At 34.4% G+C, this 72089-nt stretch overlaps 1 protein-coding gene across 2 annotated transcripts; it reads left to right on the forward strand.

Annotated features, from left to right (window-relative positions):
* Positions 1–1254: 1254 nt before the first annotated feature.
* On the forward strand, positions 1255–45234 carry LOC149781582 (high affinity cationic amino acid transporter 1-like). Of its 2 annotated transcripts, none has more exons than XM_089935628.1 (8): positions 1255–1626; positions 31476–31594; positions 32090–32209; positions 33641–33836; positions 35839–35953; positions 37847–37984; positions 39303–40548; positions 42189–45234. In XM_089935628.1, exons 2-8 carry the CDS (start codon positions 31480–31482, stop codon positions 42374–42376), a joined length of 2118 nt encoding a protein of 705 aa, XP_089791754.1. In that variant the 5' UTR covers positions 1255–1626; positions 31476–31479; the 3' UTR covers positions 42377–45234. The 2 variants fall into 2 exon arrangements, with proteins under 2 accessions (XP_089791754.1, XP_089791753.1); XM_089935627.1 differs by lacking the exon at positions 1255–1626 and adding an exon at positions 9333–9761.
* Positions 45235–72089: the final 26855 nt, after the last annotated feature.

Here is a 72089-nt window from a genome sequence, read left to right on the forward strand (position 1 = left end):
TCATTTGATACATATGAAACACAAAAAATGAATAAAAAGAATCAGGACGTTTGCTTGCTGAATTTGTGGTTTTCAGTCGTCGTTCTTATACTATTCAGGGATTCATTTCATAATTTTAAAGTAAATAATAACGGGACTATTATTCCAAGAAATCGTTTTCCTTCGTACGATACAACCATGGATAAAGTGTTAAGGGATATTACATCAGTACGGTGGATGCAAAGTCTGAAAATGTATCGTTTCATTAGGGAATCCACTGGAAATTTTGTGTGCACATGCTGGGAAGCAAACCTAAGGACCTTCCTTACCAACTCTACTAGTTTTTGCTCTTGCGTCAATGTCAAAGAGTTAACAGTTATCGTTTTATACCTTGCTCAACTTGAACTACGCCTCAGATCCTTGGTTCAGATAATCGAATTGCTATGGTGAATATAAATGTGTAGTTCTTTAAATGGTATTCGATTCTATACGGCGATACTAAATACTTTCGTTGTGATTATATATTTCCATAAGATTCGTATACCCCACGTCTTATTTTCATTTCTTATTTCGACTTTGTTATCGAATTTGAATGTGATTTTCTTTACCTCCTACTCGCTAATCCATTTTATTCAATTAGATTTATCAATGAATAAGTAAACTAACGACAACCAGAATGGTATTAATTTGTATGAATTCTCCTTTATTTCACATAATGTATACTATTCGAAATATATATTCGCTGTGGTTTGATTTGTATGCCACGAACGTGCACATATCAGTCCTAAACTATAAAGAGCTTTCTACATACATATATTAATGAAATGATATATTTCCCCAACAGAATACCTTGTCACAAGTGTTGACAAAACAAGTCATATGTGGGTTTGTTATCGTGGACTGACAGATTAACTTTATATTAATACAGCAAATAATTATGTATTATTTCTTATTTGGAAATTCAAAACATTATGATTGGCAATCATGGAGATCAGCAACGGTTCCCATCAGCGCCAATATCCAATGGGCCTGTTATTTGGTCTACTGAAACAGAAGGCAGTGTACGTTGTTTGTATTGGCTATATATTTGCCTGATATTATGTTTATGAGGGAATTCTCCATTGCCATAAAAAGAAGCTCTGCTAACAATCGATGCGTGTTCATTGAAACAGCAAGTAAGAGAGCAGTTCTCAGTTGTCTGATTCGCTGTTCACTTATTCTCTCGTCTGATAAATGACAGACTGATGATATTAACCTTTTTAACGTTCGTCTTTGAACATTTTGGATAGTAGACAACTGTGTAATCTGGAGTGCTTTGTGTTAAAAATGTGTCCTAAGCAATTATTTAGCATTCTAAGCATAAAGTGAAACTTGAAAGCTTTAAGGGTCTGGACTTTAGGAATCATTCAATTATATTCGTACATGCAACTGTGCTCTAGATGATATCTTTTACTTTCTATGATTCATGAAAAGGAAAATATACAATCCTAATAACTCCACCTAATTTCGATGATGATGTAGCAATCTGGAGTGAAAATATGATTTAATTTCCAGGACTCTTTTTACCACAATAAAGCCAGTAAAGTCCTTCTGGAGATCAAAATACACACGCCAATGTTCAATCGGTGAATAGACTGTGAAATAAAGGTAAGTCTAAACTTAAAACTTTAAAGGGGCTGGGATTATATTTCAGGAAGTATATATGGTTTAGTTTTCAATGGCTCATCCAAAAACTGCAGTAACAAAATAAACGCACTGCTGCCTTAGTTCGCAACACCATTAAAGACAGATTTGACGTTTATTTGTATGGCAGGAATGTAAAAGAATAATAGCATAATATTTCAAGCTTTAATTTTAATTGTATTTTCCAAACTAATATATTTCGGACCTTCCTGGTCCATTATATGTACCCAAAGTATGCATGGAGATAATGTGAACAACAATCTATGTCAGGTTAAAGATGTTTAATATCATTTAAATTTATTGGCATGGCTGTAACATTTTCAAAACTTAGTTTTGGTTAATCTTTGAATCAATTTTTTTGGCGTTCTTCTACTGAGTAGAAGAAATAAATAACTTGGTTTTGTCTCTTTGGTATCATTGATTTTATTTCCATGTGGGAGAAAAGTTTGGAAATAAGGAGTTAAGGGAATGTGCCTTTACTATGGTGAGAGAGTGTTTTGGATATGAAGCTTTGGGTTGAACATAATTGGCAAAATTGACATAATATAACAACGTTCATTTATATTAATCCTTCGGGTATCTTTAGACATGGGGTATAGTGGACTACTCTGAAAAACGTATCTTTATGGATTGGCATAGTGGACTGATATGAATTATCTATCTGTATCCATGGGATATAGTGGACTAATATGAAGTTCTTATCTTTATTGACATGATATAGCGGACTAAATTACAATACTAATTTTTATCCACGGGTATAGAGTACTAACATGATGGACTTGCCATTATCCAATGGTTATATTAGGTTAATGTCAATAACGTTTCTTTATTCATGGGGTATAGAAGACTAATATGAGCAACTTATCTGAACTTATATTTATCCATTGGTTATAAGAAACAAATGTGAAGTACTTATCTTTATCCATGAGTATGATGGACTCATAAGAACTACTTATCTTCGCCCATGGGTATGAAAGACTCATATGAAGTACATATCTTCGTCTATGGGTATGATGGACTAGTATAAAGTACTTATCTTTATCCATGGGAATAGTGGACTAATATGAATGAAATTGGATAATGGGGATTAATAGGAAATACGTATCTTTATCCATGGGGTACAGTTGCCTAACATGAATTATTTTTCTTTATTCACAGAGTATATTTTGCTAACATCAAACAACTATAATACATTGAGACAAAATTGGCATAAATGAACTGTCTGGTGTATGGAACGTTTGATTCCAAGGTTGCATTTTACAGCTGTATAAAAGTAAAAAGAGACATTGTCATTTAGACTTAAACATAAACTTTGTTTTATTTTCTAAAGTAAGCAGCTTAAGGGAGAGTTTTGTAGTTTTGAAATCACGAAGTTTGGCATAGTCAATAAATCATACATACTTTTTATTCTTCAGAGCGTTTTTAACGTTATTGATTGCATTATGTACAACAGTAAATTATCAGTTCATTGTATGTATAATATTATATTCATCTCGTACCATAGCAAACTACATATGACGAGTTACCAGTTTATATCACAAAACGATCTTTGTAGTGATTGGATATATCTCCTACACCACAAATACTATCCTTCACGTATGTTTACTGGTTCTATTACATTCCAATTGTCTGAGATTTTAATATTCATGACATAAACGTAGCATCAACTCTATAACATTTTGCAAAACCCATTTTTCCTGTACATTCGATTGATGCTCTGCTGTTAATGTGTGTATGTAATGTTCCATATATCGTAACTTTTTGGCTATTTATTTTATTCAGAAAGAAATATGCCTCACAAATTTGTAATTTCAGCAAGACTTATCAACCACAAATGCACATTAAACGTTAATTATTCAGTTTCCATTTGCATAGTTTCTAGTTGAAACGAGATTCTATGTATCGAATGCATTAATAAAGTAACAGTAGTAGACATGTTCATATGGACCTGTGTGCAGCTTCCGTATTTAAGCATTTAAGAAAAATGTTTAGACTCAGGAGATACTTTACACAGGTAATTTAACAAATGCCGAAATAATTATTCCATGAGAAATTATAGAATAATGTTACCCGTCATTGGCAAACAAAACATGCATCCATTGTAATACAATCAAATATCTCTCATCACTTGTCGGAGTCATTATTTATTTACGTTTGGTGAATACAGGGTTTTAATGTTATAGCTTCACGAGGTGCACTTTCAGCCATTCAATTGGCTAATATTATTTTGTTCTCTATAACCTTATACGTTTGTGATTGTTTCATTTACATCTCTCGCAACACGGGTGTTTCTACTTTCGTAGTCATGGAAACTGACTCCACAAATATCAGCTGCAATTTAGAACTTGTTTAAAACAATAAAGAAAAGCATTAAATATCGGTTGTTTCACTGAAGTGCAATTTTGAATATTTTAAGAATCCATATCTTGTCCAGTTATGATTTATTGAAAGTATTGTCTAAGTTGTTATAAGTTTGGCAACAAAGGATGCTAGAAGTTTTAGTCTTGAGGATTAAAATGTGATAATCGAGTAAAAATAAGGGAAAACAAACATTTCTTTACCAATTTTGTTCAAAGAAATTGTATTTAACTTCTTTTATCTGGAATTAGTATTCCACTAAAATTGTTTGAAGCTATTTTATAAAAGATTCGATTTTTTGACAATAGTCAGAATATCAGAGGCTGTATTGAATAGCTAGTCCAATGTTCTGCGATAGTCTAAATATCTGAGGCTATCTTAAATAAATAATTTCTCTGTTCTACAATAGCCTGAATGTCAGTGGTACGAAACCATGCATTTGTGCTGATTAGATCCATATACAAATTACTCAGTATTGCAAATACATATATGGTTGAAATTTTCATACAGAAAAAATAAGTACTTAGGATACGATCAATGATCTTGATGTTATATAGACTAAAATATATGAATTTCTCCAGTTTTTCATTTTTACTTTCTTTGCTAACTTCCTCTTATGCCAACGAGATCTATAAAACTGAATCAACCCTTCGGTTGATTTTCAATACACCATTAACTTACCTAATATTATAATGGTAATACAATTCAAAAAATGTATATCTTACAATTATAGCGTGCCTTTTATGCACATTTTCTCGACAGGTTTCATTCGAACGTTTCTATTAAAGTTTTAAAGAGCTAAATACATATTCTTCATTTAAAAAAAGAAATTTAACTAAGGCATTATACAAATGAACAAATATCATGAATTTGAACGGGATACAATTCCTTTTACAACTCAGTGATACACGTATTCAATCAAGTTTCCGAGAATGCACCGCAAAACATTTTTTCTGATTGAATTCGCAATCTATATATCGATGTCAAAAGCCCATGCCTGTAATATCTATTATGTTGAATAGTGAATGATCAGTTCCATATATTCAATCTATTGATAAACTGCATTATTCACATCAGTATCTTTGAAAATATTGCTAAACAATTGTACTCAGATAGAGGTCTCCAAGAATTAAGTTAGTGTAATCATTAAACTAGATAAAAGACAATAAGTGTGTTAACGTTTACTACTCATAGTGAATTATATAATTCATATACAGGCAAGTAAGTACCCATGTGCTCATGGCGGCGAAAATGTCTCGCAGTGGATGCTACTTACTTATGCTACAATCATCTTTACATCTGCTGCTTACAGCACATCAAGAAAAGTAGGTTATTTAGTGCTGAGGAAATTGAAAGTGCATTGCCCAAGGACAAACTATATTAGCGGACATAGTCTAGTTTGGTGGAAGGATTCGAACCTGCATCCACCGCAAATACTAGATTAAATATTAAGATTCATAATTGAGTGTTTAAAATCCAATGACATAGTCAGCTCGTTCATACAATCACCAGCTTAGCTCACACTTGACTAATATTTAAATTTTAATCCTTGCACTAGAATTTATATTATGCATGGACTTTTGTGGCCTTCAATATAATGTATATAAATTTTATGCTACGAGCATAGTTCAACGTATATATAACTGTTCCAATTATAGGACATATATGTATGCGCCAATCAAAGAGCCAGTCGTTTCTGAGGGACAAACATCCTCGCGAAGATACCTTAGCAAATCATTCTAAGATGGCAAGTTCCGACTGCAACGTGAACCCATTCCTATGAATATCATCAATCGTGCAATATAAATCAGGAATGCATTTATTGTTGACTCCATTCTTAATTTAGGAACCATCAGAACATTTTAAGATAATTGTATCGAAGATGAGCTTAAAATATCAAATTGGTCAGGAAACGAAACTACAGTGGGCGAAATGATACGATATAAGATAAATTAATCCTAAGAGTTTAGTTTCCTAACACGATATTTACAATAAATGAAATAGTTTGACAATATATCAAATTGGAATGTTATCAATTAGAGTTCCAGTTGACCGATAATACAAGTGGCATTGGTGGGTTTTAAAAAGCAATTTCAATCTCTACTTGAACCTAGAACCAGAGTAAAAAATGGCGTTCTTCCGAAGATTCCCTTCTTCTATAAATGGGCGTTTGCTCTTATCTCTGAATCCTTATGTCAGTTTCCTATTATTACGCTATCAACGTAATTGTCATTTGTATCCCAGATGTTTTGTTTGTAATGAGCGCGGTTGAACCACACGGTTATCGAGTTCGGAGAAAATATTTCTTTTTCTGTTGTCAGCTGTGAGCGGATTAACAGTATATATTGATTGCTCACTAACACCATCTCTCACAAGATGAATCGTAATGTCACTAAAACAGTTTCCAAAACCACAAGGACAGTATTGAACATTTATTTAATGATGCTGGCTACGTGTTGTACCATACATATAGTGGTCTATGTGTTGGGTCATAACGACAGTATTGAGTATTTAATGATGGTGAGTAGGTGTTATACCATAAAGACAGTATTGATTATTAATTATGTTGGCTAAGTGTCGTACCGTAATGGTGGTTTCTACGCCTTGTACCATAAGAACAGTATTGAGTCTTTAATGCTTTTAGCTGATTTTACCACAAAAACAGATTTTAGTAATTAATGATGGTGGTTACGTGTTGTATGATGAGGAAAGTATTAAGTAATTAATGATGATGGCTACGTGTTCTACCAATGCAGACGTATCAATATAAATTGGTTCTCAAAGCTTTTTGAAGGGTGTTCCAAGGGGAAAAGCATTACGCAGGAATATTATAAGTTTAAATATCACATTTGAATAATTACACGCCGTAATGTATCGTCCTCTATATGTATTCTATTTTAGATGATACATGAGCTTAGATGCAAATAGGTACTTCCCATGTCCACAAAAATGCATCATAGAGACCAGTACAGTTTTATCTTTATTTTATTTTAATGGTTGTCAATTCTCAAGGGCACATGGAATGCCCCACAAAATGAATTAACAATAGAAAATCTTTATTACAAATAGAATGTCCCACAAAATCAATTAACAATAACAAATCTTGCATTAATAATGGAACGTTTTCTATGTTAACTATATCAGCACTTAAGTGCACCTCGTTTAAAGAAGTACATCCAGATGTACCAGCAATTATCGTCAAATGTTTTATGATTAGCTTTATTGCTTATTAAGAGATTGTGAAAAGTTTGTAGATTCATAATTGTACCGACAAGAAAAGATCAGATTCCTTTTGTCGTATATAAAGAACATTTTTCAACGTCCGAAGTTTCCGAGTCCGTCTCTTGACAGTTGTTGTCATCACCATCACCATCACTTTGTCACCGTTCTATATTCTATGATATAGAAGCGCATGCATATTATTAGTGAGATCAATGATATGTTCCTTTCGTAGTACAGAAGTACACACATATTATTAGTGAGATTAGTGGTGTATTCCTGTTGTAGTACAGAAGTACACACATTAATATTAGTGAGATTAAAGGTATGTTTACATTGCAGTATAGAAGTAAACACATATTATTAGTGATATTAATGATATGTTCCTATTGTAGTATGGAAATACACACATATTACACACATATTATTAGTGAGATCAGTAGCATATTTCTATTGTAATATAAAAGTAAGAAAATATTATTAGCGCAGGATCCGTAATATGTTTCTATTGCTGTATTAGGAATAACAATAAGAACATAATTGTCAGTCTGTATCTGTAAACTATTTGCCTCGGTTACATCCTTGCCAATCATAAGAACATCAGAAGGTCAAAAAGTAACTGACTTTTCCAAGCATCCATTAAACTGTATAATGTCACGTTCTTAAAAGATCGACACCTTCTCTCAGCATTTCCTTAAGCAAATGAAGTCATTTTACTTTTCAACAGGTCAAACTACCCATGCTGAGAACGCTTCAATATCCAAATATATTGCTAATTGCGGGAGGTATTTATGAAAGAATGATATAATAGTTAGATTCGTTCTTTATCTTATCTGCATAATCGATTGGCAAATAAATTAGTTGAATTAAAGAAAAATCCTAATTTGATATGAAGCTATCGTCGGCAGATATGCATACATACACACACATGCACGAATTTTCTTTTAATTTAAATTTTTGAAAAACAAATTTAGAAATATTTTGCCTTGGTTACTAACATCTATAGATATATTGTATTCTTCATCGAGTTCATAAATGTCACGTACAGTGAACATCATTATTTGCCAGAGGACGTTATTGACTTTGCATTATTCAATACAATAAGACTTATATGTTCCGTTGTTAAATGATATGCCAGTGGGGCAAGTGAATTGTATGATATAACCGTATGATTAACATATGTGCTCTTGATAGTTTATTTTCTTAACCCTTCCTTTGCAATATATTACATACGGTAGTCAGTTCCATACTTGTAACCTAATTCAAGGCTTTAGAATGTTTGTCTGTACCTCATATGCAATATATAACTGTGTTCCTCTGTGAACTTGTGTCGACATCTTAGCAGTACACAAATGTGGCAAGAACATCTAGTGAACTATGTTATGAAACCATTCATGAAATCATAAAACTCACATTCTTTACATTTACCATCAATCTCCAACCACATTTGGTAACCTGGACGTTTTACCTTTCACTAGAGCATCCAACAGAAAAGACTATTATGTGTACCTCTGAATAAGCACGCTTCGTAGGTAAGCAACTCATACTGGGCAAAGTAAAATAAAAGCACATGTGGTGTTGTGCAATGACTGAGCTGAATATGTACACGTTTTAAATGAAATAAATTTGAGGACACATATATGGTCAGATATATTAAACAGCTCCTCAAGGTCACTCATTTATTTAGGCCAGTGAACTGTGAAAATAAAATTATCAATCAATCTACTGCTGCCAGGGACGGAGTAATTGATTTACATGGAATCATTAGATACACTTCTGCCTGGCATTATATTCAATGAAGAAATTCTTTCTGGCTACAAAATCGAACTTTTTCTAGAAATCGATGTACAGAAATACTGCCTTGACGTAAAAGAGCACTGCCCGATTATTTGATTGTCAGTCCTTTTATCATTTTGCATTTTGAAAGATTGGAAAGATTTTGAACGATCAGTGCAGTATCGTTCACGCCCTCATCACGCGTCTATGTCAAGGAAAGATTTGATAAGACGAGTCAAGGGATAATTTATGTTGTACGTTATTTGCCTGTATGACTGAATGGTAATATTAGCCTACCAGCAATAACCGTGACAACTATGTACAAGAAAACAATTCTCTTTAAACTGGAGGAACTACATTCCACGTTGCTGTACATATTGTAATAAGTCTAAGATTCGAAAACATATCTGCTCTTTGTTAAATGTTGAATTAACGTTACAAAACAGAAAGTAAAACTGTCATTTACGCCATTTCTTTAGAATTATCCGCAGTTAATGGAGTATGCTATAAACTGGATACAGAAAAACTGCTACTGTTAGATGTGACTTGCTTCCGCAGTAGGGACTGTCGGAAGTTGCATTAAGTAGAAGAGAGAAAATACGATTCTTGCAAAAATATTTCCTCATATGAAAGTTAATCGAATATTATTGGTGGTGTTATTTAAATAGTGTTACATATGTACATTCTTACCGAAAATGAAGTAACAGGATGTGTTGTGAAAATGGGATGGAGGATATAATTAAAAGGTAAGTTACATTTTCACAGAATCCCACTGTTTTCCAACATACATATAATTTATTTCGCATGTTTAAAGAATTATGAGTAGAAGTTCTGATATACATAATTTTGTGGAGGTCATAAATCGTTTTCCAATTGCTTTATGTTCAAACTAAACGTGCATCAGACATTTAAAATATCAAATTATCAAGGATTTTTTTTACATTTGTAATTATAAATATTTGTAATATTACAAATATATTCATATTTAAACATTTTTCTTCGCAGATTGTAGCTAAAATTCCCCTTAAAATTACTGACTTAATTTCAGTTTGTATATACACAGTCCAATAACAATTTAAGGACTAAGGCATACGAAATGTTTTTTAAACTGACCCAGAGGATCCATACAATGTACAGTTTACTAACTTTTACATACTGTAACGAATGTTAACTATTACTATTATGTTACATCCAAACTCTTAGATTGAATGTTTGATTGATTGAATCAACTGTCAATTAAAAAATAAATATCTAATCCTAACTTCGTCACTGACCTGGGGAAAAGTAAACTGAATCAGTTTCAGACCCTTCTTTTCTGACATTGATATGACTGTACAGATACTACTAAGGCTTATCCAGAATCAAAGCTTTCTATCGCAACATATCATACCTAGTTCGTTTTGATCAATATGAGATACAAATGGTAACTATAATTTTCAACAATAGTAATTACCAAATGATGCAGCGAGATTTAGAGTGAACACTAGTCTTCTGATTCTGCTTCTCGTTATATTTAGTACTTCTATTCCACTAGGGCAATCATTCTTCGTTCTCCTACATCCACTATAAATAATAATAATAATAATAATAATAATAATATTCTATAATTATATACTCCAAAATGTAGCACAATCCAGCAAGTGTTGCCCTAAACAGTGTCAAATATTGTTCAATGACATAACGTTTTTAAGATAAAACATAGAACCTCTTCTGATAAATCTAGCTATTGTGTTAGACAATTTACCTGTTAAATCGTATTATTAATAACATACCAATCCAACTGCAAATAACAAATTCGGTGACGAAAGTAAATAAAAAAAACTAACTATGCACATTCATGTAATTCTTTTGTAGAGATGGATTATATATTTAAAATTTAATTGAAGAAACAGTGGCATGGCTGGTGTGTGAAAATATCGAACAATTGTGATTAATTGTGACATGTGTCTGTACTTTTGCTCCTTACAATTATATACACAACTTTAAGAATATATTTACAGTAATTGACAAATATATCTTTATGTGTATATTAGTGTGCCTTGTATTGAAGCGCTTTATTTTGGTGTGTGAAAGATTGTTTGATATTTTTTAATTTATGTAAAAAATGTGAGGATCAGCGACATAACAAATGCAAGTTCCGAGAGAGTTCAATATAATTGTGAGATAGATTGCTTTCATATAGTATGATGATGATTTATTTTAAATATGCTGATCTCGAAACGTCCGCACAATTGCATGCTTTAAGGTTTAGATAAAATCTAACCTTTCCAAATAAGAAATCAATCCCTTTCAAAAACATTAATTGCACTTCCTATTGCGAAATGAAACGCTTTGTTTTCATATAGACCTGCAGTCCATAAATTATCAATGACCGGTAACTGTGTTCGACAAGAACTGAATATATGGCTTATTGTTTGATACATAGTCTTAATTGTTCTTTATATTGCCTGTATGTATATTTCGAAGTTATCTATTTTTGGTGTTTTACATGTTCTGTTATTTACTTCTTGTCAGTTGTATTCTACATTTTGAATAAGGAACTTTAATAATAATAATAATAATAATAAGAAGAAGAAGAAAAAGAAGAATCGTCATCTTTGTTTGACGAGGATAACACATTTGGTTATGAACGAACTATCTTCCACGTGGTCCTCAATTTTCATAACAGGTTAGTCATGTTGAACAGGATTATCAACCAAAATGATATATTCAAAAACAAACTTTGAATTTGTTCGTGTATCAAGCGTACGACCATACTCAGTGCAATTAATTCTGAAACGTTTAGGTACATTTATTGTTTATTTATTATACTAAATTAAAGAACAGTTATCCGAGTGAAAATTATACAGAGCCTGGACTGACAATCGTCAAACTAGTCTTATGTTCTAACCTTTTCTTTCTTCATATAAAATATTTTCTTTTCTGATTCTATTACGTCGACAGTATCGACCAACAAAGTACTAAATGATACTGCATGAGTGAATAATGCATGCTGAATCAAATAAATACTCGCATAACCTGCAATTTATAAAGACAAAAAAGCCAATTTGGAAGAGACCAGATGAAAGATATCGGTAAAACCTTTTTCTAAACGACTTGCTGTACCTGTTGGCAGCAGTTAATTTCTTTTTAAACTTTTGACATTAGTATACTAACAGGAGAACATATATATATACAAATTATAACATATTGTTTTCGGTACCACAACATGAAAGTTGCCTTATTGGTTGATTTGATAAACATTTTAGCCCATTACCCCAGAGGCACATGTTTCAAGGATTTTCTACATTGGTAAAATTGTAACTGCTATTGTAGATGTTATAAGCCTGCTACTGAAGTCAATGGCTGACATCATCGTAGTCCGCGAGACAGTGCGCGAGGAATCTCACTTCAGTTGAAATGAAATAAGTTGTCAGCATCGGTTAATCTTTTAACGAACTCATGCCTCCAAAATCAGTCTTTGGAAAATAATAAATATTGATTTAACTTGACAAGCTCATACGGCTCCCAATTTCTTTTAATATCAGAGAAGTAGCATCTTATGTTATAAATTATAGTGCCTCTAATATACATATACTTAGCGATTGATTTTGACAAGCGAATTACCAGCAAAACTGGAATCCTTTTGGTAACGGTGACAGCTTTATGTCTTAGAGGTTTTTCTATTTTAAATCTATATTAACTTCATGTATGACCTGCACGAAATTGCATTGTATATCCCAGAGTTGTTTCATTACCTACACAGTAATAACAAAACGGTAAATCTCTCGTACGCTCAGTCGACTTAAATCTAGGCAGAGCCAAGAATTGATTTCTCTATAGCTTCCTATGACTGATAAACCATATGGATGAATATATTGCATACAGTTTTGACAAACGTTGTTTACATTCACATTACGCAGATATTAGTCCTTTGATTCTGGTGTACTAGAGTCTGGGCCATGCTGATGAATAATATAATGAATCGAACCAATACATATAAAATAAAATAAAAATAAGGCCTTTTTCCTGTAGGGCATATTAAGTGAAATCAACTGTTTTGAGACATTGCCTTTTTGTATATAATACTTGGAAATTATTCATTGAGTTGACATTCGTGCACAGTACTTGATTCATCTGTAATATTAACTTGATACCTTCATTACATCGTATTGTCCAATCGTCTATTTTTACGGTGGAGGCTCATATTTCGCATGCCAAAAAATACAAATCTCATTTAAATAAAGATACACTCTGCTTCCTTAAAGTTATTGTGTATTTCACCATTCCGTCGATACTAAAATCTTGAACTGCTTTTGAAATGACAATTAAATGCATTCTTCTCCAAGAATGATGCATGTATCTGAAGCTTATTTCTAGTTTACATATTATGCACACACAAGAGTATTCTTTTTTTCTTCACAAGTCATCTTTTTACATTGTGCCTATCACCGCATTCAAGCCAAGCTTGGTTTTCTTTTGGAGCTATTAACCGATGACATAAGAAATATTGCATTAACCGTCAAATACTACTTCCTAAAGACGTCTAATAATGTACTAAGAGTTTCTAATCTGTTTACATCCATCTCATTTACTGCACCTTTGTATGCAATAACTAATGCTCTTGGAGCTGATAGAATGAAATTACCAATTATTCCTCTATTGCTGAGAGCAAAATGATTGATTAATCAGCGATCATTTCTATGCGTATATATATTGTGTTATTTTTATTAAATGAATTCTACTTGCCACATCATCCTATTTTGCCAAAACGTGATAAGCTCCAATCCAACGCCCACCTTTTGTTTGATTTTTGTATTTTCTCTGTCTTTGTCCGATTCTCACTTCTATGTCATCTCGAATGATGAAAGATATTCAATTTCTTTCGGTGATAGTGTTTTCTGTCGCTTTGTATTTTAGTCTCACGACTACCATAAATAATATCTTTTTCTACCGTTATTATGGTTCTTCTTTTAAAATGTTTAATCATCGATTTTGGATGCAAGATTAACATTAAGCGCTGCTGAGAATACAAATATAAAGTATTTGGGTTACTTTAAATTAACTAGATTACAAACTAAATCTATTATTTAAAAATCTAATTTTGTTCTTAAACATCATTATTTTGATCACCAATTACGGGCACACCAACACATTTAAACGTGGCAAATAGTCTTTGTGAATATAAAGACGGGAGGACACAAAATCTACAGCTGGAGAAACGAAAAATTATATTAGTCACAAGTACCTTTATAGCTACGTAACTTACAGTTGGCGGGAGATTCTGCCCTGTGGACAGTACAACAGAAAGCTCATTATACCAAGGAAACACAATATGTTTCATTATATCAATAAATGTAATCAAGCTAAAAATGTTAATATTATAATTGTAAAATTTCCTTTTTGTCTATAAGAATACTGCACATAAATGTTGTAACGGTAAATTAGACTAACAGCAGTAAGAGAAAACGAATGACATCACATGATACAGCAAAAGGGAATTTCAAAAGGGAATTATAAGCATTTCAAGTCAGAACAACATGTATAATGCTCACCTGTCACAACGATGTATTTATATTCAAACATGAATAGTGTTTCCAAATATTTGCACTTCTCGGCAAGGGTGGGAAAAAAAGGATGGTAGAAACATATATATAATAGATCATATAGTTGAATCGACATCCTCATTTACAATTGATAGCGAAGTAAACTCATGTCGTTAAATTTTGAAAGAATTAGTGTCCGGTATATGTTCATGTTTGCAAAATAGGCTGTCGCTTCTCCTTGCAATCGAATTTGACTAAAGCTGTTTTTGTTTGAATTTTCCCTTGAACGTATCAGCTGATCCTTGAGGCTTTTAAGTCTACGGTACGTAAATAAAGAAACTTCTTGGAATATGCCCTTTAGATGTTAGGATGATTCAATATGGTGACAATGCTTGTGTATCTTCTTTTGTGCGTTTGGAGCATCGGAGTGGAAATTTTGCAGGAACGGGACCGGCGTGCTGGATGTCTTAGTTTTATATTTCAGGAGCATTCCTCTTGAAAGGAATCTAGTTTTATTGCTAGCGTCCTTCATGTAGACCCATCTGTATTTTCCCGTTCTAAGGTAACCGCTGAACCCTCTGATTCTCTTTTCACAAGCGGCAGGATTAGAGAACATGTGTTTGATTCAAACACACATACCGTACGAGGGATTTGTTATTACGTGCAAAGCGGTATGGAGAATATTTGTATTGACCTAGAAATCAACGAGCCATAACCACATCTGTTGTTTCATGTAAGTTTATGTAAGCATAACTTATATCCCAGATATTTCATTGATGTAATAGTAATTATAGTCTATTAAGTACATGCATGGAATTAGTTTAAAAAAATTGTTGGCTGCAAAAGATAATGTTATGTGTGCATGGCTGTCTTTTTCTAGACGTCTTGGTTTAAACCGCTTTGTTTCAATGTTCTAAGACGGCGTATCCAGTAAGATTCCTTTTCAGTCGTGATTTCGGAACTCCAGTTGGGGTTGTGAGTAATTGCATTAAGTGTTATATCACTGATAGTGTGGCCAGGGGAGTAGATGTATATATATATATATATATATATATATATATATATATATATATATATATATATATATATATATATATATATATATATATATATATATATATATATATATTGAAAAGTAAAAAGATTTTCTATGTGTACAGTATTGACCAAATAAAAATGAAAGCAAAGCTCCAAAAGATCACACAAGTTTGAATTTCAAGCGAAGTACTTATATTTTTATCACACATGTTTTAAAAGTAAAGTTTAGTTTAATATGCCAGACAACGTAAGTAGTTGTGTTGTGGACGCTATTGGAGCTGCTGGTGTCGTGATTGTTGTGATGGGGTTAGTCTTTCTTCTTACTATATACACGAAATGGTACCTTATAATCCAGCACCCATGGTAGTTGCTTCTTCTTCATCTCGTTTTCCTTGAGTCTCGTTTCTATATGTAGGGATTTCATTTAAGCCGACCCCTGCATTCCAATATCCGTCGCTAGTGCTTTTTTGGACAAATGCAGTCACTTGTTCGGCTTTGTTATTTTGTCATTCAGCCGTGTCTCTAAGTTACAAACAGTTTAAACTAAAGAACGGAAATGATTACAAACACAGCATGGTTAGCTTCTTGGTTAATGAAAGTGCAGCAATTCACCTAAAGGCGAGTATAATGAAACGAGTGTGAAACAACAACTACGCAAACGGACGAACCAACAAGGGGTAATTCGAACATTTAAAGGTATTTACAGTTGAAGTAAGTCATCATTATGACTTAGTTTATATTACTACGGACCATACAGTTGTTTCTATTCCTCGTTCCTATCTTGTCCATTTCCAATGGTCTGTTTGAATATCAATGTTAACATCATTCACAAGCACAAAGATATCGTGCCACAGGAACAATCCGCTACGACTGTGTTTTCTCACATATTTGAGCACGTAGCTTCCAGTATTGGTACAGATACAGTCAAACAGACAGAGATGGGTTGGGGAGACTAACCATGGTGAAATTGTTGTTTTGTTCATCCTTTGATTGTTCTTTTAGTCTGCTACCTTACCAAGACAAAGCAGTGAGAGAGACGATGGGGTAGTGGTCTTAGTACATTTCATTATCAAATAATTTGCTTTCAGAACGTCACTGTAGGTTTTAACAAAATAGGAAGAACACATTAAGAAAGCATTTAGAAAATGACAGTCTGTGAGTTCCTCCTTGCCAAAATATGCACCTTACAGTCTGAACAGGGTATTGCAGCTTTGTATCATTGATATTATGTACACTATATTAAGGTCCCATTGAATGTGTACACCTACCTAATCGTTACAAAACCCTATGCTCTTGTAGGTTAGGTGATGCAACCTCAGGTTTGTTTTGCTCTCACTCAAAAGTATTCCCCGTATTTTGTCCATTATGCATGAGAGAGAGAGAGAGAGAGAGAGAGAGAGAGAGAGAAATCAAAGGTAAAGCAGAAAAGATTTTGATAAAAGTGTGTACCATGTTGACTTCATTTAGAAACGGGAATTATGAATATTCTTGTTCGTTTTTTTCTTCTTATGTCGTTCATAATTATTCAGTGGAAATTTATCACTGATTTAGAGAGTATAGGAGCGACGGCTTCTTGTTGAAACGTAACCTACTGTTGAAACATCATCTATGGATGCGCATTAATGCGCCATGGGTGGATCATAATTTGATATACCAGCATTATTGGTATGTCAATTACTTTAGACTAATAACAGTGTAACACAAACGAAGAGAAAACAAAACATTATCTAACTAAATGGACGTCTTACTGCATACGTGTGTACTATTGTAGCAAACATATAATCTCGTGCAAAGATACTAACATATTCCTTTGCGAATCCATATTCATGATAAAAAGTTTTTTTTATTCCACTGGAAAGAAGAAATGAAAGAAAGGGACGAGATGCAAATCCAGCTACTGTAAGCAAATCAATAGTGCGTGCGACTTACAGCGTACGTACTGGAAGTCTTTGGAATGGTACTTATTTCTCATGAACTATGATGTCTTGATAGGTGCTAACGTAATTAAACCAAAGACAAATTAAACATTAAGGGCATTATAGGGACTAAATAGATAACAGCGCACGCAACCTGTAAACACAGTTCACTATAGGAGCTTATCCATGTAAATCAGTCAAGCCTGCGTTGACCGTAACTTAAAATATCAGCCATAATCAAACTCTGAAGTATTATTATAACATCAATAACCTTCTTTTAACCACTCCTGCTGTTAATAACCCTATAATGTTATGCTTAAATGAAAAGAACGTCCTGTCAACGGCAAACTAGAATGAATCTTAATATCGTCAATATAACATAAAATACACCACCAGACACTTTTGTTTCTCAAGTTTGCCCGAATAATCATTGTAACCGTCTAATATCATGCGCAGACTTGCTAGAATAGCCACCCACCTCTGTCGCTTTATTTAAGCTGTCGTATAATATTTTAATGCAAATACTGTACTAGACGATTTGAAATAATTCTACCATATTTCACTGTTCCCGTTATTTGAGTGCCTATGCGGATAAATTTTATTTTCCTATATGATATTGCCACTACTGGTCGAAGACTACAGGAACTTATATATTGAGCCTGCGTCCGTCCTTTGTCCACTAGCAGTTGTTTGATGTTTGCTAGTAACGTTCCTCCTAAACTACTCGTGGAAATCGCGAAATTTGACATACAGTTTCATCCTCACTCTAGTTCGTATGCATGATGACTTGTGAATAGAAATTGCACGCGCATGAACGGATTTTTATAAGCCTATGTTTTAGGATGTCACTGGAGAATACTTCGTTTGATACCGGTTTAAAAACTTTTTTTCAGAAAGACCAAATTTAGAAAATGGGTACATCTAAACAATGCATATATTTGAGATAAAATAATGTGACAAAGGTTTTAGTGTTGCACTTATCTTTCAAGCATAGAACTCAGAAATAATATTAAATATTATTTGTATAAACGTCGGTATGTTGGAATTTTTGTGGAATAGCTGACGTAATGTCATTACTTACAAAGTTAAACTACAACACATATGAGCAAGAGGTCTCCCCATTCCCACCCCGATTTCACCTCTAAACATGTTTTGGCCTACATCCGAGAAACGAAATAACTGACCTCTACATGTTTGTCCCCCTCCAAAAAATAATTATGTTGGTTACCCTCAATAAAACTATAGAAAAATGGAAAACGTATACTTTTTGATAATTCTTTCATAATCATATTGACCGTTTGAACGATATTCGCTTCGAATACTGTTTTTTTTTCTTTCTACTTTCCTCTGAGTTTCTTTTAAATGTATCTGTATGTGTGGTGACCATTTTTGGCATAGGTCTTATAAACGTAAAAAAAGTAATGCTGATATTTTGCAAAATGCCTTCAATGGTTTCTATCAGACGTCTAGAAATTAATGGACCTAAACAGTGACATTTACTATTTGTTCAGTATTGTTTCACCTGCGAAATGTTTCCTGATACAATTTTATATTATTTGTTAGGGTAAGTGTGTCTATTTTCTCTATATCGATTTAGTTTTGTCTGTAACGCAGGAAAGAATATGTGATTCTTTTTATCTTATATTTCCAATATGTCTTCTTTGTGAAAAGGGTTCGTTTCCCACACCGTGTCAACCCCTGTGTAATTACTCATTAATCTTCCCCCAAGTGACATCTATTTTACTTCTCAGGCTGCACAAATGACGAGAAGATTGTTCCCTTTCTATATTGTCTCGTAAAGGCTGGAAATTATTTATCGATTGCTAACAAACACTTTGAATGGCAAGATGAATGGTGATGGCACTTAAGCCATTTTATTGACCCTTAAGGATACGATTGAGTATTTAATGGAGGTCACTACTCATTCTAGTATCTCGCTCCACACTGCAGTCTTATTATTAAACTGTTCTCAAACACACTTCGATCGTTCTTAGTTTACAAATACAACAGAGCATAGAGCAGGCGGTATTTCACTTCTTATAGCCGTGTCAAATGAATGCAAGGCCATATTATATTACCGAAGTCTGTCCATCGCGAAATGCAAAGACAAGTCCTGTCTTGCTCGTCACAAATTTTGTTGAGGCTTAGTATATTTTGATACCATATATAGTCTGAATCAAATTTGAAATGAGCCATGAAATTAAAGAAGACATGTTAGATTTATATCGTGTAGGGCAACATTTTACGGAGTTGTAAATCCTCTGTTCTCTCAATGAAATTCAGATTATTCATTTCGGCTTGTTGAAATCTAGTATATAATAGTAATCTAGAAATAATAATATGGCCCCATTTAAAATGCAAAGTAAAATATTATACAGCGAATACAATATTTTTTATTTTATTTCACATCTAAAATTATTAACTTGGGTTCATTTTGACAAGTATTGTCAATAATTTCATAGTACGCGTATACCCAAAAAGAAAAATAGTTATCGTCAATTCGTTATATATATATGCATATTTACAGATAGATAGATAGATAGATAGATAGATAGATAGATAGATAGATAGATAGATAGATAGACAGATAGATTGATAGATAGATAGATAGATAGATAGATAGAAATATAGATAGATAGATAGATAGATAGATAGATAGATAGATAGATAGATAGATAGACAGGCAGACAGATAGACAGATAGATAGATAGATAGATAGATAGATGGACTTACTATTTCAGGTCTTAACATATGTAACAGAAAGTGAAATCTACAAGTAAAGTTAAATCAGCAAGCAATTTATTTCCCTACAATACAAAGTGAAAATTAAAGAGACAGTTAAAATATTGTAACTTAAATTTTAATAAATTCTAAATATCCTATATTACAAAAAATGAAATGTTCCGAACGGATTGCACGACTTGAATGTCAAATATAGCTCAACGATGCAATTCTGAATCTTTCTGAATGAGTGCACACAAATCCAGAGTAATGTATTAATCCATAACGCAGTGCACACTTTAGTAATTACGATGAAAGTTGTAACTAAATAATTCTTTTCTAATTATTTCTCATTTCAACAATAAAAACCTCTAACCTCTATTAATAAGTAGATTACCACAGACTGCTGTAACAAAGGAATGAATTACTTTCTTTAACAAATTTGTAACAAATATATATGCCTTTTGTATATTTTATTAATGACTGTATGTTGTAGTGATTATATTTTGCTAAATGTTGTGTATGTGTGTAAGATATTAAGAGTAACAATATTGCATATGATCTAGCAATAGCTATGATGAAATTATTACTAATAATAGTAGTGTTAAACATGTCTACAAGTTTCGGGTGATTTCTCACTGGCTGGTGAGGTCAGGTGGTTTCTTAGAAGATGTAATTGGTTTCCTATTGGATAGGTTAGGTAAGATGATGTCTTCTAGGATGTGCGATCTTTGCAAAATGTCACATAGGAATCGAAGCAAAATGCGTTTCTACATTTCATTTTTGTATATACGTCCGTTGAGCTGGACAGTTTTGGTCAGTCTTATTTTGTATGCTGTTGTTCTAAATTTAGTCTTAAGACTTACTGAACGTAGTGTTTCGATATCATCTGAGAACAACTATTTCTATACATTATTCACTAGAACGATAACGTGATCGTTAAACTTATCCATTAGTTTTGGAATTATTGTAAGCAATTCATAGGAGTTCTGAACAATATCTTTTTGACACAACAGGACTGTTGGCAGAGCAGTGCATTCAAGGATCTGCAATTCATTGGGAGATTAAATTCTTGTGGACTTTACCATGTTCTTTTTAGGATTATTGTTGATTCAGTTTATTATGTTTCTATTTGTATTATATAACATCGATAATTAAAGTATTTGTTTAGTTTATGCATACATTTCTGAACAAAACAATGCAAAGAGTAATTTCATAATGTATTCAATGATAACACCAAATAATCAACACTAATATAGAGGTTTCTACCACGAAATAAAAGTGAGCCTACTTTCACAAGGCAGTTTGCAATATTGTCATAAAATTGGTCGATGCTTAAGAAAGTTGAATTACCTTGCTTCCACCTGACTCGGTGTGTTGCTCCAAATCTAAGCGATCTCTTTGATAGAACAAAATAGCTCTTTCTTTTAATTTCTCAATGTTTAGTGCATGGACATTCATATAAACTACATCTTATTTCCCTTGGTTTCATTTATCTCACTCATCCAAATATCTCGTATTTCAGACCAATTTCCTTCATTTGGGATGCCTGAAGTATATACATCGGTATTTGTGAACATCAACAACTATAACTGCCCCTTGAATCTCTATTCTTTTACAAATATTATTAAAACTAGCACATCCTCTTATTTAATTTCAGCATCCAAATTATAGACCCGGCGGTCGTTATTTTATGTTAATTTGGATTTGGTTTTCGAATACATTGTTTGTTGCATGGTTCTCTATTAGAAACGGAAGGGATTTATTATTCGGCATCACAAACCAATTTCCTGAAGGCAACATGTATTTCCTTGATGTGGATATGCAACTAATTTGTTTATTCTAATCTCAGTAACAGACAATCAGAGAACTCTTTTTACCTCGGTCAGATGCAATAATTGATACAATAAGCACGACTGTCTATTGAAATTATCAGTCTACTGCTGCCACAGACAATCTGCCTGATTTACCACCACTGATCATTCGCCATGTTTCTGCCCAGTATTACGTTCAATACAGAAATTCTTTCCAGGCACAAAAACTCAGTTTTAACAGAAATCGATTGTCACCAGTTCTACTTAAAAGAGCGATGCTTGATTGTTTGATTCTCAGTTCTCTTTTCAATTCAGTAGATGACAAATTTGGAGGCTTTCGATTGTTTAGTGGCCTAACACGATTTATGTGCTACCTGATCTCTGCCTAACATCGAAGAGTATTACATCTGGCTGTGGATGATTCATTAAGTACACGGAATTTGCATGTTTACAGGTAAGGAATACGCCTATGTGTACAGTGCTGAAAAAGACATATAGCAATGAAAAATGAATTCAGAAAATATTCTAAGATTAGAGCCTATAACTCTCTGTTTGGATGGGTGTTGATACGAACTGTAGTTTACCTTTAAGTTTGCATTTCCACATTATATGATATTTGATCATAAAATCGGGTAAACAAAACACGGGAATACATCGTCTAAGGTATTGCCGAGGGATTGAACGTATGTGGTTATCATAATGAATTAACTTTAGATACTTTAGGACCTGAAAAAGTTATTTTAACTAAATTGATTAAACATTTTAAATTGCAAAGACATTAACTAGTACACAGTGTTGTATGTAAGTTTAGATTTTATTGTCATGACGTTTCTTGATGCTAGGTGACTGTGAATGTTTGGTAAGATAATTATGATCCTTAGAATTACATGCTTTCGTATTACGTACACAATCTTGCATGGTTTATTTCATACAGATGTTAAAACCATATTTCCTTAGAGCAAGCTCCGACTATAACTGTTTCGACGTTTCCGCTGTCGACTGAGCTTTGGTGACCTAAATTTGTTTTGAATTCCATTTTGAAACTTTAAGAAGCGTATTAATAAATACAAACCCTCAATTGGTGTTCTTTTATCGCGTTGGGATACGGATATATCCTGTGTGAAAGTGATTATTTTCGCTCATTTATAAGAAACTTTGTGTGAAGGTTTTTACATATACCATTCGTATGTAAGCTATTGGAATCAAATGAATGCCTTGCTTTATACTTGTATTATCTTGCAATTTGAAGTTCGAAACCATATTAGGCAATTTCCAATCGTTATGACTAATATACGAGTTGGGAACAAATCCCAGTATTGATGCCAAAATTGATGATATATTTACATCATGTATTAGCTGGAAATATTCTGATTTTGTTCCGTCATTCCCATACTATATGACCGCACAAAATACAGGGCATATATATTTCTAACTTCAAGTGAGGCATATTTTTGGGGTTTCTCCATGATGAATCCACACAAATGCAGTTACTTTGACATTTTTCATATTTATTTGCAAACTGGGCGCCCCGAGTGGCTGAGAGGTCAAAAGCGCTCTCCTTTACGGATCACTGCAATCTCACTGCCATCTCACTTTTGTCTGTGTGGGTTCGAGTCTCGGATACAGCCAATGTGGGTATATGAGAAAGTTTGCCGGTTGATCGGTGGTTCTTTCCGGGGTATTCACGGGTTCTTCCTCCACCATTAGTACTGGCCGCCATGTATCGCCTATCGTGTGATGCAAACTGGCGTTAAACCCAACAACAACAACAACAACAAAACTTGGACAACTGCATATATGTGCTTCCAACAGACAATACTTAACACAGACTGGATAAAGGGGTAAACGATTAATATGTAATAAAATGTAGGGTATTGGAATGGCGGGTCATGTAAGTATGTCTAGATATATTTTATTTTCCATCATTTTCATTTATTTCCCTGGTGATATAGACTTTCCGTGTCAATTGTCAGCATTGGAACTTGTTATGACTATCGTACCGATATCAGTGACATTATTTTATGATCTGGCAGCCATTTCGACTCCGAATATCTATCGTGCTGATTTATATGACATTATAGTATGATCTGTCAGCCATTTGGACTCAGCATGACTATCGTACCGATATCAGTGACATTATAGTATAATCTGTCAGCCTTTTCGACTCCGAATATCTATCGTTCTGATTTATATGACATTATAGTATGATCTGTCAGCCATTTGGACTCAGCATGACTATCATACCGATATCAATGACATTATAGTATGATCTTTCAGCGACTTGGACTCAGCATGTCAGAGAACTATTGAAACCGCAAGGGAAAGAAAAGAAGCACATTCTAAGTGTCTTCATCTTTATATGCCGGAACATCAATGTATCAAATTAATGTCTAAATTGATCAAAGCAACACTGTTTTACAACTAGGATGCTAGAACCTATTTTCATAAGACAGAAATAAATTATGTTTAGCAGAACTATCTGTCATCTTTTCTGATGAGACACTTTATGAAATTAGCATAGGTGATTGTTTTGACGTAAAGAGTTTAAACCATTTTATATTTAAGTACCTAGCTGTTCCTAAAATTATGTTTATGTCGAGAAACAGGAATGCGCAATCGAAGTGTCAATGCATTCTTGGTATATTTCTAATTAAATCTGGGTTTTTTTGTTGGATAAATTCTTTTCTTGAATAATCGCAGTTTTTAATAATCTTATCCATATTTAGGTAAATAAAAATAATTTGTTTTCAAATTCTTAATGCTTTAAGCTGTATTTTATGCATGCTTCGTCATTTTTTCAAAGGCTTTCAAATGTGAACTCGCTTCTCAAATAGTAAGTCTGTCCAACTAAAGTTTACAATTTATATTTGACGTCATCAAATATGATAAATTACTCCTCCGTGAGATTGTGTTAAATTATTCTTGTTTGCTTGTAACACATCAAATATACTTCCTAGCACAAGAAAGAAAAACCGACATTACCAATTCACTCAGCCTGACGCATTGAACAAAGCTTATGTTATGCTACAATGTTAAATGCTATGTTATACCCTTTACAATTTTAGTTAATGTTAGTTACTAAGTCTATATCGACATTGTAAAACAAGCCGAAAAGTAATCTAATGTGATCTTATAACACATCTGATATACGTTGTGGCTAATTCATCTTCATCATAGATTATGAACACAAACCTTAAATAAACCACCGATGAAAGAAAATTAGCCGAAACGAATGAAAAGTTAGTAAGATTTTGGAATTTGAACTGAATACAGACTGTATATACGTACCCACACATCTTTATATATAACCAAATAAAAGTGCAAATCTAGTTGTTTAACTCTCCTCTCTCACTGTTTATCAAAGGCAAGTGCTAAATGCAGACCCACAAGACCCACAAAGGGAATCATTGAATTAGCAACTTATGGAACTAATTTAAGCATTGTTTAAAATTTGAGGATATCGCACCGTATTGGCTGAACACAGCTAATAAAACGGCAACCACATTAGTAGGAAAATCACCATCTATTTCCTAATATGACGGGATCATATCTCCGGTAAAATGAATTGTCCTTTACTACCAATAACCACAAAAACAATATTAATACCAACAAGAACTCAAGCACGTAATAAATGTATGTACGTGGATGGGTGATAAACTAAATTTAAATAAAATTCTTTCATAATTATTTTTAATTGGCTGAAAAACAAATCTGTACTATAATCAGATAATCATTTTAGTGTGGGCGCCACTATGGAGTGATCTAGATTTAAGCCGTATGGTTTCAGCATTCGTAGACGGCATACCAGTAAGATTCTTTCTCTTTTCCGGTTATGTAGTTGTAGTTATGTTGCGGGCCATTGTCGTTAGTATAACTTCGCTGAACGAATGTCTAGCAAAAGAGAAGTGTTTTACACCATGATTTCATTTTGACTTATTATCGTTCTGTGTAGTTTTTATGTTTCTCCAACATACTGATGTATGTGAGTCTTACCTATGATAAGATTAATTACATTATATCTTTTGCATATTTCGCTTGGACCATGGATGTTAATTTTTCGCTGGTAATTAGGGTAGAGATTATGTTTTTATCTGCCACATGTTGATAGGATTTGCACCCTTTGCCATACTAGGGTCCAGGTATGACAGAGTGGTCCTGACCTATGATTGGCGTTTACTTTTTTCGCAAAAGGATGTCTCTGAGGTTTTAAATCTTGCCTTTACTCCGAAGAACCTTTCTGTTATTGTGCCTCATGAAGAAACGTGTTTACTCGGATTATTCTTACTGAGGGGAAAATAAGTAAATCAATAACTTCATCTAAATTGAGGTATTTCTCTGATGACTGTGATATTTTAATATATATATATATATATATATATATATATATATATATATATATATATATATATATATATATATATATATATATATATATATATATATAATTTATTTTGCAAGTTTACAGATATACCCGAACATGCAATTATCAAATAGACCTTAATTTGTTGGGCCACTAAGAATGACACGGGTTGAAGAAATGTCGCAGCTGCGCACTGAAAACTCGTGAGATAAATACCAGATGGCATTCGTACTCACCGTTCATGTACATGGGGTACCAATCATTATCAAGGCGAAATTTTCAGACCATTACTTAGTTTATAGGTAGCTAATTTAAGTTGATCATTGTTAAGATTAAATATTCACATAATACTGTTTTCCAAATTTTTTCTCTTGCTGCATCATAAAGATACGGAATAAAATGAAATACATTTTGAAAAAAAAACAAACAAATTTTGGACATAACTAAGGTCCACTCTTTCAAGCATGTTGACACTATTTGAAGGGAAATATTTACCCATGTAGATATGGTAACTTGTACGGCAACAGTTGCTTAAGCATCTCTCTAGTAAGTCCAGCAAACGCAAGTATCACTTACTCCAATGTTCGTTGCAGGCAATAAGCATCTTTTTACAGAAATGTAGGCTTCTAATTTCGAGAGAAAAGAAACCAATACATAATTTAAAATTTGAAAAGAGTGTTGTTTTTAAATTATAAATAAAATGAAGCTCGAATTATAATACTTTCTTACAAAAGGATAATAAAAAAATCATGTGAACCTGTGCTAGCGGCCTCTAGAACTTCCATACCAGTTGTAAAATATCTAAGATGTGGATTTTTAACTGAACTATGGCCTAGGCACGCTATCGTTTTTGGTTACGGAGAATGATTTTAAGGAATACAGGTTTCGGGGTCTTCTCAAGCACACTTTCCCCAATGAAATATAACTACCAGAAAGCCCTTTTCTAAACGTAACAATACATACGCTACACCAAGTCTCGACGATGAACATACGCCGTAAGATGTCTGGGTGATGAATTTGCGGTCGCTGTAACATGCCTTGGTGATAAACTTGCAGACGCTGTAACATGTCTGGGTGATGAACTTGCGGACGCTGTAACATGTCTGGGTGATGAACTTGCGGACGCTGCAACATGACTAGGTGATGAACGTGCGGACGTTGTAACATGTCTTGGTGATAAATTTGCAGACGCTGTAACATGTCTTGTTGATGAACCTGCGAAAGTTGTAACTTCACTAGGTGATGAACTATGTAACATATCTTGGTGATGAACTTGTGGACGCTGTAACATGCCTTGGTGATTAACTTCCAGAAGCTGTAATATGTGTTGGTGATGAACTTTTAGTTTCTGCAACATGTCTTGGTGATGAACTTGCAGACGCTGTAGCATTACTATATGATGAAGATTCACATGCATTGTTGAACTTGCATCAAGATTATGTTACTCACTTTCACGGTATCACCTTAAATGATCTTTCCCAAATGCACCAAAGTAGTGTTGTAGCACTTCTGGTCTGAGGCGAGGGCTCATTTTTTTAAATACTTAGCCAGTAACCATCTCACTATATACTTAAAAGCAAGCACATTACTCATTGCCTTATGCTACAGGACGAGCATAAATGAAAAAAAACACAACGGTTTTAACCTTTTATTGAAAATGTCATTTGTCTTTCATTTAATGAATGAAACTCAATAATATATGCTGCCTTACCGATATGAAAACGCCTGCTTACAAGTTTGATTCGCATTCAGCATTAATCTAACAAAGTTTGTTAAAATGATCAAATGTGATGAAGCCAAAGAAACACAATCAAACAGTAATACTATAAAAATGACGTTATATATCAATGAAACTTTAAGATACCATTATGAAAAGTAGAGTTTGAACAATACCGTCTAAAGTTATCGTTATTTTCCCAATTATGCAGTGGGAATGCAACCGTCCAAGCAACCCCATCAATTGTGGCAAAGGGCCTAGAATTAGCCTTAGAGAGGGGGAGGGATCATAGTTTCTTGCTACGCCACTGTTCAATGAATATGCCGTAGGGGCCGTTATTTTTTAAAGAGCAGTATGATTTATAATTGTTGCCATGGCATTGTGCTCCATCGGGTTTGTAAAATACTTCCATAATTAGGAATATAGATTCAATTTTGGAGTCCTTTGTGTCCTCTTAACTTCCCAGCACATGATGGAAAAATGATATTCTGGTTGGATAAAAGTACTCTGCTTATGTGAAAGAGACGTTGTTCTTTCATATATTATGTCAAAGATCGGTCATTCTGTGGTGGCCATACATTTTGTGACGTGGTAAGCATTTGACCTTTCCGTTTTCATTGGTATTTAGGTACCGCCAGAAGAAGTTCATTAAAATCGGGCACGTGTTTACGACAGACTGATGTTGTGAATCTGTTTACTTTACTATGATCAAACCGGCTGATTACTGACTGGTTGCAACAACGTTAAAATTGCGGAGCTATTTAGAATATTTTTAACAATAATTTATAATAAAAAAAGCCTACAGTGTTGTTTACGTTGTTTACGTTAATATACCCATATCATGCTTTTCATATGGGTGAAATTTGTAATAACACCTCAAAAATAAATTTAAAACGACGGCATGACGTAAAGTAAAGGTGAGACCGAGGCATCCGAATGCATTTCATTTACAATACCAGTATGGGTTGCAATCAAACAAAACAAGATTTTCTCGCAATGGGAATAACAGACTAAATGAAAGTTTTGAAACTAGTAGAATAATTTCAATCAATTACCGCTCAAGTCAAATCTTCTGTTTCTTTATTACCACTTTAATTTTAATATTGAAAGATGGCTACTCTTTCACAACGATAACGTTTTAACTATATGATGTTACCTCATAGCTACTCTTTTCCTGATCCAAAGATTTATATCTACAAAGTGTTTTAGGAAGGTTTTTATTCTTTATTTCGTTTTGTGCAAATATGGATTAAGTGAAGTATGGAACGATAAAAACAAAAGACTTTTAACCATAAAATGAGACTTTATATAGAGTTTGTAAAGCCATTTCAATGCCAAATTCCCAAACATTTTAAATCACCCTCCTTTTAATAGGATTCCACACCAAATTTACTAAACCTGTCATCTACTGGAATGCGCGGTTATGATTTGTTACCCGTCGGCACAATAGTCTGTTTATAATAAATGATTTGTTCTACACAGCTATGTATAGCCCTCCCTCCCGGACGGAAGCATAACTTTTTAAGAACCTAGAAGTCCATTAAGGTTTATTTACTCAGTAGACCGTTTCATTCCTGTCTCCCGTTGGACCTGGTTGTTAATTATACGTTTCCGCATTTAAAACTAAATCCATTTTTTAAATTATAGAATTTTCTAATTCCGTAAAATAGTGTTCAATAATATGCTTAACAACTTTTAAATGCCCTCTAAAATAATTAATAGCATCTGCCATGAAAGTCCTCATTTCCGTTTTCTATTACGAGTAAAATATAAGTCGATAAAGCGTAGCGGAAGGAGTTATAAGTATCAAAGCTAACCACGCGGAAAGTGTTAACATCTCTCTATGGGTACTTCAATGGTCATTAATTTGTTGATATCGATAGCCGTTCTTTTAAAACGAAATATTTAAAATATTTTCTACATCTTTTAATGAGACTCTAAATTATGAATAGTAATTCATATTATCCTTCAAAGTTCAATCTGATTTGTATCTTCACTATTTCCAGTTTTCTTAAAGTTACAACCGAATTAGTTTTCTTTCATTTTCTCTACGGAACGAAGTGTTCTCTCCTGTTCGTCTATTTATTTGCCAGGAAAAAGACAAAGATTTAATTTGAAATCCAGGTTTTTTGTGGCACCTTATACAACCTAATACACATACCAGTAATTTCAAGGTAATGATGCCTGGATGCATCACATTCTGAAACATCTCATGTCGATAAGTGTAATATTTTTTCTACGTCTCTTATGAAAGTTATAATGTTGATGGTTATCAGACACTACTCCACTGTCAGGTACATCATGAAGCCACCTTATATATAACGAGTGTGTTTGTGTGTGTATGAGTGTGTCTGTCTGTGTGACTGTAAGTTTATGATGATATACACACACACACACACACACACACACACATATATATATATATATATATATATATATATATATATATATATATATATATATATATATATATATATATATATATATATATATATATATATATATATATATATATATATATATATATATATATATATATATTCTACAACCTGACATTTATACGGTACTTTTCATTCTTTTGGATTAGAATAGAACGTTTTCAGGATTACTTTCGATTCAGTTCATAATACTGTATGGTACTCTTAAGTTTACATTTTAAAAGATTGATAATTAAATCGTTTGTTAAATTGTTGCAAAACATTTTGCTTCTTTATGTTACTTAGTTTATGACCATTGAGTCGTAATGATGTGTGTGTGTGTGTGTGTGTGTGTGTGTTAATAATTTTCAACTCTATATGACTTTATCCTTCTAACGTCAATATAAAGAATTTAAGAGCACAACTTAAATTTGAAACAAGGAAATTAAGGTAAATAGTATTTTGGACGAGAACTTCAGTGTTACATCATCTTACGGTTGTTAGGAATTACAATAATTATATTGAGAATATAAAAAACATGTTTCCCTTTTGGTTGGATGATATGAATATTGCAGAATCAACTGATGCTTCTACTTTGGTAATGAATTGTGCAAGCGTTCTAAGTTCTGATAGCATTCCGTGTTATGGACTCTGCAGTCTGCTAAAAAAACTCCTTAATAAGTCTTTACATTGTAATGTTAAACTGCATTGGTACCAATAAGCCCAATTATTTCCTTTTATCATAATTCGATTTTTATAACTTCGTAACTCCAGAGATTTTCCTGTATTTTCCTTTTTAGTTATCTGTTTTGTCAATATAATTATTGTTATTATTATTATTAGTTGTAGTAGTAGTATCATCATTATTATTGTTATCATTAAATGTTGCTGGTCCTGTCATCATTACCGCCACCATCAGCACTCCTATATTAGGATATTATTGTCATTACAGAAGAATGGCGTGGCGGAGATGTTGTGACGGAATGATCCGGAGAAAGAGTGTAGTTACTTCCACTCTCTACGCCTCCCCTTTCAGACGATGTCTTGGCTTGCTGGACTTAATTTGTTTAGGTCTGTTGACTTTCTAATTTTAGAAGATATTCTATTAAACCGCACACTATTCACTAGATTCCTAATTGGCGACAAGTCTTTGGTTTCAACTATCGCAGTTAGGCAAATAAGAGTACCACGAAGAAAACCAACAATGGAGTAACATAATGACCTATGTATTACAAATAGCAACCATGAATGAAAACGTGAATGATCATATTGATGTAACAGTAACAGACAACCTGTTTTGAGAACCTATGTTACTTAACGTTCCTCTTTATCCTCAAGATATTTTTCAAAATCTTCCATTGGGAAGGTAATAAAACAACATCACTTGAATTAGAATAGAAACACTGGCATATCAGCATTGTTAAAGTACTAATGAGTATCGCGGTACCAAAAATAAATATTAAAACACTGCAAATAAGCAAGATGATAAGATTCGAAGTTTTCATGATAAAATCCACGAATTATGCAATTATTTGATGACAACAACTAGTCTTTATTCACTTTTAGGTTTAGCCTCTTCCCTTGGCCTTGGAATGTACGTAATAATGGCGTATGCAACGAGGAACGATGCTGGACCGGCTGTCGTCATATCAGTTATCATTGCTGGCGTATCTGCTCTCTTGTCAGGTATGACAATTCTTCGCCCAATATAAAGTAATGTTTTATTTTTTAAAAAAAGGCTTTCTTCAGAAGCTGAAGCAAACTACCAATGGTAGGCTAATAAAACAACGAGGTTCAAGTTGATTCGATTGTTTATTACGCTGGTGTAAAGAACATTGCTTCCTTTAGTATAACCCCTTACGTTTAAAGTTGTAATATTCGTGTTGAATGCAGAATTGACCATTAGAGTTCAACGGATGTCAGCTTTGTAATAAGAACCTTTCTCTGATTACAATCTAAGTCAGCCAATCGACATTGATCTGCAACTCATTTCATTTGTATGTGAATAGAGATTCCCCTCACTGAAAATAAAGCTTATCAGAATACACATGTTGCGTGGTAAGACACTGATCCAAAATTAACCTCGTGGTCGGATCAATTTCATCATCTTGGGGATAGAGAATGTTCCATTTTTGTCTTCCTGTCTCGTGTTCTAGTGATTAAAATATCATAAAACTATGCCTAATACGACTTTGAATATCTTGTATACAAACTGTTCTAAATTGTTTCATAGTCCAATGTGATCTAAGCATACTGCATGTGATGGAAACTTGCGCTAAAGCCCGAAATGAATCATTTCAGACGGAACCTATTATCAGCCTTGAAAAACTGAATGCTAATAAATTTGACATTACAAAGAATAACAGTTCACCATTCACATGATTTGTTAACTTGCTTAAAGTCTGTTTTTACAACACCAATGTTGATATATTTAGATTATACACGCATTACTTGTTTAATTCTTTACGAATGTTATGTTTTAAATTTCGTATTCTTTTGGGTCATCATTGTTATTGGAGATTTTCGAAAATATTCTGCCTTTTTCATCATATTCTTTACACTCAGTGTGCTAGTTGTTACACATTATTTTGTTCTAGAACACTGTAAATAAGCCGTAATTATTTCTGTAATGCTTTCCCTGAAAATGAAATATTTATCCTTTATTGGGATAGTTTTATTGTACCATTTTATCATGACTATGTTTTAAATATAGTTTTCAATTGTGGAAGTTGTTCAGTATTTTTCAAGGCAATTCCCACCGAAGAGTCATTAATTAATGTGTGTGCCTTTCTTAGAAACGATACATTTGATATCATAACATAGGCAGAGAGCAAGGCAGCAACAAAGGCATTTATATATTTGTCAATTTGCATCAGTACTTTGCAACAGATGAGGCTCAACTTGTCAAGAATTCTCTACTGTTCCAATCACTAACGTTACCTTTACGTTTATAACCGTCAACGTAACATAACTATATTCCATTTTAACGTCTGGTTTCTTGTGCAAGGACATTGTCCTATTTCGTTGTAGGATTTTATATTAACATCTAATATGATTGGTAACGATAATTTACAACGTTTCATAACCCAAATATATTTATTTCTACTCTAAACGCAGCGCTGTGTTATGCAGAAATGGTTGCTCGTCTGCCCCAAGCAGGTTCGGCATACATGTTCACCTATGTCACTCTTGGGGAGATGTGCGGCTTTGTCATTGGATGGAATATGATCTTGGAGAATGTAGTTGGAGGAGCACTTGTGGCCAAAGCATGGGGACAATATCTTGATTTTATGACGAATCACACTGTTCAAAGGTGAGCAAAGTTGCAACGCGTATTGTCTTCCTTACAAATGGTATATATTATTTAGTGGAGCCACATATTATGATCTCTCTCTCTCTCTCTCTCTCTCTCTCTCTCTCTCTCTCTCAGTTTCGTATAGTTTGAAATGTCAATAAGTGCAAATAAAAGACATTAATCAAAGATTTGACAATTTGTCTCAGTCCATCAGTTTCTTATAGCTTGAAATGTCAATAAGTGCAAATAAAAGACATTAATCAGCTATAGTACAGGCTGTATGCTATCAATAACATGACAGTAAACTGACATATTGCACCGAATCATTTTCTGAAATGTTTAGGCTTCATTTATAACTCTGATAACTCTCAGGAACATTGACAAATATAATAGCATAAATGCTATTGTAGGACACTTTTACCATACCACACATGTAATCCGCTCTGAAATGATATAAAAATTGTCCAGCATGTGGGAATCTATAAAATGATGCCTTTCTTAATAGCTACGGTTTTAGAAATATAATAATTGTTAGATATTATTCGTGATAACCATAATGCATTTAGCTAGCTAATATCGATGATTCGTGAAACATTAGAATTTAAACTTAACAAATTATAATTGATAATTAATTCAGATTATTTTTAGATGCAATATGAACACTAGTTCTGCACCAAAATTACTCGAATTCGGCTGATGTCCAAATTGTAATGTCTTGGAGATTTACTACATATGTCTAATACGATTTAGTCTTCGCGAATATTTTGAGATTTCCAATACATGTCTAATAATATTTAGTCTTCGAGAATCTTCGGTATTTGCACCACAGCATACAACTATTTAACGTTCGAGAATATTCGACATTTACAATATGCGTTTAATAACATTTAGTCTTCGAGAATATTGGAGATTTCCAATACATGTCTAATAATATTTAGTCTTCGAGAATCTTTGTAATTTACACCATAGGATACTACTATTTATTCTTCGGGATTTTCACGACATGATACGACTATTTAGTCTTCGAGACCCCTCGAGATTTACGTGTGTTCAATAAAATTTAGTCCTCGAGAATTTTCTACTAGATAGTAGAACCTTCGCGATTTACAACATATATCTGATACTATTTAATCTTCGAGAAGCTTCGACATTTAAAACATGTGTCTAATACAATTTAGTCTTCGAGAATCTTCAAAATTTAGATCATATGTCCAACAAGGCATCTTCGGTTTCTTTTTAAAAGACAACTCGTTACATAATAATATATACTGAAAATGTTACGCACGAAATTGTGTTAACATAAACACATGTATAGTATATGAGTGCATCAACACTTTGTTGACCGAGGTATTCCACTGTGAAGCTACAGTGTGACACTGTAATGCAGTTACTAACAATTTGGAGGCGATCAACTAATATTCAAAAAGGTAATGTCCATTTCATAATGAATATGTATATAGATAGAGACCCAAACAACAAGTGCAACTTTCAAATTATAGCAAATTCAAGTGCAATGTAATGACATTAACTTCAAGATTGTAATGCTGTCCTTTTTCTATAAGCTTTTCAAAATCATTTAACGTTTAAACGAAATATATAACTTCTAAAAATGAGATCAGTTTTTTAAATGAACGTTTCAAAATATGCAATCATATCATTTATAAAAACGAACTGACAAAGTTTCGTCTTACTGCCAAATATAGGTATGTGCCAACGAGAAAAATATTTTGTATAACACAGTTCTAAGATGCAGCCCAAACAAAAGTAGGCTCGACATATTAGGAGAGTGCGTTGAGGAAATTCAATTCAATGATTTGCCTGCTTGTAAAATAAAAAATAATTTTGACAGAATTTGGAATTTATATCCGTACGAGAGAAAATATTAGGTTTTCTCCGTATTTTCGAGTGCTCTAGTCCACTAATTTTGTGTTGTGTCAGGTCTTGATTCACATCAATATCTCAATAGAAATAATATTTATTTACTCTTGGGAATCATTGCGTTTGTTTTAAATTGTTCCAGAATCATGAGTGAGTCTGTCAGTTGGAGCTCTGGACCTGTATTTAGTGATTTCCCAGATGTTTTAGCGCTCGTAGCACTTTTCTTGGTGGCGATAATGGCTTCATTGGGCGTAAAGGTATATATCCAAGAGTTTGCATGCTGTAATTTCCAAATTAACGAAGCACTTTTAGATTGGAGTGATTATATATGTCCATCTCATATCCTGTATTTAGAACTGCGCTTATCATTTTTACTAAACAATATGCACATGACATGTATTTAAAAACAATGAAAAATTTAGAATGATATAGCAAGTGTACCCATGAATGCAACTTTCCTATTATTCCATTGCCAAAATTGTATGGTATTGCCTTGTCTTTGCAACTCTGCAGTATGCTTATTATAAACGTTTCAGTTATGAAAAATGTATATACAATATAACCCTGGAAAGAGGTTGACATACAGCATACATACTTGTCACTTCTGATGAGTTACAAACATAAACCCGTTACTTAATTAGATGCAACTATATAATACCAAAAATACAGAAACAAGGTGAGAATGCAAACCACCTGCACACAGAGTATGTAAGACAAACATGTTGGAGAAAGGCGACTGGACAAGATCAACGTTTCTGTATGTTTTGACCTATAACAAGATCTTTCTAAGAATATGATAAACAAAAGGGAGACTCTTTTCTAGTGTCAAATGGCTCTTTTTCTCTTCATTTTTCCTCTTCTTCTTCTAATTCTTCTTCTGATTATTATTATTATTATTATTATTATTATTATTATTATTATGTTCTCCTGCCGTGTCTTGTACTGTAAAGACATTCATACTTAAGTTTCCCGAAGTGAACATTTATCTGGAATGTATATCTATGACCGAAATGTAATGAACCACTATTGATGACACCCTGTGTTAATCGTTCTTCGAGTTTGAAGATGATCATGACATCACTAAATAAATTGGTTTCTGTAAGTACTTGAACAGCTGATAGGCCTATTTTTGTTCTGAGTATGTTATATATCATTTAGGTTTGTTTGATCAATTAATGACGTGCAGTAGATATTTACGCTGCTAGATCTACTGAGGTGCCTATGCGTTTCTCCGTTCAAAGTCCGTAGCTCCAGTATTTATGTAACCGAAGTGTGTCACGAATGATTTGAGGGCATCTTCTGTCCACCCTGCAGTCACTTTCCATCCTTTAACTCGCTGTAGAAGATCTTGTTTGTTAGACCCTCTTCCGCCATCTAGATGACGTGGCCTGCCAATCTCAACCATGATTTTATTAGCAGGATATGGATGTTTTGAATTCCAGCCTATGTGAAAATCTTAGGGTCTGGAAACCTGTCCACCGATCTTATATTTATCAGTTGTATTGGGCAGCCCATGTAACAATGGTTCAGCGTTTTGGCATACCATCTGTACATCATCCAGGTGTTGCAATCATAAAACATGATCGACAATGCATGCATATTTCTCAGTCAGCTCCTGATCTAGACATTGATTTGGGTTGAAACGTACGGAAACGTTGCTATTTTATTCATTCCCACACACATATACATGTAATTGCAAACCATATCCCTACAAGTGAAACCTTACAATCTCTATCTCCACCGTCATGATGAACGTCCAATGGCTTGACAGATTCTACCAGTTCCTGAAAGTATCATTAGCATTCCATGTACTATTATTATTTTACGGTCTTTTCCGAACAAAGTAATAAGTACTGAAAGTATAACGACTCAAATAATTAACGTTTTAATTTGGAAAATGTATTTCGTCTATCACATTTACTTTGTATTATAAGTTAAATTATGACACGAATCATTTATGTATGAATTAAATGCTATACATCTTTAACAAACATAAAAATATCGATACAGTTATTTCACTATTAACGTTTTCAATATACAGGGTATGAATTAAAAGTTCAAATTTTAAAACAGTTACCAGCCATTTCAGAGTCAGTATTAAAATATTGACTGGCACAGTATCTTAATACTCTTGATGGTGATAATTTCAGGCAATATCCTTCGTTAACATCTTCCTGATGTTAATCAACATCCTGGTTATACTGTGTTTCATTTGTCTCGGCTTCTTTCATGTACGTCACGAAAACTGGACCGACTCGCCCGGATTTTTTCCTCACGGATCTAGAGGGGTAAGAACGTTATGCTAATGTATATTCTTTCCAGTTTTGTATCTAAATAACCTTCTAGATATAGTTCTCTGTAAGGTGACGGAAATAATGGACTGGTGCGAGGATACAACATATCTAGCGATAACAATTAAAAGATGTAATATTTCTTATGTTTTCATATTTCATGTATGAAAAGAATAGGTGTAAAACTCTCTTAGTTTCTTGTCAGTTGTTTTATTAATTTAGTGGCAATATCGCGTAACATCAACATATATTTGTATAGCAAAGAACAGATACATTATTAGCAGACGGAAGACAAATACTGTACAATATAAAAGAATCTCAGAATGATATTGCATGCATGCAATATGTTGCTACAGTCTTTGCACTGTAAGTATATATTAGCTAACTATGTATTCGCACATAATAAGGACTCAGCTGGGACTAATACGATAATAAATATTACGACAGCATTTCAATGTTCAGGCATTTAAAGCCGCAATGACACTTAAATTTGGAGGTAACATCCTCTGTAGGACAATACAATATATTCAAACGGTAATTCACGTAGTTATTGTTTGTTTTTTTGTTTTTTTTTTTATTTTTTTATTTTTTTTTCTCCAAAGTTGGCATTGATAAAACTAAATCCATTTAGGAGTGATTTAATTGCTGTTTTCTATTCATCTTACGATTCATTTCAAAATATATTGCTTCAATGACGACATAGACGACACAGGAGCGTTAAAATTTCTATAATTCTCTATCTGATCGATAACAATATAGTAGAATAATGGGCAAACATTGACAAGAAAGCATGGACCTCCATCCTTAGATCAGAGACCTCCTAGCTTAGATCAGGGACATCCATACTTTCATCAGGGACTTTCTTTCTTAGATCACTGAATTCCGTATTTAGATCAAGGACTTTCTGGTTCGATCAGGGCAGTTTTATTAGATATCTAGATACTTTTATTGCATCTATAGTTGCGGTACACTAGACATTATATATTGAGCATCAGAAGCGCGTGACTTTATAACTTCATTAAAAATAAGTATTCGAATTTCCGATTTTCTTTATTTGCATCACAAAACGAAAGTGGCTATCGCAGCAGACGGTGACACCTAGAATATACGGATCTTAGCAGAGAGCAGCTCGAACAATTAAATTTCTTTCTTGGTCAAGCAATGGGTCTTCTCGTTGAAATCCCAGTTTCAGATGCTCTCTTGATGTTGACATTTATAATGTTTATATAACTTTGTGTAAGTGTGATCAAAATAATTTCCCATTATTAATTGGGTTATGTATCGAAATAACGACGTTCTCTTTTCCGAATTGCAGGTACTCGCTGCAGCCTCGATTCTTATATACGCTTTTGGCAGTTTCGAAATTATTTCAAGTACTACAGAAGAATCAAACGATCCAGCAAAGTCCGTACCAACAGGTCTGGTGTTATCCGCTATCATCAGCTTTGCATCTCTTTTCGGAGTGTCACTGGCAATGACACTTTCCTTTCCATGGCAATCACTTGAATTACAAGCTTCACTCTCAGAAATGTTCGTGGAACTTCATGTCGTTGGATCTAGTACAATTATAAGCTTTGGAGCATTACTAGGTTTGTTGTCTACGGGAATAGGCGTCGTTTATTTTCAACAACGTTTGCTCTATTCCCTTGGAAAAGATGTTATTTTGCCCAAATGGTTTGGTACTGTTAACAAGAACACAATTACCCCTTGGAATGGTACAGTACCTATGTTGACATTCACGGCAGTATTGGCTGTTTTTGTCAAATTTGACACGTTACTGGAAATAGCGGCAATTGGTACTCTTTTCTGTTGTGTTTTAGTGGCAATGTGTGTTCTCTGTCTCCGCTATCAACCAGGATGTGTGGGTTTGCAGATTGAGTTTGAAGACATCTCAAGTGAAGAACAAAAGTGTTCTAAATTTGCAGTGATTGAAAACAAAGATAATTGTGAAATGAACGATTATAAGTTTTGTCAGAAAACTATAAATAATTCATTGAATGTCTTTCAAGAAAGAACTCCACTCACCAATGGTTATGTAAACCAAAGCCTTGATCCATCAGAGGTACAAAGTGAAAGGACTACTGCGTACGGTGGTATCTCTACAGATACTATTCAGCATAAAGCAACACTGAGGAACGGTGTCACATACAAAAGATTCGATAGTGTTCTCAGTAGTAATAGCACAGGCAGTGTTTTAAGCGGATTAATTCGTCTTCCGTCGGATGTAAATTTAGATCCCAATGAGGCGACGTGGAAAATAGTAGGGGGATCCTTACTTGTTTTCCTTTTAAGCGCAATTATCCTCAGTGTGTTAACAGTATTAGGTGGAGAGCTTTTCCAAACTCAGTCCTGGTGGATAATTATTTTAATTTTCTCCGTAATAATTCTACTTATTACTACAACCTGTATTATTGCAAGACAACCACAGAATGCAGCACAACCACATTTCAAAACTCCCTACGTTCCTTTCATACCACTTTGCTCAATAATTATGAATATTTGCTTCATAGCAGGTTTACCATTCCAATGCTGGATACGATTTGCTGTGTGGACGAGTATTGGTAAGCTTCTATTTTCCGCTTGTATATTTAAAAAATGAAATTTTATATTTTTCTTACATGTAGCTTGATAATAATTTGATTTAGCCATTAGCCTATATTTTGCATTATACGATTCGAAGGACCTTGTGAAAACGTTGTGACTGAAGAGGTAAACTTTACACTAAAATAAATACACAGCCATGATAATTTAATTAGTGTGCTTCTCCTTTTGTCCTTTATATTTATCAAATCAGTGTACTCGGTCAACAAAACATTTTATTTCAGGTAGCACTTAGTTTCAGTAATTACTTTGCATGCCAGAATACTTGCCCGAACAAAATCAAACAACAGATTGCCGACTGTCACAGTTATACTTTGCATGTTTGTAATTTGCTGTCCCTTGGTGTCCGTACATTTGGTTTCATAGAAAAATACAAAGAGCAAACTCCTTTTGGATAATTTGTCAGTTACTTTCTTCTACGTCAAATGTTCATGACCTCAGATAATAAAGGCTTGTATAACGAATTTACTAACTGATGATTCAAAGTAAAACTGCTAGTAATTATGGATTGTATCTATGAATTACAGGAGTAATTATGGATTGCATCTATGAATAACAGGATAATACGAATATAATATTGCAATCCTTTACCAAATATTGGCAATAATATGATATATATTGCACATCTATAACTTTTATATCATATGCAACAACATTAAGAGTTACAAAGGCTCTATTTTCTACGTCATATAAAAATGACCTCAAATAACGAGTGTGCTAAATTACGTTTCAATTCGGTTATAATTATGAATTGTATCGATGAACAGCAGAGAAATAGCGACAAGATGATGCATTCCTTTAGCAACTGATAATTAAAAAACATTTTACACTGCATTAACTTTTATATCGTGTGCAACAACTTTACCAACGACATTTCAGTTGACTAATGTCAAGCAAAACGTGCGGTTGGGAAACGTACTTGTGCAAGGAAAGTTTATCATATGCTTTGTTTGGCGACAAGATTGAGTATTGGCGAGCAGGAAGGACTATGCGATTTTAATTTCGGATTGGAGATTTTATCGATGGTTGCACATTTGGGTCGACGTGAAAGTGGCTGATACAGAGTTTAAACCCATATTTTACAACACTGAAGTTGATAAATTGTTTTAGTTAAGTGCAAGGTCTGCGACTGTGAGTTGTGACAGCCTTCTCCCATTCCTGGGCTGACATAAACAAAATATTACTGTTAGCAAACCCAGCATCTTTCATAGCTTGAATTGATATTACGCTGAGTGACCACTGTAGCGATGCACTCCTGCATTCTTGCAAATAGATGGCTTGAATGAGGAGACAAATTTATCGTCTGTCAGTTAATGTTGGAGATATTAGTGCTTCTCTGCTGTTGTGTCTAAATAAGACTTTTGCTGCTTTGTCAAATTTCCATGAACAGTTTTACACATTGTACTGGACATACGCTTGTGCAAGTCTTTAACATAATGTAGAAGTCAGCATTACTATGTTAAACTACTTGCATATCATACATGTGTATACAGTGTAATGTTATCTCTGGCAGTCATATTGATATTTACAGTTAAGGACGTCCTATATTGTTTCAAGCTGTCAATAGACTAAACTCTGATGTAAATTAATCTTCTTTCAGGACTGGTAATATACTTCTGCTACAGTTATCGGCACAGTAAGGAACATGACTATGATGAGCAAGAGGTCGTTTTATATGAGATCACAGCTAGAGAAAATACAGACAGCACAAGAGAGCAAGACAGTAGTAGCAAAACCATAGAAGAAACGTCTGAAGACAAATTCGGAATCAGATCTAGAGTTAAATAGAGTTGCATTTCAAGCAGATACCATATTCAAATCGTGAATGGATCAAAATGTCACACATCTTGGTTTTCTGTATTTAAATCCAACCAATTCTAAGGAAACTAAATAATTTCAGGTACAATTGTATTTAATGCTGCACAGAATCAGCTTTTAAAACATTATGTTATCAATATTTTTTATAGTTTATTGTAATTCGACAAGTGTATGAAAGTATAGGAGCAGCATGACAATATATATATATGGGAAGGAATTCAAAGAACCGCTTATGGTAATCAAAGGTGCATAGACATGGTACGAAAGAAAGAGACATGGAATAGAAGCACAGTCGATTCGATTTCATTTGATCTATAGTAGGAAAGCATTTATAGCAAACAGACTCTTTCAAGAAACTAGAAACTAGTGTACACCATTGAAGAAAATACCGATTAATGTTTGGCGGGATGATTTCCACATTAATGTTAAATATATAAAGATGTTCTAAGAAACATGTTTTCATTCCCTCTTGACGAAGGAAAACTTGTACCCTCCTTTGCAATAATTCCTTATAATCTCTTATTACCTTATTCAATATTTTCAGCGGAGACTATTTTTCGATTGATTTTTGTATTTGTAGCTCCTTAATTTTGTCGCCGACCGCTCACAATCGGTTCAAACTGAAACGTTTATACATTTTCTGACATATATATTAGGCATAACAATTGTATTATACCAAACGTATCATCAGTAGTAGTCAATTACGTTACGACCTGAAATCCAACATTAAAAATGGGTTGTATGATTGAAACTGACTAAAAATAAAAACTGTTGGGGAAAGTTTACAACAACGATTGTTTCTTGTTTTCTTTTCACATCATTTAAAACAAAACTACACAGTTAAGGGCAAAAAACGTATAAGTTTAAATATATTAAAGTAAAGGAGAAGTGTAAGTGTTGACCCCAACTACAGGATTAATAAAACAGACATCAAATACATGTATGGTGCCTTCAGAACATAGAATTTATCTTCTAACATACAATTATTTATTAGTCATTTTATCACTTTTTAGCTCAAAAATGTTTCATCGAAAACCTTTTGTGTCACCCACTATATAAACTTATTGTGTTAGAAGAACAATATGATTATTTCAGGATTTTTTGTTATCTGATTTTATCATCGATATCGCTGACGAAAACGAATGCCAGCATACTGGATATTGTTTCCAGTTCCAATGTCTTACTATAAAGTATTTCATCTTTAAAGAATCAATACCTGTTTGGAAGAAGTAGTTCTTACATCTTTCTTAGTCAAGGGGTTTACATTAACATGCCTATATTAAAAACTAAAGGTTGCCCCACAATCTTGTCTTTTATATCATGTCAAACGTCAGACCTTTCAAAGGTAAAGAAAACGTTGAAAATATTTACTACATTATTACTGATAATAATTAGGAAAATGTTTTTATCACTCTTGGCTGAAGATGGGTGTTTTACGTTCTGCGTACCTTATGTGAACTCCATTTTTCATCACTTCCACTGTTGTTCATTAACTATTGTATTAACAAAACATATTTTAATAATTTGATCTATCCATTTACATTCACGTTACGGACGGATTTACAAAAATATATATCTTTGACGTTTAAAAGGTAGATAAGATGCCGCTACCAGAAGGACAAAGTTGAACTCCTACAAATCATCAAAATTAAATGAAAGCAAATTTAATAGAGATGCATGGCAGCAAGACATGCCAACTTTAGAATAATGAAGCCGATCACATGTCGAGCACGACGTCTTAGCTGACAATATAAAAAACATTAAACTTCTTCTTGTCAAACGCTGCTCTGCTTAATTAGATAAAATGATACTGGCAATACCTTCAAATACATAATGCAGATCTCTTATTAAATATGGCCGACGTTTCTATAAGTGAAATATATGTGAACGACGGCTCACGAACCTGTACACATAATTAAATTCAAACAGTACATCCTGTCAAGAAAGCATTTCAAAACCTTACAAATAATGCTCAGATGGCGTAATATATGACTAGTTTCAACCTATAGTAAACTCCGCAATGACGTTATTTTCAAAACGATTATTTTACTAAATTATTTTAAATGTTTTGTAAGTTTTCCTATGTCTGAGGTTTCGATGATATTGCAGAATAATCATCACTTGTCATCAAATATAGACACCATTGCTAGATCGTGCGGGTCATTTAGTATCCCGTACTTCCATGCCTTGTGATAGGCCTTTTCTAAATCAAAGCAAACCGCTACTAAATGTTCCTTTTTGATAAATGCATCGCGAATAAATGTTTCCAGTCTAACCAGTTGATCATTGGTGCTCTGGCCATATCGAAAGCCACTTTGGAAAGGAGATATTAAATTGTAAGTTTCCAAGTACCAAACAAGCTTAGAATTGATCATTCGTTTAATTGTTTTGCACACAATGCTTGTCAGTGCAATGGGTCGATACTTGGTAGGATGTGTGGTATCTTTATATGGTTTGGGAACTTTTTGATTCTGTCCAAATTTTAGGTATATTACGAGTAATCCATAAATCATTGAATATTTTCAAAAGAGATGTTAAAATTGATTCTGGAAGGTCTTGCAAAAACTGGTAATGTATTTTGTCAGGCCAAGCGGATGCATCATTGGTGTTGTATAAAGCCTCCATAAGCTCCAGTAGTGAGAACAGCTGGTCATAACTTTCCGAGTTGATGGATGTGAATTTTAAACGTGACTTTACTTTTGAATGTTTAATCTTCTTAAGGCTTCCGAATAAATAATTACAGGATGATGGATTTTTAGAGAAACTGTCAGCAATACTATTTTGTTCACGTTTTGATCTAAAATTGTAATCGTTCAGTTTCAGAAGTCTGAGATAATTGTCTTTCCAATTATTTAATTAAAACATTTCTTCCATGATGCTCTTTTACTTTCTTTGTTCGGCGAGCTTGATACAAGAAGACGAAGAAGAAATTAAACTGTGGTTTCCGCGCAAAGGGCATCATCGTAATGTTAGTGTCATTTACATCACCCAAATTTCGTTTCAACAAAGTAAAGCCCGTCGCACCATCAGTCTCAATCCTCATTACGTGGTCTTGTCTATAAGCCCTAGAGATAAATCGCAAGTGCAATTCTTAGCCAAAGAGTTAGATGCGCCTTGGCTGAATAATGCGTACGACCATGCCACTCAAACCCCACACGCCTATGTACTACATTATGGATTTAAAACCCGCCACACCGGATTATTTGCGATTTCGTACCCATCTATTTCACCACTGGTGCCAAGACGGATGGGGTGTCGTGTACACGTCCCCGCCTTCGACTTAACAAAATACATCTATAAAAACCTCGGACATTTTGGGTCTGTTTCACACAGCGTCAACATGACGTTCCTTACGTCTGAACATCCCGTTAAACTAATGTAAGGCATCAGTCACGAAATAAATCCATAAATACGTGTTCGTGCCTTAGAGTTCGTCTCCGATAAGTCTTACGATGGTTTACAATGACAGCAGGTCAATTACTGTGAGGCATGATTCACACTCCTCATCCAATCAAACGCTTTTTTTTGACAGAAACAATGTAGCCTTTAAGCAACGAACTGATCCCCGCATCAACACTTAAACCAAAATCCTAATGATTTTGAAAGCTTGAGGTAACGGTAGATGTGTCATCACCTGCTCCCTCTTAAATTTGGATCCCAGTGGCCCCAAAGTCCTCCTCAACACAAAATAACTCCCAAAAACGCCAAACGAACTCAAAAGAAGAAAAAGACAAACGTGTTAAGGTCAGGTCACAGCCATAGAGAAAAACTCCCACAGAAAAAGGACAAAAGTCCCCAGAAAAACAAAAGATCCCAGAAAACAGCTTCCACCAGCAAAAGAGACACTTCGACTGTACTCAACCGTTAAACCACGACTTGCGGAGAAGGTGACCGTGCCTCCAAAAGCCACAAATTCGTTCACCTCTACGTTGTTGGCAATGCGTGACTAACCCAATTCGACACCCGTTCTTCCTCATTTGATGAAACAATGGCAACTTGCGTCTCCAAATTATTCTCCTCAAGAAGTGGCATCCTCATTCTCTTTATCTGCAGTAGTAGCTGTTCACAAAATACCTGCTCCAAAAGCGAAGTCCAAGAGAGATTGGGCATGTTACAAAGTTTATTGGAATTGTCCAATTAAGAATTGTCTCGATTTAGTCAGTTGCAAACCCCTCCACGACGCGTAATGCCTGTCATCAAGTTGATACGACGTAAAGACAATCAGTAGCGAGGGATTCCAGAATCTAAAGACCATCCACAAATTATGCGGATCAGTGTTTTTGTGCTCCTGAACTTCCAAAGATGTCCCCTCAGAAAAGCCCACACCGTCACCATCGTGGTTCTAATGTCCAAAAAGGAAAATAAAAATGACGAGTACATTCTCGTCAACCGATAAAATGCTTAACCAAGCATCGACGTCAATCCCAGAAAAGACACAGTCGTCCAAAGAACAAGAGGAGCAACCAAAAGGAAGGATTCTTTGGCGATTTCGGAAAACACATAGTTAACATTTTGGCGAAGTTATAGTCAAGAATAAGATAAAAGGGCGTGTGCCAAGTCATTGACGTCAGTATATGTCTGGTGTGTGCCACGGAACCGACAAACATCCCCCCATTAAACATCATTCTTCACATCCCAAAGGAAAGAAAAGGAAAGGACTTCCCCCTCGTTTTCCGTCCTGTCTAAATCTTCTCCACCCAAGAAACAATTAACACATTCAAACAGCTTTCAAAGTCGTCATTAATACCGTGTGCGAATATTCTTTCAACATCTTGAAAAGTACGATACCTTTCATTAAACACCAGGAAAAATGCGTAGCGAAACATCGTCACGTTATTCGCCAAATGGTATCAAATAAAATACCCATCCGTCACAAGATAAAGATGTTGGTCCAAACAAGAATTTGTTACCCCTTGTTGGGAACTCTTATCAATGGAATAGTAGGAACCAAGTTGGAGCTAATGAGAAGTGTTTTACCCATCTTCCAGGAAGACAAAAGTGACCTCTTGAGTCAAAAGATATCTGACATGACCAATGAAATCGAACGGAAGGACAAAAACGGACTTAGTGCCCTACAAACGATGGATGGAATATCATCATGGACAATAACAACAGAACTCCCACCCTCATTTGACCAGTTACTACACGAATTACAGTCGTTGATTGATCGCAACGATTTGTCCGATACAGAAAAATCACAAACGTACGTCAACTATTGGAGCGACTGCAACTCTTTTACCAGAAAGCTTTACACGAAACAGCTCTGCCAAATCTGAAACATTTTAAGACCCTGATGAAACGTTCATTACCACCACCACCCCAAGAGGTCAAGACATATGCAGCCCCACGAACGCCTGAGGAAGAAGAGGTACAAGAAGTCATTCAAACACCGTCCGCAGCTCCCATTCCTAGTCATATTGCAGCATCCTTGTTGACCCCTTCCTCCTTTGATAAAAGTCAAAAAGGAAGAAGGTAAACCAGTAAATGATACAGAAAAGAAGACCAAATGCATCACATTACCATCCCCACCCCACCGCCACCACTACCCTCTACTTCTACTCCCGTGGCACATCGAACACGTAAAGCCGTTTCCAAACCACCATTTCTCCCGCCTTGGAAGACATGAACAGGAAAGTGTTAAAAGGAACGTTTTACTTGCCCGATTTTTAACGCCTGACCAAAATAGAAGACGAAGTGTACGATAGCGAAATTATTCTCCAACAAAGAACCAGTAAAGTTAGAAAACGACGTGTCAAAGAAATCAAAGTACGTTGTAAATGATATCACCCCAGGTTTGATTCATGGATCGATGCTTAGAAAATCATTGACTACAAAAAGAAGTGACCATGAAGCCATTCAACAAAGCCTTAGCTACCACTACCACGTCAGTGACCAGTCCTTCATTGAAATCTAATCTGCAAGATCTACAAGACCATGCATCCACTGTGGGAGTGGTGAGGAGAACATGTGCCTAAAATACAAATCGTCTTTTTCTGCCAAATCGTTGTGGTTTATTGTGCTATCGGTGCAGCCATCGTCAATTTGAGTTTGCGGCATTGTGGACCATTTTACTGAGCAGTTGCATCGGTCACCTTCTTCATAGTCCGTTCCTCAGATTCTCCTCGAACGGGACCGACGGGAACTTTGCATCCAATGTCTGTCACCCTCCCAACAATCACCACTCCAACAACAATCCTCTTTAAAACACTCGCCTGAGCTCCACTCACCCCTCGGACAGCAGAACTCTGGAAATATAAATAACAACAACAACCAAGCTTACCTAACGTTACCCAGTGATAGTTCCATGGAGGTGTTTCAGAACAACTCTTTATGTCATTTCACGGCCAAATTACCTCAGGCCATCCAATAGGATCACGTCGCCCGTTTGGGAGTGGCTTTGGTGGAATCATTCACCGCACACACATCAGAAACATAGTTGAAAATCAAAACACTTTTAAGATCGAAGTTCAGGATGAACAAGTCAAACAAAACTTGAATATAAACCTAGTTGCAGTTGACTCTCTCAAAACACAGGACCACACATTTAAACGATTTACCTATCTGTTGACAATTCCAACAAGCTATTTTATAGCGGTCAACATTAGGTGAACGATATTGCTGCCGGGTTCAATGCACTGTTTGTCAAAGCCTTAGGCAAAACCAAAACAGTGTCACGAGTTACCATACAATAGGTCGTCGCCTGCTGATGACATTTTTAAAGGACAAATTGTTGGTCATTAAATTTTATCCTTAATTGTATGGCATGTTGAGTGCAGACGCTAAAAAGATCAGGGTTAAAAACGAAATATCAGCCATTACCAACAACTTGGATTTTGCAAAATATGTTTCATTCGTCGTAAAAATGAACCTATGAATGATTTTGATCTTAGTAAGATCCGATGTGGTGAAGTACAACGTGATGGGACACACATCTGTACCGTTAATGCGTGTCATTCCTTTCAAAGTGGATTTTGTCACGAACGCTGACAAGGAAGGTGGAAACACATAACACGCTCACCGCAAATTTGTACATCCTCATTATTTACCCGGCAAGGAGGAGAAGAAAATGATATTTTGGGCTGTCAAGAAACTCCTATAAATGCCGTGGACGCTACAAAGGCAAGCATTCATGCTCCCCTGACACCAAAAACAAGGACAAGGCAGAAAGAGAGGACGAAGACAGCTTTCCAGGGGCCATCGCACTCATAAAGCTAGAGAGACTAGGTAAGGAAGAACCTTCCGAGATGTATACGTCTTTGATTATTGAAAAAAACACAGAAAGGTAAAGAAAGAAAATGATGCCCCGAGAGTCTTGCGCATATCCCAAGTCGGAACGGGACATGTTTGCCATGCTGCCCACTATGATTACAATGCAAAACTTTCAATTGGTCGCATTTCACCCCTCCTCCTCTTTGACGGCTTCAGCTCCCATCGAGTTTGAAATCAAAGGACAGTCCGAAGATTACATAGATCTGAATTACTGTTACCTGTACTTGAAAGTGAAAGTGATAGAACTGCCCAATATTAACCTAGGAGACGATGATGTAGTAGCACCTGTCAAACATTTCATGCATTTCTTGTTCAGCGATTTGGATTTGTACTTGAATAACTAACTGGTCACCATTAGCATAATATTTACCCTTATCGATCGTACCAGGAAAATCTCTTGTCCTAAGGAAAGGAGATCCAGAACACTGATCTGGATGCTTGCGTGGAAACCTTGCAAAGTGACCAAGTTCAACAGCATTACGATTGCTGGGGGTGATTGATATTTATCTAGAAATGATGGATCGCTTGCATTTGGATAGGTGGTTACAAGATACGTATTTGCTGAAAGGTGTGGATGTCCGCCTGTGACTGTATCGCAGCAGAGACGCTTTCCATTTTGATCTCTGCAGGTGACACCCCTTGCAAAACTGTCGTCCAAGTAGACAGACTTTACGTGCGAAGCGTGGAAGTGTTACTTAAAATGGGAAACGACATCATTAATGTTTATGATATAAGAATAGAGACACGTTGCGAAGGAACAACTTTTGTCAACTTGATGTTCTAAATTATCATGCAAAGTTCATTAAAATTCAGAGGGATCAGATAAAGAATATGCTGAAGGTAAAGCAATTGCATGGATTTATAGAGAAGGCAAGCATGTTTCTTGAGGAAAGTTAACAAAACAAGTCGACCAGTATAATTTGTGGAGGAAGAACCCGGGCAGTGATTCATTAAAGTCGAACGCGTTAAATCACTCGGCCACACGGGGCCCCGAATGTAACATGAATAGATCCTGATACAAGGGAGAAGCAAACTTACACTAAGCGAATTGAACTGATAGAAGTATACCAGATGTTTAAAAGCAGTAAATCAAGCCACGGTATTTACAAGTATGCATTCTTGCAATGTCATAAAATCTATCTTTCTCTTTCACTTGCTCACTCACTAAAACAATCATGTAGTTAAAAGTGAACTTTCTGTTTTGCAACAATAACTGCATCTGACTAAAATTTAGTTTAAATAATTTCTGATTTGATCTTGATTTGCATTTATTTTGGGTTTGTTTTCGATGTTTTCTTTCGTAAATTTTTGTGTTAAAAATAATAATCTCAAGTTGTCCCGCAAAATTGATATTAAAATATTTGCAAATTAAATTTGATAAAATTGATAATTTAACATATTCACAAACGAATTGGAAGTGTTTTCATAACAAAAAAAGAAGAGTGATTCGAATGTTATTTGTGGTGGTTAAGTGGTTGCATACAGTAGATGGTGAAAACAATTTCCGGTGAGTGATATATACATTGTCACTCATGAATTTATGCGTTACCGTGTTTGAAATTCCCAAGTAAACTCATTGTTATTTTGAACCTATTTTGCGTCTATACTAAATTTACAAGAACAATAGCTTGTGCACAGTGGTGACTAATGATGCTGTTCATGTATTGAGCGTGTCGGATAAGTGCCTTCATTGCAAGAGACATAGATTAAGCTTTTGGTTTGGTTTGTGCAAGTACTTAAGAAAGATGACATGGATATGAGGAAAAACGGGATCGCTTGAAAATAGTACAACCAAAGGTGGAGCAATGAGGCCATATGCGATGTGTGTTCATGTTCATCAGTCGGTGGATTATAACTCGTCAGCCTTCAGTGAGATAATTCATCAAGTGTCAAATGAAAGGAAAGCTCCGCATACAAAAACCTCACCAAACTGCTGACTTGTAACTTTGTGGGCCTACGGTCTATACAATAGTCTTTAGGTTAGTCATTGGAGGTCTTTGAAGAATGCGTACGAAAATGCAACATAATGATAGACTATTGTGGCTGAAGCAAATTTTCTGAAAAAAGTGTGGAAAATAGTGTCAACTGACAAAGAAAGAAATAAGGACGCACGTAGCAGAAACATATATTAGCATCTTTATTATTTGTCATTTTATGGCCAAGAGATATACGCTAGAAGCGATTATATAATCGAAACACTTTAAATGGAAATTACGAGAAAGACAATTGAATTCCTGGAGTCAAATATGGCCTAAGAAGCGAAATCGGCCTGGATCTTTCATGATTGAATGTTTGTAAAACTAAACAAATAACTGACCTTTTATGGCTTATGCGCAATTCCTGAACAAGTACATATTTTAAACTGATATTCCTGAACACAATTTTTGCATCGGATGCCCAGGCACCGAGTGGCCGACTTGCATATGGAAGCTTGCCAGTAGCTTATTGTGGGTCAGTGGTTCTTTCTGAGGTTTTCTCGTGTACTTCCTCCACCAGTTATACTGGCCACCATACATAACCTATCTTGTGCTGAAAATGAGTTAAACGTAATACAAATAACGTCTAGTAGCCTAATTAGTCCATGATGGAAATAGTTAATGAATAAATGTAAAACAATGTAATAATTCAATTGCATTCGAAGCATAAATAAATACACGATTGACCCATCACAGTCCATTCAAAGTTGGGATTGCTACATAAGATTAACCTGGTGGTATGAACGTTTTAAAGTGTTCTTAGTGATATGATATGAGTGCCTGCTATCTCATATAATAATTACTATTTATAAAACAAAATAGTGATAATAGTTGGCACAAGCTTGAACTTGATTTATCAATACCATATAATAGTTTGGCCGTTTTTAATATGTATGACCCCAACCGGGATATTTCAGGATTTTGTATACTGAATACAAATGTCATATTACTCAACTAGTGAATGATTATGTTATTATTGGCAAAGATATAAATTTATGTTTGTATAACATCATAAATAATTCCTACGTTAGAAACTTAGTTCTTGATAAGTAGAATATATTTTTATTCGGAGAAAAACAATTAAAGTAAAGAAGCAAAACTGATCTGTTATTTCGGAATAAGTTATCACTATAGGGGAAATAATAAGCACATAACTTTGGTTATAACTTCATTGTAAAAGTAATATGGATTTAGATAGAGACTATGAGCAAAACATACTTGAACTTTATAAGTTCTTTCTTAAAAGAAAAATTTTATATATCGGATTGAAAAGGAACAATTCATCAATGTAAAAGTGAACATATTCGCCATATTCAGATATTTCATTTTGAGCTAACTGTTCCTGTTTATACTAATATTACCAAAATGATCAACTTCTGTTTACAATCTTATCTTCAGAAAATATTACTACGATTTAGAGATCAGGCATTATACAATAATGCCAAAATGTACCGAAATTAAATTGAACATTGACTAAAATTCACAGCAAAAGTTTGAACGAAACAAAATCTATATTGCTTCCATATATCGGATCCAGCTCATCCCGACTCTCTCCTAAAACATCAGGACATTCCTTATTAAATAGAATCAGCAACTCTCATTAACAAACTGTCACATTAATTTAGTTGAAGCTATATAAATATGCCACGTAAGAAACGTTCTAAATCTTATAGATTTACGGTATCAGTTTTATAGTTCTTGTGGAAAGATCTTCGATTATTGCTAATAATTGTCCTATTAATTTTGGAAAACTATCATCCGCTCAAATAGATGTTATGCTATATCTTCAAAAAAAAACCTAAAACAAGAAAAGAAGAGAAAGAAAAACCAATATGACTATAAAAAATCAATTCCACAACAAAATAAATTCTAAACAGTATTTGAAGACAAGAAAACCAATATCCCTATCACATGTTTCCAATACAATTTCATCAGCATGCCTTACAAATAGATCAAGCAACGTTCATACGTTAACGACGATCCAATGGTGTTTAAAGGGATGATAGAAGCCAATATCAGTATTTCACACGATCTCGCGTTCTAGGAGGAAAAAAAATGAACACGCATGGTCTTATTCTTTCATTTTTTTAAACGCATTGGAAGGCAAGAGTTAATGGACAGTGTTTACATTGATTTGATAAACTGTACATAACTATCTTATTTCACAGTCTGCAGAAGTCATTCATGGCGACTTATTAAAACTGAATTTAATCAGTTTTGGGCCTCATAAATCAATATTATATTTCTTAAGGAATCAGATAATATTCAGAATATTACTTATTTTGGGATTCATCGGAAACATTTCTTTATTTATGTATACATATTTCATATTTCAACTGACGTATTGTGACATTAATGATATTTAAGTCGTCTGAGGAAACAAGAAATGTGTCGGCAGATAACGGTTCTACTGCACGTTTATTATGTAATAACCTGTTATGTCCTTACGGTAAAGTTACGCTTGCTTTTGCATGTATATTTAGTTTGTACTGTTTGTTGGCTTTTGTCCATGACTATTGTACGGGTATTTCGTACACAATATATTACATAGCTAGTTTTTGCCTATTACTGTATTTTATGTTTAAAAATATGTTTTACTTCTTTACTTGGATCTGAGATCAGGACATTGGTTTTCCCTTGGGAATTCCTGTTCCATCTGATATTTGCAGTGTTCATTTTTGCAGTTTAAGGGAAATAAAATATCACCCTCATAGGTTTTTATATTAACGTTGTTTACCTCAGAGTTATTCATTCCTGTCTTTTAGTTCAGACGTGTTCAAATTTAATTGTAGAGGAATATTTTATCTAATTTATTCATCTGACTTACAAAGTGCTCATTATTACTTTAGTACTAAGTCACTATTTTAGAATTAGTACGCCTTCATTGACCACTGTGGGTCCGGGATTATATAATTGGCCCTCCGTGTCCTCAATACATGTCGTAAGAGGAAATGATCCTTGTAGTTGACCAGAGGCTTTGCAATGCCATACAGTGCATTTGACTCTACTTCTTCTAGACTGGTAGTAGGGATGGGCCCTGGCCCGACAAATAGGCTGAAATACACTGAGCCCTAGGAAGTCTTTATTTACTTGCTCACTACCATCATCTTTCTTTTGTATCTCTCTTGATACCACCATTGCCTCTACAGCCTATCCCTTTAGCTTTCTCCTTCGAAACTCTTAGAGGTCTTCCTAGAAATCGCTGGATTAACGGTTTAATCGATAGGTATTTTTACCGACAGAGTATAACATCTGTGTATCCCTGGCAAGTGAAAAGTGTCTCCTTGTTGGGCTCGATGGAGGGTGGGGAGCATGGGTGCTGAATTTGAAACAAATCAACATGAATAATTCCACAAAATAACACAAACGAATCAAAAATATGTATAACTAGGATGATGAGCCATAATGTGCGGCATCATTCCAACGCTTCATGGTTATACAATCAAAAGATCCTTCAATACCGCTTTCGACACTCTCTACGTTTGCAATTGAAGGAAAAAAAAATAACGAGATCGAGAAGCGCAACAAAAAATGCAAAAGAAGTTGACATCGGGCTGCTTTAGTGTTAAGTGTGAGAGACGAGTGCAAACACACAATATCCAGACAATTAAACTTTCTACAATATTCCAATAAGCTAATTCGCTCACACAACACTCAATACGACCAAAAGCGTGATTCTCTGTCGTGACTTGTCTGGATTAAGCATCACAGATATCATCAAAGGGTTGAAAAACGAAGGTGTCACTGCAGCCCGTAGAATATGCATTAACGTAACAACAATCTGCAGGACACGAACACCATTGTACTCACATTTAATAAACCAGCAGTACCCAGAGCGGTCAAAGTTGGTTTTCTGCAAGTGAATGTTTAGATATACATTCCGAATCCACTTTGATTTTATAACTGTAAATCAAAATGGCAATCAGGAAGACCGTAGCACATAAAGCCATATATGTGGCCGATGCGGAGACTATTCTCATCAGGAAACTGAGTGTAGAGCTTATCTGTATTGTGTCAACTGTATAAAGGAGCACCACGCCAATTCCAAGTACTGTGATACCTGGAAACAGGAGAAGGAAATACAGAAGGTAAAGTACACTTCTCACATTCCCTATCCAGAGGCCTCAAACATCCCTTCCTGGCCCATCCATCTCAACTGTAGTGAAAAACAATCATAAAGCAACGAAGGATGCTCCGACTCAAAAAAATATACCCGATTTACCACGAAGCTCTAACACCCCCATTACCAAGCACAAAAAAGCACGATATCTACTCAAACAACTTTCAATAATACCCCACCACCGACATCACCAAAGAGTAAAACAAAATCTCAAGGTAATCGGCAGCAAAAGATGCCAGATGAACCTATTAAACTTACAATAGGTTTGGAGACATTGAGAAAATGAATGCAGACGAAACTGCTCAATGTGCTCAAGGTGTTCCAGACCTACCACCAAAACAGTCATCCACATACTACCTCCAGAGAAATAACCACACAGATGTCCCCATCCCCCGCGAAATGTCTAACCTAGCTCCACGATCTTTACTTTAAACTTATAAGAAAGAACACCACTATATAATGGAACTGTCGATGACGTAAATACCAGCTCCAATGATATTCTTCATGCTTTTATTCGAACATGACCCTGCAGTACTATACCTTCAGTAAATATTCTTGAATGATACGGATAACATCACACTTACACACTACACCGTTTAACTCAACTAAAGATGCCAGATGACCCTATTAAACTTACAATAGGTTTAGAGACATTGAGAAGATGAATGCAGAAGGAACTGCTCCATGTGCTCAAGGTATTCCAGACTTTCTACCAAAAGAGTCATCCTCATACTTCCTCCAGAGAAATAAACAGACAGATTTCCCCACCCCACCCCGCGAAATGTCTAACCTAGCTCCATGATCTCCACTTTAAATTTTTTATAACGAACACCTCCATACAATGGAACTGTCGATGACGTAAAGCCAGTTCCAATGATATTCTTCATGCGTAAATCAGAACATGGCCCTGCAGTACTATGCCTTCAGGAAATATTCTTGAAAGATACGGATAACATAACACTTAAAAACTATTCCGTTTAACACCTACTTTAATAATGTTCACAGGGCCTCAGGAGGAGTTTCTGTTGTTTTGAACAATAGAGCCTCTCATAGCGTCATCCCTTTAAACACAAATTTGCAACCCATTGCTGTAAGCGCCACTCTATATCAAGTGATTACCTTTTGTTCTATTTACATACCACCAAACACCAACCTACTACAAAATGAATTAGACAGTCTTGTTCAACAACTGTCTGCATGACTTCTTCTACTCGGGGATTTTAATTCCCTTAATTCCCTTAACATTTTATCGGAATCAAACTACATAAACTACAGGGGCAAAAAGGTAAAAGATTTTATTTCTAGATACGCCTTATGTCTATATAACTCCGAATCACCGACATATTTACACACAAGAATGGGTAAATACACATGTATTGATTTGACAATTTGTACTCCTTTGTTCCATTTAGATTATACTTGGAACGTTGCTGATGACCTTCACAGCAGTGACCACTTTCTGGTGTCTCTTAAGAACACCAACGTTACAATCCATGAAGCAATTCCACAATGGAATTTAAAGAAGGCCAACTGGGCCAAGTTTGAAACACTTTGTACAAATTTTCGTCACAGGGATTACGTTTTAAATGATAGTGACCCTATTCGGTATTTTACTTCTGTCTTAATCGAGATTGCAGAAAAATCCATTCCAAGTCCTCACCGAACTATAAAATAACCTAAACACTGTGGTACACCAAAGAATGTAAAGAAGCCATTAAAACATCGCCGAGAAGCAGTGAAACGATTTAATAATCGTCCAACGCCCGAACATTTAATTAAGTACCGTATGGTTTGAACCACGATTAAAGAACGTAATAGAATAAATATGCTTCAACTTTAAATTCTCGTTCCTCTATAAAGAAAGTTTGGGACACGGTCCGCAAAATAAATGAAAAGGGAAAACAATTATATCCGACATCTGAAACCATACAACAAGAATTTCAATTCCAAATATGACACAGTTAATTTACTTGCTGATAGTTTCTCTCAAAATTCCTCATCGTCTTAAGAAGATTAAAAACTCGAAAAGAAAAGACAATGTTGTAGCTTATATAATCTTTGAATAAGGCCCATGATACATCCGCTGGGCCTGACGAAATACAAGACTATTTTTGAAACACCTTCCAGAACCATCATTAACATTTCTACTGGAACATTTCAATGTTGTATGGATTACTGGTAATGAATCAAACATTTTGAAAGAAGCAACAGTAATACCAGTTCCCAAACCAGGTAAAGATAGCGCAAATCCTACTAACTAGCAACCCATTGCTCTGACATGCTCTGTGTGCAAAACAATGGAGTGAACGATCAATTTTCAGCTTGTATGTTATTTAGACATTAACACTTTAATATCTCCATTCCAAATTGGCTTTCGATATGGTCGTATCATCATTGATCATATGGTTAGACTGGAAAGATTTATTCGGGATGCATGTTTTAAGAAGGAACATTTAGTAGCGGTCTTCTTTGTTTTAGATAAGGTCTATGACACGACATGGAAGTACGGGGTACTTAATATCATGCACGATCTGGGTCTAAATGGTCGTCTGAATTCTTTCATGTCAAACGTTTTCTTAGACAGATAATTCATTACACGAGTGGACTCTACCATCTCAGATATGCACTAGCAAGTGATTGGTATGCCCCAGGACAGTATTTTCCGTGACGCTTTTCAACATCAAAATCAATAGTATCGCCAATTGTTTACCTCCTGGTGTGGATTGCTATTTATAGGTGGATGATTTTCTTATATGTTATCGATCAAAGCACATGAGTACCTCTCACAATATAGTATACTGTTTGTTATCCAACCATATTGCTATTAAAGGTATTGAAAAAGCAGATCGAGCTGCTAAAATGGCCCTATCCCTAAAAATATCTAATTTTTAAATACCTTATACTGATTTTGGACCTAGTATCAATGAGTCTTTACGTCAGCAGTGGCAGGCATCATAGAATGATGCATTTAATAGCAAATTACATGCAATCAAGCCAACCTAGGAGAATGGTCTCCTTCCTACAGAACCATCTTTAGGGAGGAGGTAGTCATTGCACGAATTAGAATTGGCCATACTTATATAACCCACATCTACATACATAATGGTGAAAATTTGCCTGAGTGCGTGTCTTGCAATGAATCATTCACTGTTAAGCACTTTATGATAAAGTGTTTGGACCTGCAACCTACGCGCCATCAGTAATACAAAATTCATCACATGAAGGAGCTTTTTGATACAATAAACGTCTATTGTATTATGGGATTTCTATAAGAAGTAAACATTTATTATAAACTATAATTTATATTCTATCACCTTGAGCATTTTTTTTAAATGTATATGCCGTCGTTCTTTATATGCAATACCTTTTAATCTAAATCTTCATTAACATACACCATTTACATTCCCGTTGATTGGAAAGTTTTATACATTATGTTTAACATCTTATCGTTTTGCTTTGAACTGTTTTATTGTTTTATCGCTGGTCGAAAAGAAACCTTTTATCACTTTTTATTAATCCTACATAATACCTTTGGTATGGCTCTAAATAGACTAACAGTACTGATGCGCCGTAAGAATACAATCAATAATTAAGCTTTCATTAATGTACATTCTTTATTGTCATTAATGTGATTGGTCAAGCTTTCAAGTATATTAACAATATTCCAGGCAACTGTCACTATCAGCAAAATTAAGATAGGTATTTATTCTGAAACCAATGGAGTTTAGTCAGTAAACTCTACACTTTTGACCGTGTGATACATCTTGCATGATTATTTGGTGTTTAATTCATTATGATGTAGGTTATTTATACATTTTCAATTGGTATTCTATTGAAATAAATTATTTTTTATTTATTTTTTACTAAACTGGTGTTTTTTATTCTTTTCATTTACGTACTTTAAGACGATAGAATTGTATCAAAAATCAACTCAAAAGGTGAAGACACATTTAAAATTGAAATATACATTATTCATAAAGTTCAAAACAACACTTTTTACATTTGAACTTCTGAATGCTTTAAGCAAAGGCCCGAGATGCATGCACATGATAAATTTATCACAGTTCCTTTGAAATAACATCCCTTTGCTTTGATGACATGGGTTTTTAACGACGAAACGAAGTGGCTTCCGACATGGCCGCAGCAGCAATGAATATCTAGTTAGACATGAAACATGATTTAGAGAAACCTTTATCAAGAAATAACATTTGCTAGTTTTCCTTCTACATGGAAAAGGCATATCATACGTAGAAGAAACGACTGATGAATGAACTGCACGCGATAGGGATCTAAAAAAGGCCATATACCAATTTATATACATAAGTATTTTTCAGATAAGGAATTCAAATTACTAGTTGGCTGAATCCTCTATTAAATGTACAAGTAAGAGACGGGTGTGCCTTAGGGCAAATGTTGATCAGTTATGCTTTTAAATATTACATTACCAAGAGTGTGTCTCCTTTTGTGGATTGCTCAATAAATGTTGATAATATCCTAATATAATTAGTATAGTTGGGCAACCTAGCCTCAATGGAAAAATACATTACAGACGCCCATAGCAACTCTAGCTTCAAGACTTTTCATATCATCCTCGGAAACTCTATCTTCAATGTGAATTGAACATGGGGGATATTGGTCCTGGATAGCGCAATATTGCTGTTTAGGGACAATAGGAATGGAACAGGCGAGGTGACGTCACGGTACTGAACATTGGTAAGAAAGTAGCAAGGGGCTGACCTGAATACGCGCTACTCTATAGCTAGACAAATACAGGAGAGATATAGACATATGTAAATATAATACATGCAACATACATGCATATATTGGTGAACATCAATCTATCATACGTTAACTATCAAAATAACTACAATTATTTTAGGCAATAAAGCAAATCCTTAAGAGGCATATGAGTAGCCCTGAAAAGACCTTTTGGTTTCTTCTTGTTCTTTTAACTTCTTTTCCTTTACCATCTTCTCTGCTTCGTTATTACTGTTGTCTTCTTTTTCTTCTCTTTCTCCTCTTCCTCTTCCTTCCTCTTCTCGATCTCCTCTTCCTTTTATGTCTTTTCATTCCCATCCCTAATTTGTTTTCTCCTTCTTTTCTTTTATCATCATCTCCCATAACATGTCCTTTGACTTTTTCAAATCAGTTATTTCCATCTTGATTCGATAGGGACTATATGAGTAAACATCGTCATCCAGTTTGACCAGCATTTCTTCAATCATGGCAAATGTATCCACTACGACTTGCAGCTTCTTCATTTTTTCAAGGTGGTTACTTGCCAGCTTGGTTTATTCAATGTGGAATGGCGCAAATGACGAGCCCTTACCTTTTATGATTCAATCACGAACGCGAAAGAAAACATCATCTACACTCACTTCACATATTTATCTACTATCAACACAAACGTACGATACCTCATACAAACACACACTCTACTTTCCACATCGAAGGGAAAGAAAACAAACTGCAAACATAATATACACACACGGGAAGAGAAAAAAAAATAAAATAAACTAACCACACAAACGTACGCTTACTCATACAAACAGACTCCACTATCCACACAGAAGGAGGGAAAACAAACACCGAATATACTATTCACAAACGGGTAGAGGAAAAAACCTAACATATACTATCCACACAAACGAATGCGAATCCATACAAACACAATATATACTATCCACACGGAAAGAAGCGGAAAACCACACACTCTACAATCCAAACAAACATAAGCGACGCATACAAATACACACATACGTGTTGTTGTTGTTGTGGGGTTTAACGCCATTTTTCAGCACACGATATGCTATGTATGGCTGCCAGTATTAATGGTGGAGGAAGAACCCCGGAAAACCCCGGAAAGAACCACCGACCCAAGACAAGCTACTGGCAAGCTGTCTCTCATACCCACATTGGCCGAATCCTAGACTCGATCCCACGCAAACAGAGGTGAGATGGCAGTGTAACGGAGAGCGCTTTAGACTACACGTCCACTCGGGGCCCCCACACATACATGTATTCATATACATGCGAGGACCTTGACATATGGCAACATTTAGAGGACCATAAGAAGGAATGAAATTATATGTTAGAAATTTAAAAGTAAGCTTAATTGTACGCTTAATTGTAAGCCAGGCAATAGAGTATCACTTCATTTTTGTCGTATACTTCTTTAAACATTATGATGACTATTCTTACTTTACCACGATTATGAGGACTAATTGCAATCAAAGACTACCATCAACCTGAGAACCTGAATAGTTTTTTATTGTGCCTGTCCTACAGAGACAGCTTAAATGTTCATATCTTTTTAAAATATAAGTTTAAGTTATTTTGCCAAAACCAAAACCTCAGGCGCTGTTTTGCAACTGTGTAACCTCTTCTCTTTTATTGATACAATCAACAATAACCATCCAGTTCGTAAATGTGAAATAGCATTATATACAAAAATGCCTCAAGTATAGATGGTACCAGAAAAAACTTAAGAAGAAATAACATATCTAAATTGTCAATTCAGCTATTCAAATAAAAAATGTGATTTCAAACATTGTATAAGTCAATTTGCCCAATGCAAAAATTCACTGGAACTGAAGTTGCCTTTGGGGACTCTGCGCTTGACTCATTATATGACAATATATCACAACTAAAGTTTAAATATTAGGCAAAATAGAACTGGAAGTTAATCAATTTGCGTTCCATTCGTTTTACAGTTAATTTTTATTTTGTTATGCCTTAAAATCATATTCCCATAATTGAATTTATCAAAAAGATGTGTGTAAATAATAAATGAAGATAAATATGTAGGCGATAAGGAAATGAAGGGTTAGAATGCATATATATATATATATATATATATATATATATATATATATATATATATATATATATATATATATATATATATATATATATATGCATGCTACCAGATCAATATGTACAGTAATGACAGCTAGACTTTATGGAATAATATTTTGTTCTTAAAACTAAATGATTTGAGAACACAGACTTATCCATTTGCTTAACAAGAATCATCTAGTCACCATGAAGTCGGCGACATGCATTTAAATTCTCTCTGACGAGCGGATTTTTGAGAAGGAGATACGGACACTTATTTTAATTCGTTTACTTCTTGTTCAAACAATAATGAGTTATCAACCTTCTGTGATTTTCACGTAAACAATCATACAGTAGATGATAAACACCGATTGGGTTGCTAATGTTTAGGTTGGTTGACTAATTGTGATAAAAAAAAACCGCCGAAAATTTTTTAACAAAAATAGAAATGGCTATAATAATTATGGATACATGCTTTATTAAGCATGCCTGTAAAATAAATCTCACACGAGTTACATTATTAACATGTGCAAGTATTACCTAATTACTATAAAATAGGCGAGATGCATCAAAATAATCTTTGAGGAGCCGACTGTTTAGGGTCGGGACTCTCGGCATAAAATGCAGCCCGCAATCTTTCCATGTTTGTATTAGGGCTTGAAGTCCACGTACCACGAGATGTATACATTTTTAATTAAAAGGAAAATAAGCTTGTCGAACTTCCTTTTAATGACAAATGTATACGAGTGGTTTATAATTGATGCAGAGTACATACTGTACATATTTATATCACATGCAAATACATGGGTTTGCATTTTGAATGGAGTTTAAGATTGACTACAGGCAACTGTGCATTGACAAAGCGAATGAACTACTCGCATCCCTACCAAGTGTATCCACTACAAAAGTCTACTTTCGTTAATACTTCCTAGATGTAGATAGTTACGTAACATCTCCTTCAATGGTTCCTCTTTAGCTAAACAAATTAGAGAAAATGCGTTTGGTCCGAACGCACATGCAATAAAGAAGACATTTTATAACGTTTTACAGGTCAACGCCGATTGGGATAAGACAGAGGTTTGAGTCAGATGAATTAGGATACAGTTTTTATTATCCCATCCACGAGTGTAGAATAATTGCACAGAATGCCGTTTGACCTGGTTGATATTTGATGTATATCTAACAATGCGACAGAAGCATTTGGGAGATTCAAGATAAATTTTTCACCCGTTTCGATCCATTTTAACTCTGTGTTGACAATGAAGCTGCACCATCTTAGAGGTTATGGTGAAGGTTCATCGAGGGGCTTTTCCTGTAGTTTTACCGTGACAATATTGATATACGAAATTGCCATTTTATTGCCAATTACATTTCCATTAATTTGTGGAAAGAGCTGATTGCTGAAAACAAAAGTGTTAAACTTTAGAACATTTTTTAATTGTTTGACCAAACAGTCTGTAGGCGGGTAAATATTATCTCAACCTTCCCTTGATTCCTTGCGGGCTGATATACCTTCCTCATATGCTAAATTGTTGTATAAGAAACTGCCGTTAAATGCTTAGAGGAGAGTGGCTACATACATGGGGGGGTATGAAATACTCAGTTGTATATTGGATACACCATGGCAGTTTTCCCACGAACGTATGAATGTGATAGTCAACGAATTGAGACATATTTCTGGTGGGATGGCTGTTTCCAAATATGTTTGGGCTCCCTGCGTACACTTGTTTGTGTACTTTAGGGAGTACATTAAATCTTCCTCATTTAGAAGCAATAGGAGGTAAGTTGATATTTGTCATCAATGTGATCTTATTTTGTTAGGATTGTAACTATCTGATTTTTCATTCAAACATAATTTTTTATATTCGCAATTGCGTAACTGTTTTGAATGAGTGATTGCCTATATTCGAATCTGATTTTTTGGTCATGCGAGACTGTCTGACATTTAAGTTACCATATTTCTGTAGCAGAAAAGGAAATATGTGACTGAGTGAAATTTGTGTAACACTTTATTCCGCACCTGCATCGGTTGTTTTGAAATATTTTAATAAAATTGATGCTATAAGTAGTGGGCATATAACCAAATAAAGTACTAACTGGGTTCAATGCCATCAAATATTGAATAAAGATATATTTCACACTTCAGTTATAAGCGACCGATAACTCACAATATACGCGATTTCTGTGGTCCCAATCGTTGTCTTTATATTTGTGGCCAATAAAATATATGGAATCGATCAAAATAATCCAGTCTAGTTTTGTGCGAGCCTAGTCTCACAATACACCTATAATTCACGTTTGCTGGTAATATGTTCAGAGGCATATAAAATAGCTCCAAAACCATCTTTAGGTATTTATCTGTATAAAGAGCATAGCGACCTAGTCTATATGTTATTTGTACCTTAATTGTAGATGACTAACATGTAAACTACTCTTGGCCCTTACTTGAGGGCATGATTTGCAAACAGTAATAATTGCTACATGGGGGCATCATATTATCCTTGTCGAACTATATCAAAATGAGTACCATTATATGAGTTATTGCCTTCACAGGAGTAATAACCATACCTTATAAATAAATAATAAAGCATTATTAAACATGTACGTATGAAAACGCCAGTACTCGCGAACAAGGAAAAATCCATCCTAAGACCCACTTTTAATGACTGCTCTCTAATAATGGGTTTGTTTATATTCCAACATTTTGCCACGTAAAGTGAACATCAGAATGCATATAACATTTAAAATCACATTATTGAATATTATATTTAGACACAATTTGCCTGAGGGTCGACTTCAGCTGCCATATCTGTATTGAGTTCCTTTTGATAACAACGTAGCCTGGAAAAGAACAGTTTTTATGTCAACAGGTTTTAATAAGAAATCCGAATAACAAATGCCAATGTAAGACAGCAAGGTAAAATAAATGAGACACAAACGAATGTCTCAATTATATTAGTATTTTGTCATGGATTTGTATGTCATGCAGCATAAACTCTGAACCTGTCTAACGTGTTATGCTCTCTCATACTACAGAAGACATATTACAGTCGTTTCCAAATGGTCTGACGTTTGCTATATCTAGCATAGAACATATATTTCTGCCAAACTCTATGCTTTATTTCATCTTGAATAGACACAAATTTCGCAATGTATTTCATATAGCGCAATATACCTTGTATCATTCAATGACGTCGCTAAAGTATCCACGTGTCTACTGCATGTGGTATGCCATACCATGACGAACGATATTTATTACATTATGCCTGTCTGGTATCCCGGAGTTATGTGATGAAGTCTACTGATGGAAATGAGCTGAGTATTCATATCTCCTTACAACCTTTACAACCTTTATTTATTTTTTAAATTTTGTAAGAGATAGGCGTTATCAGATCTAGTTTCCTAAACTAGAAATGTTATGGCAACCGGCTAAATTCAACAGTAAGAAAGACATATCGTTATTATGCATTATGAAACGAACACGACTCGATGAAAATCAAGATCAAGATTTTCTCTTTATAACAGCTGAAAGAACGCTTTCAATATTGCAGACCTGATGCTGAAACAAGTCCACTAATCAGGGAATTAAAAAAGGGCAATGAAACAAGTAGGAAACAGAAGACACAATAATTTATGTGTGTCTTCAACTGTGCTTTAAATCAATTTCAATGGTGAAAATTCGTCTGACGTTATTTAATGTTTCTATCCTGCTTCGCCTCTTTTATCTAATGATTTAAAATTGATTTAACCTCCGAATTTGCAATTTGAATTTACTGACTTTACAAACAGAGCGAGGCAGGTGTTCAGCCTTTGCGGCCGCCAACTTATACCGACACAGGTACGCTTACAATCTTTGCAAAACTTTCGAGCTCAGTAAATCTGAAACACAAAATTAACTAATGCCAGATACTTTAATGATTAAAAACTTCTAAATACTTTTTACTTTTATAAAATCCAATGATATTTGTGGAATACATTACCGACAAAAAAATCATACAAACCCACAGAATTAAAGCAAGTCTGTGTACATCTTAAGATCTGGAGTGTCGATCCATTGGTGTCTAAGTATAACACGATAATGTGCAAATTACCGTTCACCTTTAGGCAATAATCTGCCGTGTCGAAATATATGTGTATTTTTGCTTAATTTTGTTTACACTTTCCAAACCTCTAATTACACTGTAATGCATCGAAAGTATATTTGTATTACGTCTGCTTCTTATGATTGCACTGATATTGTTCATATACAGTCTGCTATTCACTTCGTTTGATTGTTTTTGTTTTGCTTTGTTTTATTGGGCGTCTAAGTTTTTCAGTACAGTGTCGTCTTAAACGTTCGTTGACTAGAGTAACATATAATATGTTACTAGCATTGAAAGATACTCTACGAGTACCTCGCACTTTCTTATACAAGCTTGGTCGAAGCAAAATTGTTTCCGCCTTTTTATACTACTATACACAGACAATAAGGTCTGGAATACATCTTGCCTTCCATAATATATATTTTAATTCAAAATAAAAATACAAATTAAGAACCGCATCACAGATCCTGCAGCAAGATCAAGATACAGTTATTGCATGGAGGCAGACAAAGGTATGAATAATCGTACAATAATATGTCTAGGCATGAGTGTCGATAGCGTGGCGTCCAATAACGTGTCATTAAATTTTTCTATGCTTTTGACATAGCTGTTTTCAGAGTAAAACTTTTTTATAAAAGAAAGGCTTATCAATGCGATACGAGTTTTGCAGAAAGGAGACACGTATCTCATCAATTCATTCATGGGATGAATTCATGTTGCTGTATAAAGCGTTTATTGCTAATTTTAAAACAATATAAGTTTTGGTAGAGTGTGCGCATAGTATAAAACATTACGAAATGGGACTCATTGCTACAGACGTATTTAGCATTTACAAGAATAGTTAACTGATAGTTAGACAAATAAGGACATTTATCATCATTCCTATGCAATCAATTCGGAGTAAAATCAACATTAATAAAAGAACCGTCGTCCCGAAGGCTCCTATAAACGCTTTATTTAGGTTTGATAGGGTCGCATTATTCCATTACTGTTCACTCAGCCAGGCTTTGAGGAAATTAATATTTGTTCGGACCAACTGTCAATAAAGGAGGGATCAAAAGATTTATTGGTTCCAGGCGTAATCCATATCAGAATAAACACAATTAAGAACCCCTGGAGAGGACAGAACAACGCGAATGAAGCTTGTACGATATAAAGTAAAATTAAAGAAATAAGAGATTATAACATGTATCAATGACTTTGCTGAAATGTATGTTAAAATATATACACTTTAAAGTATTTAAACTTTAAGAAATTTTAAGATTTTCAATTGCAACATCAAATGATAAAAGAAAATTAATTTAGTTATGATTTCATAAGACCCACTAGTCAGTGTTGAGTACCTGCAATTAGACACTAAAAATAATGTATACAAAATTAGGTCAATGCTTCGTGCTGATCGTTTTACAGTAAAGCGTCGATAAGTTAAATACCAACACTCGGCACCAGTCTAATAATCCGCTCCGTACCGCAATTAAATATTCTCTTGTCTGCCATTTTGGAAGCTTGAATAAACATTTTGGCCCGCAGTACTTCGAAATTTCGAAGCTTTACTATCTTTTACGTTCTCTAAAGAAATAGTAAATTGTGAAACAAAGTTAGGTTCTAAAATACGCCAGAAGCATGATGGACACATTATGCTATCAATTAGACACTATATCTTCGACGCCCAGCCTGTCATACAGATATTTACTAAAATTGTTGAGAATGTAAATGAGTTTGATACTTACTGTACGTGAAATAAGAATTTCTTTTCATTTACAGTTGATTCTTTCGTTCTTCGTCGGCGGAAGTTAAAGACCAATGAATCCATTTTATGTAAACCATTTATCTTAATTAATTAAATATTTAAAAGGCACATCAGTGATGGTTGCCCTTGAAAACGAAATCGAATGAAACTCGTAAAATATTTTACTCACCTTGAAATAATGACAAATCAGAACTGAATAGTATACATATTTTAAAGTTATATTTAGGATTTGATAGCGCCACTACGATCATCAAAAACAATTTGATGTTGTTTATTATATGTTTGGATATATATAAAATTTAGATACAAGATTCTGCAAAATTTATATCAGATTAATCAATTGGCAACTTTGCTTTTGCTTTTTGATTATTTTATTTGTAAAAAGGCGAGCATCCAGTCAGGCAAGATCTTATTCATTTCGATTTATTTTTCTCGTGTTTAACGCTTCTGCACAAACATATTTAATGGATGTTGCAATGGAGATGGAGACAAAACCGAAAGAAAAAACAAACAGCAAGCCCATTCAAGACTAAACGAAGTTTTGTTGCTAGTTAAATAGTCAGAGAATAGTGGAAGCCAGTATGAAACTCAAATTCAATACGTCAACAACGAATATAAATAAGGAAGAGTAAACTTAATTTATTAAAACTAAACATCCAAATGTATTGGAGTTAAAACTAAACAATTCTGGCAAATCATTTACAAATATCGCGACCAACGTATTTACCGTAGCATGTTTCCACATCATAACATGAGTTTATCCGAATAGAATATCCATACAAACATGTGATTGACATAATAAAAGATAGTAACAGAAACAATCGGTGAGCCTTTATCATTAACACGTTATTTTGTATAATGCGATATTAAGCATTACTTTTCAGTATTCGTTTAAGCCGTATCGTATGCAAATGTAGACATACTCTATTCCGTGTAACATTTTGAGTATTCTTCCCACAACGAAGATAGATGACTTGTTGTATAAATAGATTATTCTTCATGGGGAAGAATGTTTTTAAAATCAGAATATGGCATTGATACACGGACACATTCCTATGAAATGTTATTTCATTATCTACGTATAATCAGTGGATGAAACTGATACACAGATCAATTCCAATGAAAAGTCATCTCATTTCAATATCTAGGTTTTCGTAACTAATTCACAACTATTCTGCCCTGTTGTTCGGCAGATGAAAATCAAACAAATATCAATGACTATGCAACGCACACAACTCCTATCGGAATTACTTGGACTTAGCAAAATACATGTTATCGTACTAAACTGTTCATTTGCTATATAAGTAAAATGAGTACGTACTATATAAACTATTTTAAACATAGCGAACCTGGTTGTAATAATCTAGTTTCATACATTTGCATAAATAAAATGCAAATATTCTAAACGTCTCTGCGGATGAAACTTATAAATTTAATAAACGTTTTCTTCAAAATTAGCTAGATTAAGATATGTTCGCAAAAGACACAAAATAATTTTTTCTGTGTTAACGTACATTTCCTGTATCAGCGTACATTTGCTGTGTTAATGCATATTTGCTGTAAGGTAAGACTTAATGTAAACTGCTCCTTGTCAAATTGTCAGAAAAATAAAATATATAAATATATATTTATCCCTATCATCAAAGGACTAAACCTCAATTGCTGCTTAATTAGACATATACTTAATATTAACTTTCACCAATACATTTAAATGAACATTTTATGATTTTAGTTGTTCCCAATATTTTCTTGTAGTTTGCTCAGCTAACTTACTCAACATTTAATTCTTAGTTCGTACTATTCAAAGTCATAAATTGGTCAGACTAAAGTTGGTCCAAATTATCGTAATTTGAAAACATTTGTATCAACCTATACCAGTTGCATAACAATCATGATGGTCCCAAAGAGTATCATGATGTCTCCTTATCCCTTTTGATGTGGAAACAAAAGGTTAAGAACACAGTTTTGAATGTACATTAATTTTCCCTTCACATATAAAATCATTCAGGTGCGAGTGTTCAAACGCTATGCATTTTACTATGAGACATGGTTGACAAAACAAAATGAACAATCTGGAAATAGTATGCGTTGTGGCAATTTCAGATTAGGGCGTGTCAGCTCAGTAACGTCTAAACTCATTACGGATCGTTTGTTTACTAATCAGTTTGCAAATCTTACCTGCAGCTGCTTATTCAGATTTGCGAGTATGGACTTGGACATTTGGGATTTGTGTGTGTTTATTTGTGATTTGGATTATTAACGTAGCTGTAATAATTCAATTTTTAGTAAAGTCGCTACGATGTCTGCAGTGTGGCAGTTCATAGTGATGTGTAGCACTGGAACATCATGCAGCATGTGATGCCTAGCGCTGGGGCATCACTACCCACCCACTCACATTATCTTGACACCAGTCCGACCAGTCCTAACACTAATATCTTAATGCTTAGCGCCTAGTGAGACAGCTGATAGTAAGTTTTTGGTATTACTCGACCGGGGTTCTAACTAATTAGACCACTGGAGCGGTCACATTATTCTTTGGGAGTAACTGAAACATTTCTTTCAGAATGTCTTTATAATGAGGTAAACCGTACATTTCAGAACCCGCTAATATCCACAATCTTACAGCAACATGATAAATTACCACGTTTATCTACTCGGAAAATCTCTGGACTAATGACTCTACAAATGAACATCTGATCATCATATCAGTTATTGGAAAGTGACGACCTTTAACCAAAACCAAGTTTCAGACGAGGTAGTGTTGTTTCCTTTGTGTATGTTTTACTTCATCTATTTGAGCTAGACACATGCATTGAACATTCGGCTATGCATTATAGTTGCGTTAATGCGGACGGATAATCGCAAAGACTAAATAACTGTCCTATTGATCGAAGTTATATTGCTAATCGAACCTCTATCTTTTGTTGGGCTAGTGTATGAAGACGCCTCCAGCAATTAAAAGCATTGCAAACAGTGGAGTCAGTGACCACTAAATGCTATCATGATGAGGGGTTATCCGACTTTTCATTCCATTTCTTCAAATGTATGACCTTACAAGAGATACAATTACTTTAATCAAACGTTTCAGCCAAAATGAGTCTATGAGATGATACAGAAACATCGTGGTACTGAGAGAAACCAAATATATGAAATTGTATTTATAGCCACTTGGACATGTCAATAACTCACAAACTTGACATATCCCGTCTCAGGGAACAACAATACTGAATCCTTAAGCATTTAATCAAACGAAACCTGCATAAACCTTAGTATGTTCTAGTCTTATAGTAAGACTTTGTTCGTATTAGTTGCATTGCAGCTTGGTAATAAGTGAAAGTACGACATAAACGTAGGTAGAATAGAATGCTGCAAACTATGAAAAGAGAACAGAAATACGGATTGATAATGGAACAGAAAGAAGACAGAATATCTTAAAAAGCAAACAGAATTCTTGAACCGGTCACAACGGCACCAAATTAGTCTACAAATAAGAGACGTCAATTAAGACATGTACATAAACTCTGGTATCAGTGTAGCCTTTATCTAGCTTACAGCGGATACAAACTTAAACTATAAATGAACAAGAGCTTTGATTGGACTGAACTTGCTTGAATACTGATAATAAGGAAAGCATTTCCCTTTGCGTTTG

Source organism: Sinohyriopsis cumingii, chromosome 15, assembly GCF_028554795.1.
Source record: "Sinohyriopsis cumingii isolate HCF-2022 chromosome 15, ASM2855479v2, whole genome shotgun sequence".
NCBI lineage: Eukaryota > Metazoa > Mollusca > Bivalvia > Unionida > Unionidae > Sinohyriopsis > Sinohyriopsis cumingii.

What these genes read in the sequence shown, in the direction of transcription:
- LOC149781582 (XM_089935627.1), top strand. Translation starts at nt 9,724, where the DNA reads ATGTGTTGTGAAAATGGGATGGAGGATATAATTAAAAG. An exon ending in ACGAATCACACTGTTCAAAG is followed by an intron (nt 33,837 to 35,838) that starts GTGAGCAAAGTT and finishes AAATTGTTCCAG; the next exon opens with AATCATGAGTGAGTCTGTCA. An exon ending in TGGCTTCATTGGGCGTAAAG is followed by an intron (nt 35,954 to 37,846) that starts GTATATATCCAA and finishes TGATAATTTCAG; the next exon opens with GCAATATCCTTCGTTAACAT.